Below are 72,089 nucleotides of genomic sequence, written 5' to 3'. Positions count from 1 at the left end.
TCCATCTAATAGGACATGTCTCTTACATACTACTACTAGTGTAGATGATACCTCTTAAATTTGGAGTTCCACAACCTTCTTGTGGTGGATTGTGATATTATTCTAATGATGTGGACCAACCACAACCTAACCACTTCCCTTAGCTACTAAAATTTGTGCTTTGTTTAGTTTCATTGTAACTCTTAGAATTGTGCATGCAAGGCTTCCATCTATGTCCAAGAACTCTATCTAATCCATTTGTACTTTAATGAGTACTGTAATAGTAAAGTAGTATAAGAAAAACTAATAGAGAGCATTGATATCACTCTCTATATTCTTTATTATGTTGATATATAATTCTAGAGTGGAATGTGTGATGAAACACTTTTTCATCTCTTCATCCATATTTTTCTTCTTTATCTGTACAACTATATTCTATCATATTGTATTATTTTACATCTATGTTTCTTATATAACACCATTAATCAATGTCTTGAGTTGCACTACAAGGGGTTGCGAGGAACCCCCTTGTAAATGAGGATATTTTCATTGGATGTGCTTAACCATATCTTCCAATTGTTTCGATCTATCTATGTGTTGTTTCAATATCTCCTACCATGATATTTGATACAATAAGTCTCCTAATTGAAACTTCTAATTTAGATAGATATTACTTAGGTCAACTTGGGACCAACCAACAAAATTTTGAGTAGATATGGAGATTTTGCTTACTGAATTTCCTTTTAAATGGATAGGAAATCCTTGATATACTACATAGGTGAGGTGGTGCAAGAAGAGGGCGTGTCAAAAGTGTGGAGGAGAGGGGACCCAATGATCCATAGGTTTAGAGTCAAACGAAGCGATATTTTCACATTTTGTTTCTTCCTCGCATAGTTCTTTGTAAGCCTTAGCAATACCTTCTATGATTTATAGTTTCACACGTTTGGTAATCGCTGACTTTTCAAGCATCAATTTATCCAACCTTTTCTTGGAGCCTAGATCCTTTGTTTGTATTTTTGTGAGATTTTCTCTCTAAGCGAGGTTAATAGAAGGAGCCACCTCTGTAATGGATGCTTCCTTCATATTTTTCTCTTCTTGTATGGCTTGTTCCCTTTTATGTTTCAGTGTGGCAACTATTTGGTCTGAGAGGTGATCCATCAAGTCTTCTAATGTGTTGTTAGAAGCCACTATGTACTTCATAGAATATTTTTTCTATAATTACCTTTGTACTGGTAGGTAAAATTAGAGCTTTACCACTTAAGATAATAAAATCTCTAATCTTACCTAAGGAACCAATACATTGAAAGAGGGGTGAATTGAATAGATCTAGCCACAATTCAATTAGGAAAAGGGTTGAAATTCTGATTAGATTCACTGGTTTTGTTTGTCGCCCTCTTTTAGTTGAAATTTGGATTGTAGGATTGTAGGATTTAGGATGAAGCAATGGATAATTGAGATGAAACAGTAGAAACAAACTACTACATATATTAGACAGAGCCATAGATAGGGATTTAAGCAAAAGAAGAGAATAAAAACCTAAACCTAAAAGTTCAGGCTGATTTTTTGGGACCGAGAAGGTGGGTTGCCCTAGTCTTTTAACTCTAATATAGACAATTAGGATCTATTCTAGATTAAGAACATGCATTTGATTCACTATTAGAAGCTCAGGCATAATTTTTGGGATAGTGTAGGTAGGTTGCCCTGGTCGTCCACTTTTTGCTTACTCAAAATTTGAATATGTTTGCCATTGTCAACTCTATCAAAATATTCAGTTACAACTCCTAATTTAATTCCCTGCACACAAAAAGAGAAGAAAAAGTTTGTGGATAGAGGTATTCTTTGGGTCAAATCTTGGTTTAGGTATTAACCTTGAAGTTGAAATGATAATTGTAATGGAAATTGGAACAAGATGCTTTCCTATTTAGGGAAAGGCTAAATCTAAAATTGAATGCTTGTAATTGAGATGTATACCTTGATGAAGCTTGCTTGAATCCGCATGCAAGGGTTTTAGGATGTCTTGTAGAATTTCTTCATATAAGGTTGATCATTAGATGTCTTAGGAGTTTGTTAGTTTTCAAATGAGTGGATTAGACCTCCTTTTATAGTCATCTGCCCAAAATCTTTGAATTTTCAGAGTAGACCAACACGAGATCTAATTTACTACTCACTTGATGTAACTATTGTAAGGACCAATTTGGGTCTTGCTTGAGAGGACCAGAGCACTATGGCACCATGGTCCTGAGCTAGGACTAGGGAACCCTAGTTCCCTAGTCTTGTGAATTAGGTTTGAGCCTTAGGGAAGAGACAAGAGAGAAGGTGAAAATATGGATTTGTGGGATGGTGTGAGCAAAATCAAAACAATCATTGAGAATCGATAGATGAAGCACCGAGGTCAGGTCTAGGTGAGGATGAAATTGTATGCGGATACAAATTACAACACTACATTTAGCGCCAAATTTAGTGGGAGTATGAGACTATACTCATACTCACGGTAAAGCACAAAGTTGCATTGAAAAACTTTCACCAAGATATTAAAGAGACAAGACACGCCAAGCCCCGAGGGACTTTAGGATATTACTACTCTAATATCAAGATAAAAGGGATAACACATGAAAAGAGAAAGAGAAAGAATGACTATATCGGCCTAGTAATATTTTCCTATTATGAGTCATGAAAAAGGAAAATAAAAAATTACGAAGCAAAAGACTTAGTTTGCCAAGTAACTTGAGTATCAAAAACATGTCATGGGTGTGTGCATAAAGTGTAACATTGAGTGGAGTGTATGCCCCCATGTTAAATCTATTATGTACACCCTATCAGGAACAACTGCTTTAAGGTAGCATGCATCCAAAAGACAAGCACCTTACCACAATGAGATGCCCCCAAGAAAGGAAAAATCAACGGGTAATGGTCACAAAACACATAGGAAAAATCACATAAGGGATCCACTAACTCTAGGGTTAGTAATGCACTTATGATAAATAATGTATATATAAAAAATAATTGCATTGCATTGACCTCATCCCCCAAAGGTAGTGGAACTATGAACACAATGGAAGAAGAGCACAAGAGATAACAAACAAATGTCTTTTTGAGTCAACATGGAAAGACCAAAAAATAAGTTCTCAACTCTTTGCATTGTCCCCAAGTAGACAATACAAGACACATTTACAAACAATAACACACGTACACATTTAAAAACAATAGCACATGTACAACATAACATAGATATGACATACAAAAGAATTGAGATACAAATAGAGGAGTATCACAATGAATTTGACCTTTTTATTACCTTGCACCAACGAAGTAACATTGGTCATCCAAAGAGAACCTAACATAACACAAAAACATATCAAGCAACACATTACGGGGGAAGCACACACAAAAGAGAATCTACGACATGAATAAAGTTAATCAAGAAAATCATCTGCCTCCCAATATTGCTTAACATCATCTAGCGATGGTGGACAAGATGCAAGAGGAGCCACATCAAGCATGGTAGATGGACCTACCACAAGTTCCAAACAAGGACCATGCTCTAATGATGAATCACTTTGTTTGTCACTAGGAGCTAAGGTTAATGCTTTTAAAAAATGTGAAGATAACTCATGATTAATCTCAACAAACTCATACATATCATCAGAATCATTAGAATCAACATTGTTAGCATGAACAACATTATCATCATCATCAACATCATCTAAATTAATAAAAATAGGATCCTTAACTCGAAAATAAATTGAGCCATCATTTTTATTAAGCATTTTTAATTTAGGTGATTTGAGTTGAACTTCCTCCCTAGGGTTAGCCAAAGGTTGGACAAATGGTACTAGGTCAACATTTGGTATCTTGGGGATTAAATGGTTTGGGAAGCAAGCTCATGAGTCTTAGTAAGACGTCTTCGTTGGTGTTCTCTAGCAAGACGATTCCTTTTAGTTTTATTCAAGGATTGCGAAGGTTGAGGATCAATTCACATAGGCTTCTTTTCTTCCCTTATAGGGGGAGGAATGGAAGAAACCCCAATAGGTTTAGAGATAGAAGATGCCAAGCGCTTTAATTTGTAGGAAATAGGGGGTAGGACTCAGGCATACATAGGAGGAATAGAAGGATCAGGAAGGATACTTGGTCCATAATAAGGAGGAGGAATATCCATGGGTGTATGGTCTGTAGGTTTACTCAAGGCCACTATCATCTCATTTTTCCATTTTTGATAAGATAATAAAATGATGTCATTGCGAGGTTTTAAGGGCTTAGGTTGCTTAGGCTAAAAGTAATCAAGAGTTAAATTTCCATGTTGTTGAGCTTTTTAATTACAATTGAGGTTGGAATACTAATTCACAACTTAGGGATTTTATCCACACTAAGCAACCCTTCATGAACTATAGGCTATATTATATTATCAACCCAGAGACATGAACTTGAAATGCGACAACACTGTATATGCACTATGGAATCCTTCTAAGTTATTATTTCAGTTGTGTATAGCAAAAAAACTCAGAATAATAAACTGAATTGAAAACATGACAATGTTGGAAATAAAACTAACTACATAGCAGTGGTTGCAGGAAGACTGGTTATTTGCAATAGCAGTGGTAGCAAGATGACTGGTTATTTGCAACAACAGTGATTGCAGGACGACTGGTTATTTGCAACAACAGTGGCTACAGGATGACTGGTTATTTACAACAATAGTGGTTGTAGGATGACTGTTCTAAAACTAGTGAAATCAAATATGCTGAAAACAAAACCTATCATAACCAACTCACTAATTAAAGTAAAGCATAATGAATAAAAATCTAAACTATGATGAAATCACAGTTCCTCAAGTGGCCCTTGCTTGAGTTGCTTCAATCTGTCATTAGCATTCCATCTTCAATAGACAAGCTTCAATGCTCAAATAATCTTCTTATTGCAAATCAAATATTACATGGACATATATCAAAAAAATTTATTGAGCTTGTACACCATTAACAAGAATCAATACTAACTCGATACTCTCTACACTATTCTTAACACTACTGTCAACAATACTTTCAACACTACTTACTTACAGCTCAACAAAATCTCATATTTATGCTTGAGGCTTGAGAGTTGAAGTAATTACAAGCTCAACAACTTATTACAAATGTCATTTATCTTGTGACAACAAGGAGAAGACATATTCTACTCATGAATAATAATAAAGATTAAACTAACAAGAGTTGAGAGAGTTCTAATCCTTTTCAAACTCTACAACCATTAAATGCACTCATGGCTGAACATGTGTACAAAAAATGTTATAATTATTTATGAATCATCAAATATTATTTCCACAATCTTCTCCAATATTTCTTCAATTTAATAACTCCAAATACATGAACTCATGAAGAGGTAAAATAGTCCAAGTTGAACTAGAACTCAATCCTTAATTGTTGCCTGAAAATCTGCTAGTTTGTCTCAATAAACGTCTAGTGAATGTTGCTCATTAACTATTGTGAATCAGATCAAAAGGTTTAAACCCATTTTAGATCTCCTTTTAATCTTTCCATATCATTTTTAAAGTCTTAATTTCGTCAAGCAATGAGTGAGATATGCTTGTTTTACTGAAATTGGTCTTTTGACTTTTTTTGCACTTTCAATCAACTATTACATCTATCAATTGACAACTTGTTTCTCCTTCCTTCTAGTTGTATGGTCGACTCAAAACACTCACCAAATTTTTTTTTAATCATTCCAAATTATTTTACATTAAACAATAACCATTTATTATAATATTTTACCATCATTTAGCATCAACTAGCTAGACACACATATGCATATCAAACACCATTAATCCTAGTTAATGCTTCACAAAAGCAAGGTAATGTTTGGAAATTACTTGGAAGGAAATTATAAACATGAGGTAAAACATTAAATAATATGGTCAAATTATAGGCTCATCATTCTCCCCAGCTGAAATCTTGTTTGTCCTCAAGCAAGGAGTAGACATTGGTTATGCATGAAATTATTTTACTGCCATATCCTTTGCTGTTTCCAAGATTGTAGTTGCATTTTCTTCTCTTTTTATTTGCTACTACTGAGGTCTGAAAAATATTATGTTTCCCCCTAGCTGAAAGATCATTTGTCCTCAAATGACAATTAATGGATGAGGGTGGCAAAATAAATCAGTTTTGAAGCATGTAACTAGAAAAATGATAATTGACAAACACATTGTAATGCATAGATAACCAATTAACTAAAAATGATAAATATTTTAAATAAATGGAAATCATAAATGTAAGTACCGTTGGTTCTTTGGAAAGCTACAAATGTTGAAAGTACAGATCCCTAAGTAGTCGAGTTCACAGGTCCCTTTAAGAATGTTGCAGATTTTACATTAAAAGTTGTTGTAGACTTCTTGGAAGATTGTGTAGGTTGACTATTTAGTCACACTACAACTGCTGCAAGTAACTTAAAAAGGCTGAAAACTTTTTGAACAATTAATTCACCTCCATCTAATGACGTTAATACAACTCTGAAAGAGTCATTTAAACAAGAAGAATTTGGGGAAACAACTTCACTAGACAATACCTAACTAACTAAGCATGAACAAATGAAGAAAAAGACATCTAAGACATTGTGCAAGAGAACTTATTGAATGAAAAACTTATCCTAACTTATCCTAACCTACACTAACTACCAAATAAGACTTACTCAAACAAAACCATTCACTGGTTCTGTGAAATATCTGCCCTTTCTCAGCAACTTACAATGCTTCACATGCTTATGTGCAACCAAAAAGAGTTGCAATATCAATAGAAGCTTAACAAATAGCCGCAATGACTTTTGAAATACATTAAGACACTCACTTACAACTTCATTGTGATAATATATATTGTTGTTTAGAAATGGATAAGAGAGCTGAAACCATTCTTCTTTAGCTGCAACTAAAAATTTAGTTTCATCTTCAAGTGCAACTTCATGCTTGGATGGAATAAGTTGTGGTTCTTTGCTTCTTAGCTAGATGTCTGATGGGATATCCTCGTGAAAGCACAAATTTAGAACCCTCCTTCATGCTCTTGTGTTGATGGGCTGCCTCTTTGTCCTCTTCTTGATTTGTAAACACCAATTTGTGTGACTTATTTGACTGAAACATAGAAATTTCTGCACTTTGCTCTTGCTGCTCATGATTTTGCTCTATAAAAGATACTTGTCTAGCATCCAAATTTAAGCAAAAATTCTCTAATTCATCCCAAAACATGTATTCATTAATATCTTCTTTACTTTTCAGCATTAGAGGACTGAATTTAGCTTTATGGCAACTCTCTTCTTGAAGTAAGAGTTCTGATTTGACATCGCGTTCAACAATCTTGTGTATGGTAACTTCTTCATTTTGCAAAACAAGGTTATCTTCCTTTACCTTCTCACAAACCGACACCTTATCATCAATACATGAACACAATTCCTCTATGATGTTAGAGAACATGTTCATTGATTTCCAAACTTGTTGCAAATGATATTAGCTCTTGGTTATTGTGCTTCATTGACTTCTAAAACAACTTAGTGACTCTCACATCTTGACTCATCCCCGACAACAATGCCAAAAATGTTGAGTTTTTTAATTACAATTGAAGTTGGAATACTAATTTACAACTTGGGGATTTTATCCACACTAAGCAACCCTTCATGAACTATAAGCTACATTTAATTATCAACCCAAGGACGTGAACTTGAAATGAGACAACACTGTACATGCACTATGGAAGCCTTCTAAGTTATTATTCAGTTGTGTATAGCAAAAAAAACTCAGAATAATAAACTGAATTGAAAACATGACAATGCTGAAAATAAAACTAACTACACAGTAGTGGTTGCAGGAAGACTGGTTATTTGCAACAGAAGTGGTTGCAGGATGACTGGTTATTTGCAACAACAGTGACTGCAGGATGACTAGTTATTTGCAATAGCAGTGGCTACAAGATGACTAGTTATTTGCAATAGCAATGGCTGTAGGATGACTGTTCTAAAACTAGTGAAATCAAATATGCTGAAACCAAAACCTATCATAACCAACTCACTAATTAAAGTAAAGCATAATGAATAAAAATCTAAACTATTGCAAATCTAAACTATGATGAAATCATAGTTCCTCAAGTGGCCCTTGCTTGAGTTGCTTCAATCTGTCATTAGCATTCCATCTTCAATAGACAAGTTTCAATGATCAAATAATCTTCTTATTGCAAATCAAATATTGCATGGACATATATCAAACTTTCTGATTGAACTTGGACACCATTAACAAGACTCAACACTAACTGGATACTCTCTACACTATTCTTAACACTACTATCAACAATATTTTCAACACTACTTACTTACAACTCAACAAAATCTCAGATTTATGCTTGAGGCTTGAGAGTTGAAGTAATTAATAACTCAACAACTTATTACAAATGTCATTTCTCTTGTGACAACAAGGATGTGACTTATTTTACTCATGACTGATAACAAAGATTAAACTAACAAGATTTGAGAGAGTTATAATCCTCTTCGAACTCTACAACCATTAAATGCACTCATGGTTGAACATGTGTACAAAAAATGTATAATTATTTATGAATCATCAAAAATTGTTTCCACAATATTCTCCAATATTTCTTCACTTTAATAACTTCAAATACACGAACTCATGAAGAGGTAGAAGATTCCAAGTTGAACTAGAACTCAATCCTTAACTGCTGCTTGAAAAATTTGCTAGTTTGTCTCAGTCAACTTATGATGAATGTTTCTCATTAACTATTGTTAGTCAGATCAAACGGTTTAAACCCATTTTAGATATCCTTTTAGTATTTCTAGATCATTTTTAAAATCTTAATTTCATTAAGAAATGAGTGAGATATGCACGTTTTACTAAAATTGGTATTTTGACTTTTTTCTGCACTTTCAATCAACTGTTAAACATCTATCAATTGCCAACTTGTTTCTTCTTCCTTCTAGCTATATGATCAACTCAAAACACTCACAAACAACATGTTAATTATTCCAAATTACTTTACATTAAACAATAACCATTTATTATAATATTTTATCATCATTTAGCATCAACTAGCTAGACACACATATGCATATCAAACACCATTAATCCTAGTTAATGCTTCACAAAACCAAGGTAATGTTTGGAAATTACTTGGAAGGACAACATGAGGTAAAATATTAAATAATATGGTCAATTTATAGGCTCATCACATGCTTCATTGTGGGTTGGTAAAGGCTATGTTTAATCATTATAATAGTGTCATTATGAGGGAATTTCAATCATTTATGAAGTGTAGAAGGGATAGCTTTCATGGAAGATAGTTAAGGATGTCCCAACTTCACACAAAATTGATCCAATGTAGGAATAATAGAAAAGGTGACATGTAAGCACTTGGTACCAACCTCAACAGGAAGAGTGATATAACTAATAGTAGGAAAAGAGAAACCATCATACACCTTAACCATAACATCATATTTATCGTATGTTATTTGATGCAATTGTTGAAAGGACAATCATTCCTTAGATTTTTTCACCCTTTATAACCCTAGCTCTTATACCATGTTGGAATTGATGATTGAACCCCACAAATCCCATAAATCACCTACAAGAAAAATACCTATCACATAGAGAAATCAAGCAAGATAGATTTGCTCAACAACCTAAGAATTTGATTGATGCAATAACTTGAATAAATGATTACAACTATTAAACACTAATTATGAAAAAGAGAAAGAAACCCTAGATTATAATCCTAATAGAGGATTAAATTAGACGGTGATAGCCATCCTCATCCTATGCAACAAGACAACAAAAAAAACATTCATAAGCTTAGTTTGAGTGAATAAAGTAAGAGGGGTCTAATAATTATGTAATTATTAGGTGAGTACCTTTGTATTGCAATGGAAATATATGCATGCATATATGTGATAAATAAGTTGATGTAACAAATGTGTAAGGGTGTATAAACATATGGATAGGGATGAGTAGTAATTATATAAGAATATATTTAATGGTTAGATATGTAGAATAGGACAACGAACCCAACTTTGTTCTAAATTATGTCATTTGTCAATGTGTCAAGTCACTATCAATATTTGCATGCAAAACTAAATGACAAATGACATGGGTATGCGAATTTCACATTGGTGTGTATCCAAATAATACACAACTAACCCACTACTCTCTACCTACATTAATCAAAGATGAGTATGGGTATAGAGATGAAATATATAGTGCTTAATTATTTCTCAAATGGTTAGATTTTAAGAACATCTTTCCTTAAAGTTTTGATGTTGCTTTAACATACATTTATACTTTGAAGGTGAGATCATCTAGCCTTGGCTTAGAGTTTGAAGGTCTCATTCACATAATCCAAATTTTGCTCACACTCACTCTACATATAGACTAGGAACACCATATTTATCATAATTATAGACTAGGAGCACCACATTTATCATAATATTTTGAAAAATGTAAAGATAATATAACCATTTTATTTTTATATTTTGTTTTTATACTCTCCCTCTTATGAAATTAGGAAGCAGTTGTTTTACCTCTTTTAAGTAGATCTTCATAACTTATAAGGATTGGAGATAATTGTTTTTCCCTTTAATTCTCCCTTCCATTCTTCAATATTTAATTAAAAAATATTCTTCCATAATATTATATTTAAGAAAATTATTTTCTCCCGTTCATATTACTTTAAATAAAAAAACAACCTTTTTATAATCTTTTAAATATAAGAAAATTTATAAAACATGCTATATTTATGTTCTCTTTGCTACTTTATTTGCATTGTCTTTAGTTTTACTTTGGTCAACTTTGAATTCTCCATTCCTTATTATTTTAATTGTTTCAAGACATTATTTTATCTCTATCATTAATAAAATGGGTCACCACATTTGTCTCTTACAAATGAATTACATTTTTTAGGTATTTATTCATAATGCTTTAAAGTATTATGTAATGTGAAATGTCTCAATGCTTTAATTAGACAACTAAAATTCCACATCACCTTCATGATATTTAGAGATGGTGCAAAAAGTTGAGACGGTGTTTTAATGGCTTTCATTAAATGTTAGCCAACCAATCTGTATTAAAATAATAATTAAATAAGTACATCCATTTTTAATATATTAGAAGTTATAATTATAATAATTTACTGATATTAATGTTGATTATTATATTTATTTTGTTGTAATATAAAATAATATTTTTATTAAAAAAATAATTTTATTTATTTAAATTAAATGTTAATATAAAAAAATGCAATATAAACATTAGATATAATATTTATAAAATAGAATTATTGAAAAATGTTGATTTAATATTAAATTTTTATATCAGTTTAGAAAAAAATTTAAAAAATATTTTAAGTCCCTTTTAATAATAATAAGAAAAGAAACTATTAATAGTTAGTATAATATTTAAAGAGATAATATTAATTAGTATAATATTTAAATAGTGATGTGACTCATGACATTGATAATAATTGGTAAAGATACTTAATGCTTATCATATTTGAATTGTATTATAAAAAAGTTATTTTTTAATATTTTATTGATCTATACATAGCTCTATCCAAAATAATTTTATTTATTTAAATTAAATGTTAATATAAAAAAATTGTAATATAAATGTTAGATAATAGTTATTAAAATAATATTTATATTTTAAAGTTATTGAAAAATGTTGATATAGTATGAATTTTTATATCAGTTTAGAAAAATATAAATATAAATATTTTAAGTACTTGTTAATCATAATAATAAGAGAAAGTATTAATAATTAGTATACCATTTTAAAAAGTAATAGTAATTAGTATAATATTTAAATAGTGATGTGGCTCACGATATTGATAATAATTGGCAAAGATACTTGTCATATTTTAAGAGTATTATAAAAAATGTCAATTTTAATGTTTTCTTGATATATACATAAATTATAGTATAAATTTAATTTTTAATCTCATAATATAAATAATATTTTTGTTATTCTTCTTTAGAAGATGTATATGTTTTATAGAGGGTTTGATGGTGTTGAACCCAAATTTTGGGGGTTTAACATGGCATTGTATGTGTCATGTTCACACTAAAAAGCTATGTTGCAACACAAATATGGATGTGGATAGTACAAATATTTTATTTTCATTATTATTTATTATTACGATGTCTTGAATTTATGGACAAAGTGGATTTATTCAAACAATTTTTTGGTGATCAAAAAAGACTTGACTAAAGGTGGTACACAACCCCATGTTCTTGAACAACATCAACCCATTTATGTTCATATTGACTTAATTTCATCATGGATACCTACACATTTTAATCAAACGTGGATACATTTAATTGGCACAACTCCAAACTCATCTCCCACACCATTATATTTACCAAGCACATCTTCATATTCATGCGTATCAAATAGAATGCATATATAAAACAATACCAACTTCAATAATGCAATACACTATTAAACAATTACTTTCTTAAATGATAGCACCATCAATGAAATAAAATCTTCTAGCTAAGAACATGACTAACTCTTGGATTTTTAATATTTTCTTTTCTAATTTGTTAATTTATTTGACTCTATGTATAATGATACATCTTCAAGAGAAAAAATCATATGAAAGGCTACTATCTATATCATTGTGTTTACACGATTGTATGTGCTCTTTTATACATTTTATTCATAACAAGATATTTATGTAAAATGTTTAGATTTGAAATATCCACAAAGTATTAAATATATTTAAACATAAAACAAGCCAGAACAAAGTATTTCCATAAAATATATTGTATCTTAAAATGTTTAGACACAAACTTGCTAAAGTATTTGTTTTTTATTAAAATAAGTAGGGGAAAGGCCCCCAAACCTTATAGAGAAAAGATACTAGCAAAGAAGTTTTGTCTTTAAAAATCTTTTTCGACTTGCATATGTATATCGTGCAAGAAACACTAATTATTTGGTGGTGTTTTATTATGGTCTCTGAATGGCTTACTTGGGTTGGTTACCTCATGACAAATTTTGAAGTGCCATGTTTGGACTATGTTAGTCCTTGGATATATTGTTGCTTGGTGTTCATTGGGTAATTTTTTAACACCATTTTTTATTATTGCATTTAATTTTTTGGGATGCATTATATTTCTATATAGCTAGATATGTAGGCTTCATCTTCAGAGGTTGATTCCTCTTATACATTGTAATCTTGAGCGAGGATGGGAGGTTTTCTTAACTGGTTCTTTCCTCCAGGAGTTCTTGAACCAGTTTACTATTATAATTAATATATTCGTGGTTTGTCCACTTTTGCCAAAAAAATTAAAAAAATAGACGAACTACAATAAAAATAACAGGAGAACAAAAATAACTACCAAAGATAACAATTGTGGAACCAACACATGAGAAGGAAACAAAAAAGCAAGAAAAAACAACAACCCAAACAAAACAAGATATTCTAATAAAGAGTATTGTAGCCCACTACTATCAAGTCCAGAGTGTCTTCCCATTCAGATTCAACAAGACCTTTCGTGTTGCCTTCTTCAAAACACTAGTTGAGCCCTCCCTCTTTCTCATTTTCTTCTCCTTCGTGTCCATCTTGGTCACGACTATCTCTACAACCACCACAATCTATCATGAGGTCATTAGTGACTTAAACCATTTTTCTCAAAGCATGTTCTAGGATGGCAATTTTCTCCTTGAATCTAGGGAAATCAATGCAGTCCTCTGAATTCACAAGACTTTCCACCCTAACCTGAAGATCTTCAATTTTAGCCATTAACGTCTACATATTTTCTTCTTTACTAGCAATGTCCTCATTCATATATTTTTCCTTTATGGCATCTCTATCATCCTCATAATTTTTTATATTATTAAACCTTCAAGGGTATCTCCATACTTTAGGGGCATAACATACTAAGGGGAGTAAGAAAGAGAGTCTTCAAGGATAAGGTCTATTGGCTCACCAAGAACCCCACATTATCACCCTTATTGGTTGAAGATCCACCTAAGTCCCTTCATACTAACATTTAGAGTGCAAGTTTTAAGAGCCAAAGATATTTTGCATCTGCAATGATTTTAGCAATTTTGGCTGGCCTTCACTCACCAAAAGAAGCAATAACCTCCTAATGCCCTGCAAAGTGGACAAGGTTAGTCTAAGAGAAACAACACAAAACACACAAGAAACCGTTAGTGTTATTCAATCAAAAACTAATCTAAATAGGCATATCAAGAGAGACACTAAAATCATGTTGATATATCTAACTAATGAAACAAAGATAATGAGGCATCTCCAAATGCCTCTTAGCATGTTCTTAGCTCCTTCTCCCTTGTTCCTCTCCTCTCCAAGTTCTAAAATAGTGTAGCTCTCAGCAACTTTTTGCACTATGGATGCTTATGGAGGATTGAGATTGAAATATTGCTCTAAATGTAAATAAAGAAGCTAATATTAAGCTATTGATGCTAAAATGATTGATTTTATCCAAAATGACAAGATATTAGTTAATTATGCTAAAATGCCTATAGCTTAAATGCATACAAGTTTTCAGGATCTGGATTATGAAGAAATGGGCTCTATTTATAGGGAAAATGGAGCAATGGATGGTTGAGATTGAGTAATCTCAACAAGGGTCAGGATTGAATGATTTCAAATCCATGTGAGGGCTTTCAACCCAATCCCAGGATGACAAGTGTCAATGTGAGATAGGTTGAGAGGGGAGGGAATAAGCATTAAATGCTTGACACAACTTTGGAAGTTAAAGTCAAGGTTAGTTGAATGAATAAACTCTTTATTCAAAGAAAAAAAGCTTTTATCCAATGGATAAATTCTTGTGCAAATGTGAAATGGATGAATATGGTCAAAACAATAAATGTTTGGGGAGACAAGTTTGAAATAACCATAAATGGTTATGTAAGAGCCATAAATGGTCATGTAAGAGCCATTAGTGGTTTTTGAAGACTTTGGGGGTTAATTTGTTGAACACACAAAGCATTAAATGTTTTTCAAAGACTTTGGAGTCTTTGAGAAGTGACTCCATTTTGCTTAGGAATGTGACAATAATTAGGAGATGGATTAGGCTAATTAGGAAGGGGTTAGAAGAATCTAGAAGGGGATTAGATTTTTGCAAGTGGATTTGGTGGGTGAGGGAAAATAGGATTTTATTAAAATAAAAATTCATTTATTTCAATAAATGTGTGCAAGTTGCATTTGTAGGAAAATGCAAGTGGGGGGGGGATAATGATTTTAAATAAATGTTTTTATTTAATTTATTCAAAAGAGGAAAAGGGGATTTTATTTATTTAATTGATTGTGAATTTGGTATAGTGAATTAATTAAAATAAATTGAATAATTTATTTAATTAATAGGAGAATGTTTGGAGATGAATTAATTAAATATTAATTTAATTAACTGATGGCTAGTGGATTTTTAATCAAATAAATAGCGAATATTTATTTAGTTAAGCTGGACAGATTTGTGTGACTACATTTGCCCCTCTTTGAGACAGTGTGGTTTATCGCGTCGTTTCAAAGAAAGAAAAACTGGTGTGAAGAAATGCCCCATAAAATGTAAATTTAATGGGTGGTATGCCCCCTCGAGAGATGGGCCGAATTTTTTTGAAAAAATCGGGCGATCTCTTGAAAAAGAATGAGAAGTGGAGGGGAGGTAGAATAGAAGAAATTAGCAACAACGGTGAAAGAATGGAAGAAAAATAGAGTGAATACGGAGAAACAACAAGTCAGCGAGTACCCTGAGTTCATGCAAGAGATACATAGCAGATGTAGTGTGGGGTTTGGATTGATGCTATACAATTGATCAAAATTGGTTGGACAATCTGGTGCAATCGGTTTAATTGCCCTGGTCAAGTCAAAGCATGATAGTTGATGTCAGTTGGTCGCTTGGACATGATAAAGTCTGAGTAAGTGAATCAAAGTGACCTGATGTGACTTAGACAATTGATGTAATTGCCCGATGAAGTCAAGGTATATGAAGCAAAATACTCGTTGAGACATAGACAATTGATGTAATTGTCCGTTGGATTGTGTTTGATTGGTTGATCAATTGATAGTGTGTGCATGTGATGGATGGTTGTGGGGAATCATGGCAACCCCGTTGAGACTAGGTCATTATGATAAATGCCTGATGTAGTCTAGGATTACCATGATCGATTACCTATTGAGACCCGAAGATACTTGATCAGAGTATCTGTTGATAGTCTAGGTGTGTGGGAGTCGATGTATCTGTGTAGACAGAGTAACTGGCTTAATTTTGTGGATGAGTGAGGATGGGAAGTGATGAAGGGATTAGGATGATGTTGATGATCAAGATAGGGAGGGTGAGGGGGGATTTGATGTTAGATAGAAGATATGGAGGACTAGGACCGAGTCCTATGGAAGAAGATGAGTAAAATAGAGTATGCATTATTATGACTATGTATGCATGATATGCAACTATTATGAATGTATGGATGGGTGGAATGCAATGAAATGCAATATATACATATGCAATGAGATGACGATCCATAGTGCTCTATTTTCATCATTGAGCTTTAAAATGTTGGAAGAGAATACAAGCATCTTGACATAATGATTCAAGATGACCTGAGTATTCCTTACATGGATTTTAATATAGCAAGTTAAGACAAGCAACTTGATATAATGGATCAAGTTGACCAGAGTATTGCTTGCGGAACAGACAAGGATTATCTCCTTTCATGCATGACTTGGATCGTCCTCCTTGATCTTAGACTGATCATATCCTGAGACAAGTGCATACCGTAATAAGAGATAAAACCTTTATCCAATTTGGATGAGGTAGGAGGAACCAAAGAAAGAGCATTGTACCTGCAAACAAACAGTATATACATAAAGAATAAAGAATGTGGATCCTTGGTAATGGTTCATGCTCATATGGTCGAGGTATACGCTGTAGTCAGCAAGCCGTAATGATCTATGACTGCATTTTGCATAAGATCACATAGCTTGGTGAAATTCCCATGTAGACACCATTAGTACATACCCCAGAACTTCATCGGAAATAATGCGCAAACGATACAAAAAAATGCTAAAAGATCCCGATACAGATAAACGAATGATTGTACTCACAAATCAACCAAGCATTTTGATAGCTTAACATAATTTTCTTGTCAAAGAAAACGTCACTTTTGTCTTTGTTTTGGTAAGGAAGGATGCATCCTTGTTGAAGACAATTTTGAGTGTTGATGTTGATTGTGTGGTTTGATTGGTAAATGGTCATCGTGTGAGTATTTTGTCAATGTTTGTTTTGGTATCTGCATGGATGAGTATGTACAAGGTGTTGCCATGTTTTTGTGTGATTTTCGATGTTTTCTGATGTTTTTGGATTTTGAATTGTTTTGAATGTTTTTGGATTTTGAATTGTTTTGAATGTTTTTGGATTTTGATGATGGTTTGGAATGAAGAACTTAATGAATCATAAGACAATGTAGAATCCACTTCCATTAATAGGTTAAGGGTATTGCCCCCAGTTGTAGACATGACTATGACAAAGCGGGATGCAAGACGCATGAAGTACTTTCTTTGATTACAGATCAAATAACAAGCCATGGTTTTGGACGGATGGATGTATGTATGAAGTAGATGTGATCGCAACAAGTCTGAAAGACAATGGAGCCATAGCCTTCATGAGTGGCGCCTGTTTGCCAGGTTTTCACCATCGTACTTACCCAAGGTGCCACCGGAGTGGTTGTTCACCATTTGGATGCATGATTTTTCTTTACTTTTTTGAATGTTTTTGTATTTTCTTCAGGACATTTTTCTGAATGTTTTTGGTATTTTCTTGTATGTAGGGGAGCCTGATGCTCTGTACACCTTAGGTATAAAACCGTTTTAGGTGCATGTTGTTGATTGGATCTGCAAGCGGTTCTCCTTCTGATGTAGCCAACTGATATGCCTCGGACCCGAACATAGCAGTGACAACATATGGGCCCAGCCAGTTTGATTCAAACTTGCCCTGATGTTCTCTGTTTGGTTGGTTGCGAGGATTCTCTCATAGAACAAGATCACCTACCTCAAATGTACGAGGTCTAACTCGATGATTGTAGCTTCTACTCATGCGCTGCTGATAGGCTTTGAGATGGTTGTACGTAGCTTATCACTTCTCATCAAGTAACTCTAAGTCCTGAAGACGGGATACTCTGTAGGCTTCGTCATCTATCAGATTATGCAAGGAAACCCGTAGTGATGGTATCTCGACCTCAATAGGTAGGATAGCTTTGACACCATAGACCAATGAGTAGGGAGTTGCGCTTGTAGGGGTTCGAATGCTAGTTCGATATGCCCATAGTGCTGGATTCAGTTGAACATGCCAATCACGACCGACATCATTGACTATCTTCTTGAGGATTCTTAATATGTTCTTATTTGATGCTTCGGCCTGACCATTGCCTTGTGGGTAATAGGGAGTGGAAAAGCGGTGTTGGATGTGAAATTTCTCACAGAGTTCATGAACATCCTGATTTTTGAAAGGAAGACCGTTATCTGTGATGATGGACATGGGTACACCATACCGGCAGATGATGTAGTTGAGGATGAATGAGGCGATCTGCTTGCCGGTGACTTGGGTAAGTGGAACAGCTTCGATCCACTTTGTGAAATATTTGGTGGGGTTAATAATGAATTTATGGCCATTAGATGAAGATGGATGGATTTTACCCACAAGGTCAAGACCCCATTGACAAAAAGGCCATGGTGTCGTGATTGGTTGTAGTTCCTGGGATGGTGCATGTATCAGGTCACCATGAACTTGACATTTCTTGCATTTTCTGACAAAGTAGTAGGAATCTTTTTCCATAGATGGCTAATAGTATCCATTGCGCAGGAGTTTCTTGGCTAGTGACAAACCACTTGAGTGAGTCTCGCAAATTCCTTCATGGACTTCTTCCAAAGCCTGGGTTATCTCACCTTGTTCCAGACATCAAAGGAGAGTACCATCAAGACCGCGTCGGTATAGGGTTTCAGCAATAATGGTATATCGAGCAGTTTGGCGAATGAAGGTTTTACGTTGGTTATTCGATTGGTTGGGAAGAAGGGTGTGATCGCGGAGATAGGTGTAGAATTCACCATACCATGGGGATTCAAAGCCGACAAGGTGACATATCATTTCAAATTCAGGGATATCATAAGCGGGAATCCAAAGCTGTTCGACCAAGAACTCGTAGCGTGTTGAATTCTGTGGAAGATCTAGTAGAGATGCGATGTTAGCCATGGCGTCAGCAGCTCGATTCTGATCTCTTGGTATCTGCTCAAAAGTGAGAGTAGTAAATGATGTCTTTAGAGTGTCCACCATTTGCTTATATGGCATGAGTTTATCATCTTTGGTCTGATATTCATCGGTTGCTTGTCGAATGACCAGTTGGGAGTCGCCATATACTTGTAGTTCTTGTAATTTCCATTGCACGGCTAACCTGAGTCCTGTGATCAAGGCCTCATACTCTGCGATGTTGTTGGTGCATGGAAATGTGAGCCTGTAAGACTTCGGGATGCTGTCACCTTGGAGTGTGATAAACAGAATGCCTGCCCCCGAGCCATGCCTAGTGTATGAACCATCAAAGTAAAATTTCCATGGTTGTGTTGTTGTGATCATGAATATCTCTTCATTTGGAAAATTGGAAATGAGAGGATGATCACCTATGAGAGGTGCATCAGCCAACTGATCTGCAATAACCTTCCCTTTGATAGCTTTACGGTCTACATACTCGATGTCAAATTCACTTAGAATCATCACCCATTTGGCCAAGCGGCCTGTCAATGCTGCTTTGCTGAGTAAATACTTGAGTGGATCAATCTTTGCAATGAGTTGTACTTTGTGGGTTAACAGATAGTGCCTGAGTTTAGTGGCTGCTAAGATTACTACTAGGCAAGCTCGCTCAATAGGGGTGTAACTAAGTTCATAGCCCACCAGTGTGCGAGAGATGTAGTAAACAACACACTCTTTTCCTTCTACATTATGTTGTGCCAGTAGTACACCCAATGATGTACTTGTTGCTGAGATATAGAGTAACAACGGTCTACTTGGATCTGGTGGCATCAGCAATGGTGGATTCATGAGATAGTCTTTAAGCATCTGAAATGCTTGTTGGCATCGGGCATCCCACTGAAAGCGGATGTTCTTGTGTAGCAGATGTGTAAATGGGTGACACTTATCAGCCAATTGTGCAATGAATCTTCAGATGGATTGAAGTCGCCCTTGTAATGTCCTTAGCTGACTGATATTCTTTGGTGGTGGCATGTCCATGATTGCCTTAACCTTTGCTGGATCGACCTCAATGCCTTTGCTTGAGACAATGTATCCTAGAAGCTTCCCGGAGGTTACTCCAAAGATGCATTTCTTGGGGTTGAGTCGAACATGGTATTGTTCTAGTCTATCAAAGATTTTATCTAAGATGTGGAGATGCCCTTCTCTAGTGAGTGATTTTTCTAGTAAGTCATCCACATAATCTTCCATCAAAGTATGCATCATGTCATGGAAGATGGTGGTCATTGCTCTTTGATAGGTTTCTCCTACATTCTTGAGACCAAAAGGCATTACATTCCAGCAATATGTGCCCCATGGATAGGTGAAGGTTGTCTTATGTTGATCTTCTGGTGCGATCTTTATCTGATTGTATCCTGAAAAGCCTTCCATAAGTGAAAGCATGGCATGTCCCGCTGTCAGATCCACTATGATGTCGATATTTGGAAGGGGGAAGTCATCCTTAAGACAAGCCTTATTCAGATCTCTGAAGTCAGTACAAATGTGGATGCCCCCTTTTGGTTTGCCGATAGGCATAATATTGGAGATCCATTCTGCATAATCAATTGGTCTAATGAAACCCACATCTAGGAGTTTCTTGAGTTATGTTTTGACTAGTACTGCAATCTGAGCATGCATCTTACGAAGTTTTTGCTTGACGGGTTTTGCTCCTTCTGCTATGGTAAGGTGATGCATGACTAAATCAGGATCAAGCCCAGGCATGTCTGCATATGACCATGCAAAGTTGATCTGACACTTCTGGAAGAACTCTATAAACTTAGGTTGTTCCTCTAGAGTGAGAAGAGATGCCAGATGTACGAGGTGAGGATTTTCAAGAGTCCCCACATTGTATTCTTTGGTTTCCTCGATGAGAATCGTTGATCGTTCCTGTTGTGCATTAGCAGGGAGAATGTCAAACCCTTCATCCTCAGTTGCCTCAGAGAGGTTTTCACCATTGGATACGCTTTTTCTTTTTACTTTTGTTGGATCAAACAGTGCCACAGTGTGGTTTTCATTGGAAGATCCATGTTTTATTGTTATGTTTTTGTAGCTGAAAGGTTTGGCATCCGCCCCAAAGTATGTTGCGCTATTAAGTTCAATGGCGAATCCAGCTTTGTGATCCCCGCTTGGTAGGTTATCCCTTAATTCCAAAAAGTCAATGATGGCCTCATCATTTTGGAAGAAGTCAAGACATGAGGGATTTGGTTGGTTCCATTCGATGAGTTCAGGGTGGATAATGGGCATTACTTCATCGATTAGGTTAAGTGTGTTAGATGTATCAGTGAGCATTAAGACGTTATGGTGAAGGTCATTGATGGTACTCTCCCTGTCAGAATCAAGCGTAGGATGAGACGTAGGGTCTATGGAAGATGTTTCCAGTTCAGGAACCCATGTGGTCTTTATCTGTGCTTCTCCATAAACAAGGATGTCTTTGCGTGGCGAAGGTAGTGATGTATCTTCCTCATCTGAAGTGTTAAGCTGTACAGAATCAAATTCCCACTCATGTGAGTCAGTCTTTGAGTCACTTTCCAGCATCCGATTACTATACCATACTGGGATGTCCTTTGAGTTAAATACTGCAGGTGTGATTGGTTGATGTACCTTTGTAGATGAAATGATCGGTGTTGCAGGAAGGTTGATGGGGATCAAGGAATCTGGTACAAGAAGTATCGGTAATATTGACTCAGTGGCTTCTGCTAGAACTACTAGTGTCATGGATGCTGCTGCGGGTTCTGATAGAGTTGCTGCTGCTAATGGTGTTGCTGATGGGATTACAGGTTTGATTGGTGGGATGAGTGGCATTGGTGATGGTTGTGTTGGGATTCTGAGCCTCGGTGGGGCAGTTGTGATGGTGCTCGATGTTGCTTTGATAATGAAAGGTGTCCTCTTTGCAATAGGCTAACATAATGGTTTGTTGGGTTTTGCTTTGAATTTTAATTTAGGAAAAATCTCTTTTTCAAAGCCTAGGCCTATATTACCTTTGGGCTTTAATTCCGGCAGCAGAGGTTCATGTCGTCCTTGTTTGCAATATCCTAAAGCACTCTGCCCATCATACCCCATTCTTTGCATAATGAGGAGGCCTTTGCCATACTGATCCATAGGAAGTCTAACTTGTGGTATATCAGTGGTGATGGGATCTTTATAGATCCAGTCCGCTAAGTCCTCCTCTTGGGTTTCTTCTTCTTGACTCTTTCCAAGGATGAAAGGTGTCAAAGCACATGCTGGCGTGACTAGTGGTTGCTGGAGTACCTGCTGTGGTTTACCATGTGTTATAGGAGAAGTGGGCATTTGTCCCACACAAAAGAGTTGACTCAAGTTGTATTCCCCAGGACCTTCCTCTGCTATTTTCATTTTAAGCTTTTCTTGCTTTGGTATAGTCGTGTTTGAACTGGCAAGAGAGGCGGGACTTATATATGATGTGGAAGAAATGGCTTCTCTATTATTAGGAACGGTAATCTCTTGTTGATGGCTGATATTATGGCAATATGCAAAGGGATTTGCATCGCCCAGGATTGTGATCTCTACACCGTTATGTGGGAACTTGATACATTGATGGTAGGTAGATGGAACGGCTTGCATGGCATGTATCCAGGGTCTCCCTAACAATAGATTATATGGTAGTTGAAGGTCCAGAACCTGACAGATGATGTGCTTTACCACAGGGCCCACTCGGATTGGTAGTACCACAGCTCCTTTGGATGACCGCTTTGCATCGTCATAGGCTTTGATTGTGATCTTCTTACGAGGATCCACTGATTCTACCCCATATCCCAATGCTGTGACCAACTGTAGTGTACAAATATTTAGGCCTGCTCCATTATCGATCAAGACTCGCTTGATCCTATGCTGGTTAATAAATCCTTCGATGTGGAGTGAGGCGTTATGAGGTTGCTGGAAGGAAGAGTTGTCACTTTCGGAAAAAGTGAGACAAGGTGATGACTTCCAACCATGGCTTGAAATTGGTCTGTATTCAGATTTGCAAGGACTGACGCCTCTTGGAGTGCTTGATCCAAGATAGTTTTATGAGAGGGCGATAGGCGCAATAGCTCTAAAATGGATATAAGTGCAGGCGTTTTATCTAATTATTCCACAAGACTGTACTGCTTTGGGATGGAGGTGGTGCCTTGTGGAGCTGCCTTTATGGTAACCTTACCGCGACGTGTAATAGCATTGCAATTTGAGTTGGGATTTTTGAAGGTTATGGTTGCAACTTGTTCATTGGCATCATACAGATGATTTACAGTGTAATTATACGTAGCCTGCATATAATCTGTGGTATCAGTGCCTCGCCTGGAAGTGGAAGGAGCCCTTTGATCTTGTGATGGAAGCGGATTTTTGAACATCAGATGATCATTATTGGTTGTTTTTGGGTCATGTCCTTCAATTTCAATTTCTCCTCGGTCAATAAGATCCTGAATAATATCTTTCAATCGGTGACAATTACTTGTCTTGTGTCCTCTTCCTTGGTGGAAATCACAGTGTTTAGTATCTCTCCACCATGTCGGTTTGACCTGAGGCTCATAGTTTGATAGTTTAGGTAGAGTGACCAAATTTTGAGAAATGAGTTGTCGCAATACTGTTTCAATGGGTTCCCCTAAGGGAGTGTATGTTCATTTCTGTTTTTGCTGACGAGGTCTAGGTTCATCATGAGATGTGATGCGACCTTGATTGGAAGGAACATTTGTGTTATTCTGAGGTGGAGGATTTTGTCCTGCAAACCGAACCACAGGTTGTGCATTTTGGATAGTCCGAGCATCCACAACCCCATCATTGACAATATTCTTGTTTTTATTCCAGAAGTTTGGTTTATCGCTATTGAAGCGTGGGCGAGGACCATCTTTTGGTTCATTAAAGATTTTGATGAGTCCTTTCTTGATAAGTGCCCTTTCACATTTCAAACCCTTGGTGATCATATCATTAAAAGAGTCTGTGTCTTTGACATCCAGGTGAAATTCCATTTCTTCGTTTAAGTTGGAAATGAATATTTCCACTAGTTCTTGTTCAGGTAACTGAAGAGAACGTCTGCTAGACATTTGACGCCATCGTTGCAGGAATACTGAGAATAGTTCACCTAGTTTTTGTTTGGTGTTGCACAGATCGGCCATGGTAATGTCACGTTCAATGTTATGAGAGTAATGAGCGAGGAATTTCTGGATAAGTTCCTCAAATGTTCTAATGCCACCTGGTAGTCGGGAAAACCATGATGTGGTTGTTCCTCCCAAGCTTTGGGGAAAAAGGCGCATTAGGTAGGTGTCTTCATATGCCACTTCGAGGCAAGCGGAATGAAATTCTCTGACATGATCACGGGTATCCCCCTTTCCTCTATATTTTTCAAATTTGGGTGTTTCGAATCCTCGTGGAAAGGGTGGCATATAAAGATTCCTATCAAAAGGATAGGGACAGATGTCATTGAGTGAGAATTGGTTAGTCTTGACACCGCTATGAAGTTGTTGGGCGAGATTCTCGACTTGTTGCCGCAACATCTCCATTTCATTTGGAGGAGGAGGTGGTGGGTTACCTCGAGGAATGTTATATCTGATGGGATCTCTACCTCTTTCCTCTTCATGGCGACTTTGTCTTTCTGATGCTTGTCTTAATTGGGCAAGATCAAAGTCAGAGGGGAGTTTTGCTCCTTCTTGAGCGAGTTTTAAGAAGTGAGCATCCGCATTGCTCCTGAGTATTTCGTCAAACAGTCTGTTAAAGAGAGGGTTATGCTAAGCCCTTTCTATTGTTACAGGAGTAGGAGTACTTGGGTTTTCGTCATTCGCATTTCCTCCAAGTGCTTCTTGAAATTCATTGAGATTTTCTTCTTCTTCTTCTTCCATTTCTATTTCTCGTTGCCTTGACTGTGATCGGGTTTGAGCCATTTTTGCTTACAAGCTTTTGTTGAAGTTGTGTGTGAAGATGATGATGAGTTTTTGATGAAATGAGAGATTGATGATTGGTGAATTGTGTTGCATGTGGATCTCTAGCCCTTTTAAGGTAGATGTAACCGAAATTCCTTTTTTTTTGAATTGCTTGCTTGTTTGATAAGTTTTTTGATGTGATAAGGTGTAGAGAAATCTGAGATGTGTTACAGATTGAACTACCTAGTAATGAGAGGATTCACTCATGAACTAGTTTTAACCTGCGTATATGTGCCTCTTAGGATGAGCTTATCCTAGATGTAGAAACAATCTAAAAAGTGATGTGAAGTGTTTGATTCAAGCAATATCTAAAAGAGAACTTTGGAACAAGAACCTCTTAATGTTTTGAGAGTTTGGAATGAATTGATGATGAAGTGATGATGTATGAATAAGATGATGGATGAAATGTTTTCAACTTCAATAAAAACTTTGTGTCATAAATGGAACAAATTCTACCTCTTCCCTTTCGGGCGTTGGTGGCACTTCTTGAGCTATGTTGTATGTGATACAGACGTTTGGGAAAAAGTTGGGATTAATCTTAACTCCTTGGTTTTTGTGATAACTCAGAACTCTATATTGCATAAAAGCTCTGCGATTCAATGATTCTGAATCAAATTTGTTTGTTTTGCCTTGAAGGTAGAGACGCATGTGACGCAGAAAAACTCTATGGGAGACAAAGATTTGTCTATTTATATAGAAGAATTTCCTCCTTTTGATCAAAGTCTTTGAGCTTAATGGTCTTCTTTTCAAGTTGATATTCTGATGACGCTTCTTCTTTCACAAGATGTGAAGAATGGTCATAAAATTTTGACTCTTTGTTGTTTGCACTTTATTTTTGATGTGTTTGGTTGTTTTGAGAAATGTTTGGTTGGATGAATACTTTGTTTTTGGGAGTGATTTTCTTTTGATGTTTCTTTGACAAGAAAACAAAGCAAGCACACAAACACAAGAATGTTGCCTCAAAGGCACAAATGAGTATGGGTCTAGATCAACCCAATCCTTGGACTTGTATATGACCCTTCCTTTAGATGTATTTTAAGGTGTATTTCCAAAGCCTGAAGTCGGCTCAATTTGCACTTGGTCTTTAAAACGAACACACTTCAAACACTTTTTATCCCTAAGGTCAAATGGCCAGTTGTGATAAATTTAGCCCACATCTTGATATTTCTTCGACTTTGGTACTACATACCTTATGAATCCCGCCGTGGCAAGTAAGGATGTGATATACTAAGTCTTGCACGAGCATAACAAATAGATGATCCCTATGATGGGGGAGTCACCACTTTTATCAAGCCACAAGTGACTTTTCAAAAAGCTATGTTTCTACTCAAGGAAATATGTATGGTGAGTATCTTGGGAGCAAAACCATCTATGCTCTTGCACTAAATTATATCGCAAATATCCTCAATCAATAGAATGGGTGGGCTACTACTAAAAGGTGTTTAGTTATGTTCGATGTTTTTGGACATAAGTTCATTCTGCAGTGACTCACTTAAGAGCCTTGTAACTGGTGGTGGGGCCCATTTGTCCTTTCGGCTAGTTACACTGTAGGAACAGCTATACCCAAGGCTACAGCTTTCGCTCTCACCTGATTTTTATAGCGCTAAAAGAAAAGATTTTTACACCAATACAAAAGTGCTAATTAATGAACAAAAGCGCTAAAATACTGGCAAAAGTGCCAATTCTTTGACAATAGCGCTATTGTAAGGTTAGTCTAAGAGAAACAACACAAAACACACAAGAAACCGTTAGTGTTATTCAATCAAAAACTAATCTAAACAGGCATATCAAGAGAGACACTAAAATCATGCTAATATATCTAACTAATGAAACAAAGATAATGAGGCATCTCCAAATGCCTCTTAGCATGTTCTTAGCTCCTTCTCCCTTGTTCCTCTCCTCTCCAAGTTCCAAAATAGTGTAGCTCTTAGCGGCTTTTTGCACTATGGATGCTTATGGAGGATTGAGATTGAAATATTGCTCTAAATGTAAATAAAGAAGCTAATATTAAGCTATTGATGCTAAAATGATTGATTTTATCCAAAATGACAAGATATTAGTTAATTATGCTAAAATGCCTATAGCTTAAATGCATACAAGTTTTCAGAATCTGGATTATGAAGAAATGGGCTCTATTTATAGGGAAAATGGAGCAATGGATGGTTGAGATTGAGTAATCTCAACAAGGGTCAGGATTGAATGATTTCAAATCCATGTGAGGGCTTTCAACCCAATCCCAGGATGACAAGTGTCAATGTGAGATAGGTTGAGAGGGGAGGGAATAAGCATTAAATGCTTGACATGACTTTGGAAGTTAAAGTCAAGGTTAGTTGAATGAATAAACTCTTTATTCAAAGAAAAAAAGCTTTTATCCAATGGATAAATTCTTGTGCAGATGTGAAATGGAGGAATATGGTCAAAACAATAAATGTTTGGGGAGACAAGTTTGAAATAACCATAAATGGTTATGTAAGAGCCATAAATGGTCATGTAAGAGCCATTAGTGGTTTTTGAAGACTTTGGGGGTTAATTTGTTGAACACACAAAGCATTAAATGCTTTTCAAAGACTTTGGAGTCTTTGAGAAGTGACTCCATTTTGCTTAGGAATGTGACAATAATTAGGAGATGGATTAGGCTAATTAGGAAGGGGTTAGAAGAATCTAGAAGGGGATTAGATTTTTGCAAGTGGATTTGGTGGGTGAGGGAAAATAAGATTTTATTAAAATAAAAATTCATTTATTTCAATAAATGTGTGCAAGTTGCATTTGTAGGAAAATGCAAGTGGGGGGGGATAATGATTTTAAATAAATGTTTTTATTTAATTTATTCAAAAGAGGAAAAGGGGATTTTATTTATTTAATTGATTGTGAATTTGGTATAGTGAATTAATTAAAATAAATTGAATAATTTATTTAATTAATAGGAGAATGTTTGGAGATGAATTAATTAAATATTAATTTAATTAACTGATGGCTAGTGGATTTTTAATCAAATAAATAGCGAATATTTATTTAGTTAAGCTGGACAGATTTGTGTGACTACACCTCCTATTTAGTATTCTCCCCATCTGAGATATCAATAGAAAGGCTAGAAGGATAAGTCACAATAGGAGTCTTACATTTCTTAATGCTAAAGTATTTGTTGTTACAATATAAAAATAATTATACCATATTTAAAAATATTAAAAATACCAAAAAATCTTGAATGTTGATATTCTCCAAAATTGAAGTGCATATGCAACCTTATTGTCAAGTCACCCTTAATAAATCAAGGGGATTTTGTCCTCAAATCTCAACAAAATAAATGAGATTATGTCCATTGATTTCCATGATTCAACCTCTTTTCATCCTTAGATCCAACAAATGAACACAATATCTTAAACCACTTGGTTGTGGTTAGTGATAAATTCACCAAGATATGTTAAATTGATGAAGCTACCCACCTTGTATAAAGGTTGAATGCCTAACATGGCTCCATATGCACTAACAGGTATTTTAAATTTTTCTTCCATTTTATCATATTCAAATTAAAGCCCCTTAATGACTTCTTTGGTTAGTTAAAGTGATAGGTGAAATACATATTATATTCTCTGGCATTGTTTTAAAGTTGAGGGTTTAGGGAATGGGATGCAAGGGGATGGAAAACTCCACAAAACCAAAAAGACAAGGTGACAAGATATTTGAGATTGAGCTTCAATAATACCTAATGTTGGACAGAGTGAGGATTAAGATTTGGTGATACCTAATGGTAGAGGAAGCAAGGGTTCATAATTGACAATAATTGGTAAAATAAGGAGTAAGGATAAAGTAATCATGATACCAATTACATAGGGAAGAAGTTTTTAGCAAGTCTATAAATGATAAGAGATTAGGAGGTTGAGGATCAAAGTTTTTGAATATTTGATATCAACAAAGATTTGGGATGTTGCATAACAAACACTAGAGTAAAGGGAGAAGAGTAAAACCAAAAGTTTGTAGAATGCAAAGGTTTAGGAAATTAGGGGTGCAAAGAATGGAGGGAAGGAATGATAGCATGAGAAATTTTAAAATACCACCCAAGAAAAAGTAAATAAGCCAAACACTCTCCAACATAAGCAAAATTGAAAATGGCACATTACAAGTCCACCCTTCTTAAAATTGGTTGTCCTCAAGTGATTAAAAATTCAAATGCCCCAAGATCCGCAATTCCTCCCTAACTATTTATTATTTATTTAATTATTTTATGGTAATGTCTTCTATTAATTAAATAGATATTTTTATTTAATTAATTAATTCACTAAGCCTTTTCTTTCCAATTTAAATAGATATTTATTATTTATTTAATCTCACCTTATTTTTTAATTTAATAAATATTTTTATTTATTTAGTTTATCTAGCCCTTTTTCTTTATTAATTAAATAAATACTTATTTATTTAATTAATTCACTTGCCTTTTTCCTCTATTAATAAAATAAATACTTTAATTCAATTAATTAATCCATTATCTTTCTCTAATCTCCACCCTCCAACTTGTTCACATGGACCATAATCTAAATTTGTAGGCATGTGACAAGTGTCAAATTACTCTTAAAAACCTTTTCTCTTTCCTAATCTCCAAATGACAATATGTCCCTCTAAATTCCCTACCACTTAATCTCATTCATCCATTTCAAATGAACCTCTTAATCTTATCCATGCTTATCTTTTACCATTCACCTTTTAATCTCCTACCTTCATCTTTACCTACCCTCAAATCCTATTGAGTTTCTTTCATCTATATGATCTTGGCCTTCATAATCCTACTTTATAACCTTCAATTCTTAGGATGATCTCTATAAAAAGAGGTTTCCTCCTCTCATTCCTAATCAGACATAGCTTGAGCATACCTATACTATGCCAAAATCAAGATAGAGCATACATCATCACAAGCATAGCCTTACCTCATCATAACCACATCCATTCTTCCTTGAGCTCTTGTGCAAGTGCAACACAAATATAAGAGCAACACCATCAAATACAAGATCATGGAGGATAGGAGAACAATGGAGTTAAAGTTATCATAAATGTAAAGGTATATTCTTGTTTGTTTTATGATTTATTTATATTGTATGATGGTTCTCTATTGAGGGTTTGTTGAATTAGTTTGTAGATATAGGTTAGTGGTTGGCTTAGATGGATTTGTTTCTAGTATTGTTAATCACAGTGACTTTGATGACATATAGTATACATATGAATAGAAATCACCTATTTGTGAACCCTAAATCAATGAAAGCTAGTGCATCATAAAGATATAATGCCATCAATGGGGACATACCAATGAGCATACGATGAGTAGAAATATAGTAGCGATCTCCAATGTAAAATCATTTGATCCATGCTACCTCAAGAAAACTTGTGAGGATGTTTGTGAATACACTTTCCCATTCTTGATCAACAAGAAGTAATGGTTGATTTGGATTTGTAGGAAAAATGACTATAAGGTTTGATGGGAGGTTGTGTATTCCATGATGTGATTGAAAATATCTTCCTTTAAATTTTTCCTCTATAATCTTTCTCGTACTTCCTTACAACTCTTCTAGGGTCCTAACTACTTCATCATCATTGCATCATTCTAATATTTAAAAACATCTTATTTCATGTTAAACTATAATGCTAAGATTATTCTATCCTTAAAACAAGTTGAGACCATTTTATATCATATAATTTTCCTTCTTCACATTCCTAGATAATATGTAGTAGATAGGGTATTTTTGGCATATTCTACCATGTTAAAAACTAGCCAATAGGGAAAAAATAGTATAAATGAAGTAGATAAAAGACATTCTAGAAGATCCTCAATAACTACTTAAAAATCACAATCTTGGAGCATACTCACCCATTCACATTACTTATCATATGAGTCATGTTGGCCAAGGAAGGACTTTGTGATTTGTCTTAACCACGTACATCTACCACAAACTAAATATTGTCTATATTTTTCAAAGCATTCATGATGGTAAGAATCGTGTTGTCATAAATAGAGAAACCCTTCTCTAAATATTTTAAATTTATGTTCTCCATTACTACGAAGTTGTTTTTTTGCATTATAACAACTTTAAATCCCTCTCTTAAAATATCATATTCCACTATATATGGTGAAAATGGAATATTAAACTATTGTAAAACCAACAAAGATCCAACCACATAAAACCCTAGTTCTACAATTAATAATCCACCATACACCAATGAAAAACCTAAAACATACAAATATAAAAAAAAACCATGAAAGATTATATACTATTCACATGCTTAGTAGGGTTTGATCTCCATTGATCTTGTTTGATATGGTTGCTCTCAAATTTTGTATTGTGCACAAGAGCTCAACAAAGAATGAATTGTGGTTGTGTAGATGCTTGATTGCTTGATTGTATGAAGGTTGATAGACCGCATATGAAGTCATTAGGGTTGATAAGGATGAAAGGACCCTCTTATATAATAAACACCTTAGAAAATGGAGGAATATCGGGTTAGCTAAGATTAAAGGGTAGGTAGAGGAAATAATAAAATATTAGAGAGGTGGTTAAAGGCAAATTAAGAGATAAATGACAAGTGTCATGGAGGGAAAAAACTAATGAATTAATTAAATAAAAAAAGATCTATTTAATTAATAAGAAGTGGGACTAATTAAATAAAAAAAAAAAATTCTTTAATTTAGGGAAAAACAATTTAAATAAATAAAAATATTTATTCAAATTGGGAAGGGCTGGAAAAGGATAAATGAAATAAATAAATAATTAAAAATCTATTTGATTAATAGAGAACTTAGGATAAAATAATTAGGCTAGGACAATTTTAGGTGTCTACATCCACAACAAAGAGTTGTGAGAAAGTTGGAATAACAAGTAAAGGGCATGATTAGGTCCATCTCAATAATCTTATCATCAATGTCTTGAGTTTTAATAATCCATGCAAAAAATCATCTCCCCGACATGTTGGTTAAGGTTTATAGCTATGGAAATCCCTTAAAAATGTCTCATGTAGTGGATGCATAGAACAAAGAGTTACCTCAACTATAGTGGTGTGCTAGGGGTGGCCAATTTAAAGGCATGGATCATTTGTTTATTTGCTTGATTTAATATAGATTTTGAAGCAATGCTAGGGGTTACCAATTTAAAGAGGTGTGGTTCATTTGTTCACTTGCTTGATTTAATATGGATTTTAAAGTCTCTAGTACATTATTTAAACTAAATGGTATGACCAAGAACTTGATGTGTCTCGAGTGACATCTACCTAGTATGTTGTTCACATGCTTACCTTGCATATGAGCCTAATGGTGAATTGATATGAAAATGATTTCTAAGCAAAAAAAAAAATCCCATGCAACTCAATAATGAGCTCAATGATCTAAAAAAATGAGCTTAGTTATCTTGGAATTGGGGTATATGTTTATCAATTTAAGCATTGCATTTGTAGTTAAATGTTCTCATGTTTCCATGTTCATCCTTCTCAAGGAACCCTAAAGAAAAAAATGAGGTACATATGATATGGTCCATTTTACTAACTCCTATATATCCTTCTTTATTTTCTCTTTATCGGTCATTAGGTGGTGCTAACTTATTATTGTAATCTACTTAGAGCCTAGTTCCAACTATGTGATGTTTTAAAATCTTATATTGATTTGTAATCTTTGATAAATACAATTAAACATTAGATTTTCACAGTATATATTGATTATTACATCATTTTTTGACTCGGTGCATAAATTTGTTTGCATCAATGTTTCATATCACACTCCATGATCCATCATCAAGATGTAAAAAACAAACTACAATTTGTTAGCATCAATGTTTTACATCACACTTTGTGAGGATGTATAAAGAAAGAGATGTAAGAAACAAAATTCGATCTGAAATATTGATGCAAACAAATTTATGCTGTTAAATGCAAAAATAATGTAATAAATAAATAATTGTTTTATTTTATTTTTCTAATATTTTTCCTATGAGAATAAAGTTTAAAAAATAATAACTAATTTTCCTCTATTTATATTTTATAAATCTTTATTTTTATTTTTTAACTTTTTTTTATAATCTAAATAATGCTTAGATATTATCAATTTTATTTTACTAATTATTTATATTTTATTATTATTTTTTTTCTTTTATCAATTATTTTGTTTAATTTATTAATTAATTATCATCAACATTATTTATTATCTGCAACCCTAAAATGTTCATAATGTTTGGAGGCAAACCACGCGATCTCTCGCAATGGTAACCTCCTTAAAAATGTGCATTGTTGGTTCTTTACTCCTTTCTGTAATCAGAGCCTATAATCTGTTCTTTAAATATATATTCTCTGCAATTCAAAACCAACTTATCGATGCAACCCAAAAATATTACTTTTTAACACTCTAGTTGCCAAATTAAATTCTCGATTTAATCATCTGCAACAAACCCGAAGGAAGAAGATAGACCAAAATAATTGTGGAAATTTTGTGGAAGCCATAGAACAATTAAAATCCAATGTACCATTCTTTTCACACTTGCTCTAATTCTTTGCAGCTCAGCAATCACAAACAAAATATTCTATTTTTTAGATATACTGCTTTAAAAAATTGACGTTTGCTGCAAATAAATGATAAACACAACTTTGACACAGTAGCAATAATAAACCTAAGTACATTCAGAAAATAAATTTACAACAATCTAGCATGAAACAATTTAAACATGCATTCATATAGCAGGAAGTTAATAATAGGAGCTCTATCTGAATACATAAAATGAATGCCCACATTGTGCACCAGTTCCTCTTAATCTCCCCGATTTCTTTGCTCTAACCTTTTTACACAGTGAAAAACTGAAATGTTCAACTTTTTGTCTTCCTCATTAACCCATCAAGTGAAATGATTTCTTTATTTTTTAGCTGAGGACTCTTAATATTCCAGGATAATTGAGTTCTTTGGCAAGCCAAATACTGAGATATCTATTCTGCCAAATTCATCTGCCATCTCTTATAATGTCAGGCCTTTATACAGTAAAAATTGGTCCATGGTGGGCTCATTGTGAACCAACAAGCAACCTTATCTATTCTGCCAAATTCATCTAAGACTTGAACCCAATCCCACCTCTTATAGTGTCAGGCCTTTACGCAGTAAAAATTGGTCCATGGTGGGCTCATTGTGAACCAACGAGCAACCTCACCAGTAAAACAATGAGCACTTGACAAGTGATTTTTTTTTTAAAATAAGCAAAAAAATTGTCATTGGTGACCATGTTTTTCAACAAAAGTAACTCAGATCATCCTCTTAAGATGGATATAATTTTAGTTGCAACCTTCTACCTATTTCAAAAACTTGAATTTTCACTATTGAAATGTATTTGCTTTACTTCAAACAGGCAAATACAAGCAAGCGAGTATTGAATAATATGGTCATATGGTTTTGATTACGGCAGTGTATGCAGGACCAAAAGACTAATAAATTGGTATTTACCAGGATATAGAAATTCTTTTTTTTCATCATATTGCACAATAAAAATCGCATTTGCCACTTTGAACCCCTACGAGATGCTTAATATATAAAAAATAAAAGTAAAATTATAAAAGAAATCCTGTTCTGTTCTGAAACTATGTTCCTTTAAACTAGAGCCCACTGAGAAGTTGAGTCGTCTATGGATTGCTTCAATCATAAAATGTATATTGGAAATAAACAATCAACAACTATCCTTGAACGGTCTAACTATCTCAACAAGATTGGACATAAAAAGCACTGTCCACCAATATATTTCTTAAGATTATTTCCTAAGTTTCTGTAGCTATTGCTAGATCTCAAAATTGATAAAAATACATAAGGATGGAAAATGAATAAATATTTGATTTTTATTAATCTAAAAAATGATCAAAACACATTAAAGAGTACAACATTGATATTTTCATATCTGTCGATCTGAAAAAGACCACCTGTTGACAAGTGATCTAGCAGTAACTTGGAGTGCTTACAGCAATGATGGCCCAATTTTAAAATCTGGCAGGTTGGTACTCCAACAAATTTTGCTCCAGTTTAGGTGTAATTTGTAAGCTCGAATTATGTACCCTCCTCAAGCAATACAATAAAAGGAGGGAGTTAATCAAATTAAAAAATGAATCATAGTGAAAATCAACAAATGCTGGAACAAAAAGTCAATAGTAGAGAACCCGACCATCACAAATAAAAAATACATAATAATACATTCATTAAATATGTCAGCCAAATTACAAAATTACAAATTAATTTTACCTGTAGAAACCAACTGAAAAGAACAAAGCAATAACAAACTTCATCGTTAGGCACTATTTGGATTCTACAATAAGCGTATCTTAATCACCAAACTAACCTAGATTATACAAGGAGTGTGTCTTAACCATTGGACTAGCCACCATAGTTAGGAAAAACATACATGAGCTCTTAAAGGAGTGCGTCTTAACAGCCAGCTAAGCCGCCGAAAGAGCTGAAAGCGCTTCTTCCTCCAGAACCAGATTGCAGCATTATATTGCTCATTACGTACCTTTTTTGTAGCTGCCCGCCAGTCATGCTTCTCAACCTCTGCTCTACCAGCCTTACCAACACTCAATTGAAGCTCAGGAGAGTTTAGTAGTGATTTAATTTTACACAAACAGTCATCAGTGTCTCCTGGAGTAAAAAGAAAGCCTGTTTTTCCCTCTTCCTCAGCAGATATAATGTCAGGAATTCCACCTGCACGTGCTGCTACAACAGGAACACCTGAAGACATGGCTTCAAGAACAACAAAACCTAAGGTTTCTGATTCTGAAGGAGTAACAAAGACATCTCCGCTAGCATATGCTTGGGAAAGTTCCTCCCCATGCAGCATACCAGTAAATACAACAGGCATCCCAGCAAACATTTCTTCAAGTTCCATTCTGTGAGAAAAGCCAATTATTTCAAACAAAGAGATATTAGTTTTCTTTAATTAGCATCTAACCATACCACTAATAAGGAAAGCATTCTGAATGTAAATTCAGAACCTTAGGCCTGAGCATGCATGATTTTACCTATAGGGTCCATCTCCGACAAATGCGAGTTGCACATCAGGTAGTCTATCCATAAGCCTACAGAACACAAAGGGTTGTTAAATAGACATGGCTTCTATCAAATAAGGAAATTTTAGTGGCCGTATTGGCCAATTGTTTATTTTATAATATTTTGCCAAACCCACTTGCCAATTGAAAATGAGAACATAAAAACCAATATATTTCTTTTTGAGAATTCATCTAACTCTGTATATCAATAAAATATTTAAGGAATTAAAAAATATATCTGGATTTATCATTTATGTCAAACAAACAAAAGTTGAGAGTTCAATATTGAAAATTAATCACCAAAATCTTCAAACTTCTAAACTTGAATATTCCTTCAAATTTTCCCTACAACATAAAGGACCTTGGTTTCAATTTCAACTAGTTTGGACCAAGAAGATTTTACATTTTGAAAAAACCCAAATTCTTTTCAACTCCAAGGCGTCCTACATGTATAATCAGTGGCTTGTGTGGTTCACCATTCCTGTCATAATTCAAGACAAGCACTTGTAAATCCTCACTTATTCTGTTATAAACTTATAACTTATTCATTATAAATTATAATGCATTGAAATTGTGTATGCTGAATATTCACTTCAATTAACAGGAATGAATGATTAGTGATAACATACGTGAGACGAACTCTCATTTCATGACTTCTATAACGTGGATGAAAACTCTCGGAATCAACACCCTTGTGCCAAAGACGGATCTTATATGCTGCAAATAAGTACAATTTATAAAAAAATTGATTAATGTCAAAAACTTGATAGACAACCTATCAATTGGAAATACCCAATTCATGCATATGGTTTAAGGAAATTCATCCTACTAATCATTAACATACAAAGTTACATAAAACCAACCTTAGAAATCATTTTATGTAGATAATTGTTTACTCACCTGCGGCTACTCTTGCAGCTTTGAGTTCCTTAGCAAGAACAGTTGATGTTACCAAAGTGAGGTCAGCAGCTCTGTGCAGAAATTCTACAAATGATCCGTTTCTACATATTATCAAGTCATATTTGAATTGCAAATTTCCAGTAACATCACAAAATGCAGGCACACTTACTGATTATCAACCACATAGGCTTGACAAGCCAACTGAATGTGTATTTGGGAATGTATCTGTAGCCAAAGAGAAAACAATAACTCAAAATGATCATAACCAGCAATTCTGGTTTTGTTTCACATTCTATTTTTCAAAGCAAATAAAGAAAATCTTAAGTCAAAAAATGAAGGTAGAAATAATTTATGTGAGTTGATGATTGCAGTATCATTTAAGCTGTTTTTCAAAGTTTACCGGACAACTACATTTCCCGACTTTGTGCAAACATATGGATTGTAACTTTGACATCCAAATATTCTAACTGGTATTATGTAACTGATTTTGTATATGAAACACACAAATGTAGCGCTCTCACTATGTATAGTTTTCATAGCATTACTTTCATTTTTGTAACCCCTGCAGAGGGAAGATAGGAGATTACAAGTACTGAGTCCTTCCTTAATATGAATCTACACAATTAACCTCAAGCTTATGCAAATCAGGATTGGTTTGAGAAGAAATGGAACAATTTCTTTCCTTTGTATTCTACTCTGCAAACTGTCTGCACTTATTTTTTGTCCAAAAATAGGTCCTACAGTAAATATACAATCATAGATAGATGGCAGACAGGTAAATCAGACTATTGATCTGAATACACATACACAGATGTACAGCTAATTTTGTGAGATCCCATAGCCTAAAGAACCATAGACCAAGGCTCAAAAGTTTGTGAGATCCCATAGCCTAAAGAACCACAGACCAAGGTTTATTGATTCAAAGAGGGAAAGACACAACTATGATTTTTTGAATAAGTAGTTGTGAAAGATGCAGACAATGTGGATAGAGCCAATGGATCAAGCTATTGCACAACAACAGGCAATTGAGATTTAGCTACTTTAGTATTAATGACATCAGATTTCCACAATCCATTATGTTCATAGTTAGCAATTTCTGGATTCGATTATGTGAGAATTTTTGCATCAATGTTTCGGATCACACTCCATGATCCATCATCAAGATGAGAGAGTGCAAAGGAGAAGAAATTTCTCCTCCTGATGCACTCTCTCATACTGTAGGATTATTTAACTGATGTTAATAATGTAGCTAAAACAATTGTGTCTGATAGTTCTACTATGAGCTAATCCACTCTGAGCACCAGCCGTCACATGGGAATTCAACAGAAACCAGAAAACCCGCAGCATGATTCACTGTCAATGCAGTCCCACACTACACCAGCAAATACATCACTAAGCTCTTTAATATTGAAACTAAAGTTGAGATCACTATGTATGAAGAAAAAGAGATGCCTACTAGTTCGATGGCTAGCTCTGCCACTTTGAAACAGATCCTGTTCCATATAAACCTATTGATATACATTTACTTTAGCAAGGAATAAGTCACCATAGTGACATCTTGTAAATAAAAATGGTGATAAAATTAATTGAAATAGACATTGCTTGAATAGTGAAATAAACTGACTCCAATAGTCCAGTCCACTTTTTCCCTAAGTTGCTGAATCGGTACGGGAATGGGAATGGGTACGTGGGTATGAAACACCAATACGGCAAAAATTGTTTTGGGGGTCGGCTACTGTTGTGACCTATTTCACACATCGCCCCATTGCAAATGAGTACCCCCAGTGGTTTGTTTTTTAGGGTTTTGTCTTAGCTCTGCAAGTTTTATAAGTCTCTATTTTTGAGAGTTTAGAGTTAGAATTTTTGAGAGTCACCCCAAGCCAAGTAGAGAATTCTTGCTCAGATCAATGTCTAGACATCACCAAAGCACTCAGAAGGAACGAAGGATGAAGATCACAATTGCTTTGAGTCAATTCTGACAACTTTCTATTTTTAGAAATTCTGCTTTTTTGCTTCTTTTTTTAATTTTTGGCACTTTGGGACCAATCTGAGAAGCAGCTTTTTTGGCTTGCTTTTTGCTTTTTTCTACTTTTTTGAAAGTAGAACTAGGGTTTGGTTCCCCAAGTCATGCCATCAATGCTCATGTCATCAAAATAAAAAAAAATGTCTCTTAAGGGTAAAAAGCAAAGAAAAAGCAAGGACCTAGGGTTTGTTCCAGATGATTAAAACATGAACATGGCAATAGGTGAAAGGTATGGCCAATCAGCCTCAAAGTCCGACCTGCCTAAGGATGAGCATGGCAATGGAAGAGGGGATGGCAGATCAGCTACTAAGTCCGCCCAAGGAAAAGGTTGAATGGCCAAACACTTAGCAACTCCACCCAAGGAAAACAAGGCAATGATCAGCATGAGATGAAGTCCGCCCAAGGGGGACATGGCACAAGGCTTGCCAAGTCCGCCCTATGACTGTCCAAACATCTACAAAGTCCACCCAGCCAATAGGAACAATGGCAAAGGAGGTATAAAGTCAACCTAGCCAAGGTTTGGACACATCCAAATAATGACAAAGTCCGCCATGTCTTGTCCACCTCTAAAGTCCGCCATGCCTAAGCAGGGGTGAAGTCCGCCTTGGCATATGAAAAGAGGTTCCAAAGCATAGGCAAAGTCCGCCTTGTGCCAAGGAGAGCTGAAGTCTGCCTTGTCTAAGACATGAGTAAGGTCCACCAAGTGCAAGAAGTAGACTGTCCAAGAGACATCAAAGTCTGCCCATGAAATTTTGGCATGGCACATGAAGCACGAAGTCCGCCTAGCAGCAGGAAAATAATGTCCACTCAACAGCAAAGTCCGACCTACACTAAGGAAGAATGTCCAATGGCAAGATGAAGTTCGCCCAGCTTGTGGAATGGCTGTCTAAGGCCAAAGTGTGCCTAGGTTAAGATGACCATGGCCAAACATCCTTCAAGTCCGCCTTGGCATAATCACCTTCAAAGTCCACAATGGCACAAAGTCTGCCCAGCCTAGAGGAAGGAAGGCTAAACATAAGATTAATTCCGGTAAGCACATGATGAAGACGTCCAAACCAATAGCAAAGTCCGCTCAGCCTATGGCTAGACATGTGCGAAGTCTGACTTAAGCCTAAGAAAGGGGGAAACATAAGGTCAAGTCCACTTTGGCCTAAGACTATCTAAAATCCACCTAAGAAAGAGGTCCAAAGGAGGGGTCAAGTCCGCCCTAGGCACTTGGAAGAATGTCTTGACACTTGCCAAGTCCACCCTAGCACATACGAATATGGCACAACATCATTGAAGTCCGCATAACCAAAGTAAAGACATGGCCAATAGAAGGGTAAAAGTCCGCCTTGGCATGTTGTCCAATGAAGAGCAAAGTCTGACTTGCCTATGAAAAAGATGTCCAAGCTTCCATGAAGTCCCCCCACTCTTGGCTAAACACACTTCAAGGTCCGTTCAAGAAGAAATTAAAAGATGGCTAGGCAAATTACACAAGCTTTGAAAGTTGGCAAGGCATTAGACCTTCAAGTTCGACCTAGGCATAAATGGAATATGTGAAGATGGCTAAGCAATATGAAAAGTGCGCCCATCACCTATGGGTTAGACATGAACATAACCAACTTGCCATGATGAAGAAAGAAGAATAGCTAGAGAAACAAACAAATTTGACAAAGAAACACATGAAATCAACCGTTGAAGGGTCAATCAATCGAAGGGGCTGGAAAATAAAATACATGGAAATATTTTTATATTTTTCCAACACTTCAAATTATTTTCAACACTTAAAATTATTTTCAAAGGGAGAATAAGGTCAACACTTAGAAAACTTTTGAATTCAAGAAAATTATCTATAAGATTCTATGCCAAATCGCCTTGGATGAAGAATAAAACTTTCCATTTTGAAAGAAATAAAACAAGGCCAAGTTTGATGAACCTAAGGAGAAAACCAAAAAAAAAAAAAAAAACATGGAGCTTCTAAAATTAAAATTCCTAACTCTATATCTATTCAACTAGTCACTTTCAAATTCATTATCAGGTTGGAGATTGGAGTTCGATTTTGGAAGAAGTTTTCTCTCTCTTGAAGTTTTGGAAGATTGAATTTTTAAGAAGAATTTTTGAAGGAGTAAAATTTTCTAAGTGTTGGAAAACAAGAACAAGGTGCTTTTTCTGAATTTATGACAAAATTTTCAGAATTTAAGACAAATTTTCATCGAAATTTGTCAAAGAAAATACCAGAGGTTCAAGAAATTCATATTTTTGACTGATTTCTTCTGTCTGAACCATTTATTTCATGAAATTTACCAAATACTTGGCCAAATTCTTCCACTTTGTCTGATTTTTCACAAAATTTAGCTTTTTTAACAGGCTGAAAGTGAAATTTTCAAGTAAAACGTCCAAAATCAGAATTGAAGTCTTCAATTTTCTTGAAAAATAATGTTAGATTTTCGTGTGTTTCACAGGTTGATGACGACCAAAGGAGCACCTTCGAGAAAAGCACAAATGAAGTTCGCCAGTAAGGGGTTACATCCAAAATCAAAGATCAACTCTAAGTGGAAGAATGTCACAGACACCAACCTCGGGCACGTAGATTTTAAAGAATTCAGAAAGAGAATGTAAGGACTGGATGGATTTTTGCCAACACCCATTGCTCGCCAGATGATGAGAAATGGCATCATCCAAGCAGCTGGATTTCCACCAGCCATGGAATGTGTAGAACTAATGGTCGAATGTGCCTTACACTATAATGCCCAAGAGAGAGAAATTGTTGCACTAGATGGAAGAGTCTTGGCTCGTCTCAGAGAATTGGCCATTCAAGAAGCCTTTGGGATTCCGAGCTATAATCAAACTTCATATAAAACTAAGGAGCAAACTAAAAAACTTTATGAAGATCAGCCTGAACTTTGTATGACAAACATTAATAATTCATGGCTGGAAAAACCAAGACCCAGTCTCAAGAAGGTGCCAAAGAAGCTATTCTGCACTGACTTCAAGGAAGACTATGGCAAACTCATCTTACTGCTGAACAGAGTAATGGGCAACCCTCAAGGTGCGTCATTCGAGACATGGATGAATTATTTCATTGATGAAATAACCTCCGGAGTAAAGATGTTTAATTGGTCCAGAATAATCAGTGATAACCTGGACGAACAGCTGAAGAATTTGTAAAGGACAAAGCCCTTTTACAAAAGCTCCAACATCGTCTACCTATTGGCAAGAGACTATAGGTATACAGGACTGATTTGTAGGGGCACTATAGGCAATGGCGAAAATGAGTTCAAGTCCTATGACTGCTATCCACAGCTACAGCTGAGTGAAAAGGCCCACTTCAGGTGGGTAAATGATGCATTTTTAATGTATATCACTAGAACATTACAAGGAGGAACCCATCAAAGGCTAACTCCGGAGGCCAAAAGTGTAATAAGCAAATATGTATCCTGGTTTATCCAGTTTCCTAGATTCACATACATAAGAATCCAAGGGTTCACTGGATGTCCTTATCGGCTTTCGATTTATCCCACCAACAAAATGGTCTTTCTTGAAGTCCTTAGGCAGCTAGAAACATATCAGAACTTTGAAAGATCCAAGCAGAAGGCGACTATTTCCTTTCCATTTTTCATAGGAAATATGCTTTAGTCTTGCCCCACAGCACAGGCAGTTGAAGGTGCTAGATTGGAAATGCAGTGGTACCTATTCACACTCTACCGATCCTGGCCTAGATTGGAAATGCAGTGGTACCCGTTCACACTCTAGCCAAAGAATGGATGGCAAGCAATAGGGAGGAGGCAGCCATGTTCGTAGGCAAATTAATGCTAACATATGGGCAGACTTCCTTCTTGCTTTCTAGAATTGCGAATATGGCAGAAGCATGGGTTGATCTCCAAGACATTCAAGACAGGATTATCCCGTGCCTTAGAGTGCTGAAAGGCATGCACAAGTAGGAATTGATTGATAAGGAGATAATTGCAGTAGGGGTTGCCTATGATTTTAATGCATGGCATTGGGCATTAGTTGCACGCAGCGAAGTCCTGGAAAAAGTAAAGGCTAAAAGTGTCAAGCCCGAGGAGCAGATTAAAGAGATAAAAAACAAAATTCTCCTTGTAACTGCTGATTTGCTTGAAAGTGATATGCAAGTGGAAAACCTCAAAGTCAGAACTCAAGAGATTTTCTTCACCGTCACAGGACTAGTCCTGAAGAAGAATCTAACCAAGGCATCAGAATTCTTATCCATTTGAGATGCCTTCCAAAAACAGGAGCTGGAGTGAGAAATTGCTTTTGCCACTTGTGCAGATGACTTGGACAGGTGGGAATACAAGATCAATATGTTGCCACTTGTCACCATGGAAGAGGTCGGCTCAACTATGTCCAAATTCATTGAACATAATGTTGCTCATGAGGATAAGAATGTGCCTTCCTAGGAGATGGCTAATCACGCCACTTGTCCAACATACATTTGTCTCTAGTTTTATTTTTGGAAACTCTTTCTAGGGTTGTGTTGTCTTAATCTTAGCTGTTGATCTTAGATTAATCTAGACCTTTCATTTGTTTTCACAAGCTCTATATAAACTCTCATTCTCTCATTTCATTGTTGTTATGGAGAGAATTATGAAATTGTTGCTTCGAGCTACTTGAATACTAAAAGTTCATTTGCAAGTGTTTACTTTGAAATCTTATTGTGATTAAGTGGTTGCAAGTTGCATATCTTTCTTCAACAATAGAATAGATTTGATTAAAATAGATTTGCTTTCAAAGTTGTTAGATGAACAAAAGATTTGATAGTTTGGATTGGTGAAATCTTGCTCATACTTTCTTTGGATGGATGATTTTCGTTCAATGTGTAAAGTTAGCTTGAGCTTATAATGTGGATGCTTAAATTTTGCTTTGAGTAAATATTGTTCGATTGATGGTATTATTCAAGTGTGAAAATCTTGAGCACACCCTTAGAAGATTGCACTTGCTTTGCGTAGTTGTCCTAGCGTGGCGAAACAAAGTACTGTTATTGGTTTCACCCAGTCTTTACCATCTCTTGCATTCATAGGAGTAGCTTGGAACTTCTAAACCCTCATCCTTCTTATCCTTTTTTTGAAGTTCAAATCTGAAAACACAAAAAAAAAGAGAGAAAGCATTCATTGTAATATTCATCTAAGCCCTAGCTTGTGAATGATATTTGTTCAAGAGTAAGTCCCCCTTGTATTTCAGCATACATTACCAAGGAAGCTATCCAACATAAAGTCACCCGTTCGCACATATAGACCTTGGAGTCGCCTTGTGGTCTTTCTCGCAATCTTGGCACAAGTAGTGATTTTGTTCAGGAGAGGATAGAGTATCCTTGGATATTTTATTCTAATGTTTGGTATATGATAAAACGTACACCAACAGGTACGTTTATTGCACATACACACACACACACACATATATGTAGCTAAAAAATAGAATTAAGTTTAGAATGTCATATACCAATACATATGCTAAACAAAACCATTACAAATTTCAAATTTTGAAACATAACATACTAATTTAAATTTAGTTTTCAATATCAAAAAGATCAAACTAGAATCTCATGATAGATAAGTTCTGAGTTCACTAATCAGCACTGTAGGTCTTAAGAATATCAAAGAGATCAAACTAGAATTACTAAACATTTCAGAAACAATTCAAAAACATTTTGGCATCTAAAAACGCAAACCCTAGATGTACCCACAAAAGATTCATTTCAGAATCCAATTCTGGTACCTTTCATACCCGAAATCACCCAAAAAACCCCACGATTCAACAACTTAGCTTTTTCCTAGTGGGAGATTTTGTTACCTTATTGCCTTGCAACATCAATCCCACCTTACATGGAAAATAGGCCTGCAGAAGGCCTACTGAATGGACCAAACTACTATTTGGATGGGCACAAATTCCCATCAACTTCTAAATCCAAAGCTTTGAATATATATAACTTTTCTAATAGTGGAGGAATATTTACAAGCCTTTTTCACCTGCAAGCTTGCCAGAATGGCATACTCTAAATTACATACCATATGGTTGTAAGAGCAGGCTTATCCAAAATGTATTTAAAAGTTAAAACAAATGTTAAATCCAGCAAATAAATACCTATAAAAAGTCACCCAAAAACTGTCTCCACTATTTTTATAACTAATTCAATAACCACAAACGGGAAGAAATATTAACAGACTCTAATTTTTCTTTGAATCGAAATTTCAGTCAATGTTAAGAATCAAATGCTCAAAGATTAACAAATTAGATTGAGAGATGCCCTCAAAAATGGCTCAACTCAACACTGTTGAAATGCATTTGCAAATCATGACAAATGAACCGTTGAGAGGAATGAATTCAGGCTTTCTACATTTGTCACTTTATCAATATGATAATTTATCACCATCAAGATACATATTTGTCAGAGAGGCATCATGCACCATAGTCACCATAACATCTACAGCTATGCAGAATTGGTTCAAGAATTAAATTTTTAAGTTTATAAATTGCAGAAATCTTTAAAGTCTGATTATATTATACATATTGCAAATCAAGTTCCAGTTTAGTTCTACTCATTTTTTTCCATTAAGAACAACTGAAAATATATAGCACAAGGAAAGTACCATCCAAAATTGGAAAGCTTGACTGCTAAAGTTCATCAAACTTGTTTCATTTTCTGAAAATTTTCCAAAAAAAAAAAGAAAACAATGCAAAAGCAAAAAAGTGATGAAAGAACTTACATTGGAACATGAGTATGATAAGACATAACGAGAGGAACACACAACAGCTTTGCAATTATAAGGGCACCAAACACCTGAAAACAACTAAAATGATCAGTTTTTGAATATGAATGTACCCAAAGACATTAAGTACCAAGTAGTTGATATCATATTACAGTAGATAATGCTCACCATAATTCCTGGAGATGTACAATGTATAATGTCAGGTTTAAATTTTGCAATTTCACAAATAATTCGGGGGCTCAATGCCAAGGATAGAGGAACTTTTGAATACCAAGGACAAGGAAAACTGCACACAAAAAATAGGTTTAAATATCATCAGAGTCAAATACAAACATAATGCAATTGGCATTGTAAGCAAGTTCGATGATCCCTAGAGATATATCAATAGCTCTCAATAAAATATCCTAAAAGTAAAAAGTAAAAAGAAAAGAAAGATTGATAACATGACATAGATAGTGGAACCTATGAAAGGGTAAAAGAATGGAGATGTATGTCAATTTGTTAAGTAAAGCACTACTGTAGAGCAGGTGAAAAAATCATGTATGTTTAGTTTAAGTTAGTACATCTCAAAGAAAACTTGTACAAGTTTGCCTTCTAAATTTTTTTATTGCAAATCTAGTAAAATGAGCAGCTTCTAGAGCTAACAAATCTAAAACAAAATCAAGAACCACATATATTTTTATATGCAACCATGAGCACTAAACACCCATTATAAATTTTGATACCCAAATCAAAACACAAAAAAAGCATGCTATTGCTTTACTCCAGAGTAAGTAAAGATAGCTCAGAAAACTACCTGAAAAAGGTTTGCGAGATTTTGATTAAGACTATGGTGATCTAATCCTATCCAACTAAGCAGGCTTTTGAATTTCAAAATTTGAATATTGACCTGCAACTGTGGCAGACATTGAGGAACAGCATCCTTCAACTGCAGGTATTCTCAAAGAATGCAGCCGCTAGTCTTCTAAACTAGGATAATATTACAATTTTTATGAAATGTATGAATTAACCAAGTAAACTGTAAATTACACGAGCCTTCAAATGCAGAGAAAATAACTATCAGAAAGTAGTATGATATCTGAGACTGGAAGTAGAGCTGAAATATTCCTATCTAGCTGAAATATTCCTAAGTACAATACAAAACTAATACAGGAAAGGAAAACAACAGAACTTTTATTTATTCTTTTAACAACTATCAGTCTGTACAAATGAATCATTCACATAAGTTACTGGACATCCCAGCATACAGATTGGTTCCTAGGATGAAGCTGGTGTTGGTTGAATCTTGGACGCCTAGATATATTTCGGCTGAAACCTGCCGATAATGGCTGCTGACGAAGATTCCCATTCTCCCAGCATACCGTTGGCAGCTCCACATCTTGCTTTTACTACTGCTACTGCTTTATGACTGTATGATGCTGGTTGCTAAAGGGTATCATCCCGCGAACCTACTGGTTGTGCCTGTGGGTTTCATTCCAGGTACTGAAGAATACTGCTGCTGCATGCTTCACAAGAATTTTTTATTTTTTTAATGATTTCAAAAAGATCCCTCTTCCGGCCAGATCCACAATCAAAGGAGTTAACGACTAAAATGAAGCAGCTAACTGACAACTAACTGCTCATCACTCCCTTCATTCTCTGATGTTAACTGAAACCACAAGTACAGTGACTTATTTAAGTAAACGCACAACCCATTGATTAATTCTGCTCCTAACTGAAGGCTGACCACCACTAACTGCCAACAACGAAAAAGTCAAATCCCACTCCCTGTTAACTTCCTAACAGCTTAGTGAGCAATCAAAAGGGGTACATTACAAGAATATTAGGTGGCAACTTGAGTAGAGACCTTTCCAAATCAAGATATGGTTTATAAGTGATATTCTGTAGCACTCACTAAAAATATTTGAATCGGCAATTAACAAATCTTGATGTCACTGTTTCATACTCTTGTTTAAGTTGCAGCCATATATGGAAAATTCTTTGTTTCCACGTTTCACTCTATTGCAGAAAGGCTCCAGATTACAGGAGACAGTGGCTTTACATGAATCTGTGGCCTTTGAAGCTCAACCAAAGAAAATTCATCCTGATATCCTAATATACATTAATTTACCTTCCCTCTCTCTGCAAAATGTGGATTGAAAAGACCCTAAGAAATAACGGATAGAAATAGAATCTATAAGTTGACTCTGAAGTTTGAACAATTAATCAAAGAGAGATTTGGCTGCATGGGCAGGAACTTACGTCAAGATAAGTATGGACAAAAGCCTCCCTATAGCAGACTTGATTTATGCATCATTTACTACAAATATGTTCATCTTTTCATGACTGTTAGAAGACAAATTGTTTCTTAATCAGAAAGGTTTCAAATGCTGCTCAAGCCACACACAAAAAAAACAGAAAACAAGGTTCCATCTAGGCTAGAAAATTGAAAGAGAGATCTGAAGATTTTATTGGAGAAAGAGCTTGCAATGGGTATTTGATTAGAAATAAAAAACAATGTCCACAAGATATTCCTAAAACTGATGACACCAAAATTCTTTGAATAGATCAAAGGAACTTAAAGAGCCTCCTAAAAATGTTAAAGAAAATGAAGATGCCAAACAAATTACCAAAATTCTGGAATGGTTCTTGGCACTTCTTGCTAGTATTGAAAGGGAAAGGGAGGATAAAGAAAACATAGAGACAACAGTTAGTACTCGAACAAACTTGAAGCGAACTTATGCAATAATGTGCAACCCAAACTTGTCAGTCAAACAAATTTTACACTTGGAATAGACAAAGTACATATTTTTACAGTCAGACTAGAACATTTAAACAGGAAATACTAATAGATATAGAAAATCCAATTTAGTTTGTATCCAGAGAAATAAATTAAGTTCCAGTTGCATTTGTAAGGTTTAAGAAGGTTACAGGAGTGCACAGATGCAAGTAGATGCAGGGTGTTAGTACACAATACCAAATGCAGACCCCCAAAACTTGGGTATGCAAGGCATAGAGATGTGCAAAGTGATAGCACGGATACATTGATAATTTGGGTAACCATTTCAACTAAAACACCAAACTTGAAACCTGAAATTTTAAACATGATATCATGATGCAAAACTGAAATCAAGTATCTCTCTTTTCACATTTATATTCCTACAATACGTTTTTTCTATATATTAATGCATTTTTTGAAGAGGATGAGTGTACAATTATAGGCGAATGCACCAGGGATTCTAGGGTGTGATAGAATCTATCTGATGTACCTTAAGTGCTCATCTGGATGCATTTTGCAAGCACACCCACATGCCAGGTGCACGTGCATATTAGGTATGCCCCAAATTTAGCCAGTTATGCACTCTGGCAGGTTCGAGTTTAAAGTAAACTTTTTCATTAGTCTTCTTGTGATGAAGTAAAGGTTTCGGCCAATCAAGTTGTGGAGCTATTCTTTGGGATTCTAATTCTCTTTATTGTGTAGCATAGATAAGGCGCAATTTTGTTAAACAATGACCTTTGCAGTCAGAGTTGTTGGTCCAACTTTTCACATCACAAAAGTTTGACCTAAATTTCTTTCTTAAATGATCTTGTTCTCAAATTCAATGGAACCTGATTCTAAGTAGCTATCTATGAACCTAATTACAGGCAATTTTAAACTGGCTTATTCAATGGTTATTAACTAAGTAACCAGATTCGGCCGAATTTCATCCTTGAAGTTTGAAATTCGCCGAACTTCAAAAAAAAAAAAAAAAATCATTGAAATTCGAATTTTTTTTTTTTTTTTAAATTTTTGGCCTTTTTCTTCTGTTAATATTTTTTAGACACATCTTCAGTCTGTCGTGGGTTGCGGCCTGCAGGAGAAGTAGTCGCAGACCCATGATAGTCGCAGCCTGCAGGAGAAGTTTGCCTGCCGTTTTTGCCGCCGTTCGTGCCCTAACATATGTTTCCTATGGTTTATATTTTATAAATATGTCATCTTTTTGTAACGATTTCAAATCTATTTATCAATGTTAAACTATTTAGGCATTTTTATAGATATATTACATATATTTATTAAAACAATTTAAAAATTACATATGGCGAATTTAATTTGAATTTTATACATTTCGAATTTTTCCCTCATCGAACTTCATTCGAATTTCAAAGTTGTCGAACTTCAAATTCGAACCTGGTGACTTAGGTTATTAATTTGGAAAATGGGCAGGAACTTGTAATAAAGACCCATACAGGGAGAACAAGGAGAATCTGTAAGTGAATAGTTTATTGGTTAGATTTAATTCCTTCTGTTTACTCACAAGGAGTTTAAAAATAAAAATAAAAAATTAGCAGCTTCATTGTCTTGATCCTTTCTAACTGGGGATTTGGTTTTTGATTAACAGGTCCCCTCTGTATCGAAGTCAAGACTCCTGGCCAATTATACATATTTTCCAGCAGGGATACTAAAATGAAATTTGTAACATGATCTAGTTGTTAAAGCAAGTTATTTCTGCCAAGCTGGTCATCAGAAATTCCCTCTTCCAACAATGCAATACAAGATCTTGAAGGAAAAATCATTAATGTGAAAGAGAAACTAAAAGTCTTGACTGAGAAAGGGGAAAGACATCTACAGAACTGCAGTTAGATGACCTCTAGGAAGAATTGTTACAAAGGGTAATGACAGATGATTCTTTTTCCATAGAATTTGCCTGCTAGAGAGTCTTTGAAAGATCTGTAGATGGAAAGAGATATTGGTGACTGAAATCCAGGCAACAAACTACAAATCCTTCCAAAACTAGACATCTTGTAGAAATTGAACAATAATTTCAGATTTGAATGTGTTGATCCTAATTGTAAATTTGACAACTATAATTCTTCTTCGTTTCCATGTAATAACGGGTCGTTTTAGTGTGAATGGTTCGTCATATATTTGGATGTATTCGTAAAAAAAAAGGGGACTATATGTGAATTCTCAAAGTTCGCCCAAGCTTTAAAAGTTATAATTGTACTTCACATCATGATGGTGAAGGGTTGCAAATCATGTTTTTGAGAAAATCGAGAAACTCTTTGTATTTGTATTTGTAATCCTATGAACGTTTTCAAAGTAAAGGATATGATTCAAAATAATATGTTGACTTCTAAACTCCAAGTTAAATGATCCCTCGAATCGCCAATAAATGAATGATAATATTGTATTGTCTAGGATTGTTATTGGCATTTTCAAAGAGTTTAAAGTAAACAATGATCATCAACGGTCTAAGCTGGCGGTTGACCAAGTGTTAGTGGCAACATGGTAAAATGGTTAAAGGGACCAATGAACAACAACTTCGAGTTGCGAATGAGAAATTATCATCAAGTTGGTAAAAATCATCAAGTTATCAATACGTTCTTACGCACAATATGAGAAAACTCAAAGTTATGCAACGGTTTCATGCTTCCGGTGAGTTAGCCAACATGAGCAAGATGTCGATACACTGCAACTTCTTAGTTTTCAGCGGCGATATGAAAGTGTTTTGAAAGATATCGCCGCCTCCTTGAACGTCCACCTGGCGGATTGAATACACCACGTAGCTTGTGAAGGATAGCAAAATCGGTTTTATAACAACCTTCACCGTTTGTTTTGCATGCCGATAAATATGCCTGCTATCGTGCTCTCTAGACTCCACTCACAAGTTGAAGACCACTCGCAGATGTTGAATAAGAAATGTTTAAATGCCTGATAGCCGGATGGCTCCTTTCACGCGGGTGTAGAGGTATTCATTTCCAAGTGAATGGAATTGCAAACATAGCGCCAGGCTCTGCAAACATGGAATAGGTTGTAAACATCCACCAAACCATCGATGGGAGGAAGATGTATATCAGATATCACAGTTACAAATGCTCTGGTCGACCTGCATGCTATCGTGCCCCTTAACGCTACTCACACTTGCAAATTTTAAAGATGAAATATTGCATTTCGAGGTGTTTTCTGCAGGTTATCGATGTTTTCTGCAGGTTATCGATGATATGCAAGAACTTCACAGCAAGGAATAGAGTCATCAGATGTTCCAAGGTTTCCCAGAAAGGATACTATCTCATGGATAGCTGAGAATAGCACTACGCCACCTTCCTTAGCATCCTCACTCCTGCATGAAGATATGAAAGCTTTATGACAGTGCGTTAAGAGGCTTAGACAGAAAAAAAACAAGACACAATGGTTTAGTCCAATACAATGAGAAACAAAGTAAATACAGTGCCAAAGATTTCAAATAGAAGCCAACCATAGACCTGTCAAAACAGTGAGTAGCATATCTACAGGAGATATCAGCCTTAGGTCAGTGAACAGAGGTATGAAGTTTTGAATGATGAATAAAGGTAAACCTTAGTCATAAAGAACGGTGCTAACAAATCTAAAGATCTGAGACAGTGCATACATTACATCTCAAGTAGTGCAGTCCAAGCTATTGGACAATTGATTCACAATACTGAAGACATTGACAACATGAATGGTTGATAGAAATCATCAATGAGCAGAGAATCTATCAGGCATGGTCACAGCTATCACAACAACCCCAATAGATCTAATGCACAGTTCAATAAACAGTGAGAAGATAATGGTCCGAGTCTTTGTCATAATCAGCCCCAAAACACCAAAGGAAAAGTCATTTTTCCATTCAAAGAAGTGACAGAGATCACAAACCTCAGTTTCAAGAAGGTAACATTGTGTCATTGATTGTCAAGATAATCATGAGCAGATTAATATCAGATGCCAGCTAAGAATCATTATGATGATCACTTAAAGGCCAATAAAGTAATATCAAATTCTATGAGCAGCCATTCAAGGAGGAACAAATGGATCATCCATGATAAAGACAGTGGGTAGATCTTACTTATGGGCGAGACATAGTCACTTAATCAAGTCAGTCGCAAATCTTCAAAGTCTCAAAGTTTCAGTAACATTGACATAGAGGACTTCAATAAAAAGGGTCTGCGAAAATACCATCATGAAGTACAAGGCTCAGGAGTACAAGTACGCTCCGATGATCACCACCATGATTCCAGAGGTTCATGATACCAAGATTGGGCACATAAATTTGCAGGAGATCAAAAGGTTCTTCATGGAAGGTGACAGATCAAAATTGTCTTGTAGAGTGGCGGGAAGTGGCTTGATTGAAGCAGCATGTTTTCCCATATCAATTCAATGTGCAGATTTGGTACTAGAATGCTCAAAAAGATATAATCCCGATGCAAGAGAGATAAGAGCTACAGACGGATCCTTAATGGCCAAACTAGACGGAATTTCAATAGCTATTATTCTTCGTTTGCCATATAAGGAAAAGTTCACTCACATCGATAAGCAAAAAGCTTATAAATACTTCAGCGACAATAGAAGCAAATGCCTCAACAATCTGGCTAAAGAATGGATGGTTGCGCCACGGGGAGGACAGTCTCAGCTTCCAAAAACACTCCATCGTTCTCTTTTCATCAAAGAGATTTGTTACTTGATTTTGTTACTCCATAGAGTGACAGGAAGTCCTGACTCCACTGAGTTTGAAATGTGGATGTATCTCTTCATAACAGTCATCTCTGCCGGTAAGCAATTCATTGACTGGGGTCATCTCATCAGCAACTGCATACATGACCAGTTAGTGCACTTCAAAACAAGTCAACGTTTCCATATGATCTCTTACTTGATATATGCTATTGCTAATTTGAGGTCATGGCCAGAGTTGAGTACTAATGGTGTCCTGAATCAAGAAACTCAAGTTTACCATTATTACAAGCAATTGCAACTTGAGTAAAGCTTTGTGTATATTTCAGGCGGGTGAATGATGCTTTCATAATGTGGGCAGTAAGGTTATTACAAGGAGACATTGCCACCAGAATATCAAAGGAAGCCGCTAAATTGATAAAGAAATATGGAAGTTTCTTCATCCAGTTTCCGAGATTTACCTATCTTCGAGTAGGAGGATTTGAAGGTTATCCACACAAGCTACCCAGATATGTTGATGATAAGCTCATTTTAGTTGAGCTTTGTCGGCAATTGGTTTCAGTTCAAAAGAAATGCAGAGATAGAAAGAATAGAGGGGTAGCCTTTCCCATTTGTCTCGAGCACTATAGATGTGAGTCAAGTTCAAGAGCAGATGAGACAGAAAAAGCTTTATCCAAGGTCAACTTGTATCCATATCAGATGAGGTTTCCTTTTGATAGTAAGGATTATGTCAAGAGCAGCTTAAAGTTAGGCCCTGGCTATTTTCATTTTCCTAATCTCGAAGACTTTTGGGAGGATTGCGAAGACGAGTTCGAGGTTAGAAAAAGAGATTGGACCAGGTTAACTTTGAAGCAAATGAAAGATTTCAAGATGGATTGGACCATAGAAGGCATTGAAGATGATGGATCTGATTTGATTGATCCTATCTATTTTGAGCAAGTCCAGTCCTAGCCACTTCCCAGTTTGAATTGGGCAGATCCGGAAATGAGAGATGTCAGAGAAAGAACAAGTTTTGTAATCAAGAATTCTGAAGCCTGGATTAAGAAGAAGATTACTCAAATGACTGCTACCAGACCAACAAAGGAAACTCCAAGAAAGAAAGGAAGTCAGCTTGAGAGCTCTACGTCGCTACATTCTTCCCATACTCCAGCTAGGGATACTCCTTCTTACCAGAATACTCAAGGAAGTGATGAAGATGAAGACCCTCCAAGGAGGAACAATCTTCAAAACACATGTGGTGATGAACCCCGACAAAAGAAGAAGAAATCCAGAGCAAAAGACATAGAAGAAAATTCTATTGCAAGTCAAGTAAAGGATCAAGTTCCAGTGGAAATTCTAGATGACACAAGATTTGATGATGGAATGCATTCCATATCTCCCTCAGTTCCTATTGAATCCCTACGACAAGAAGCACAACAAAATACTTTAGTCATGGATTCATCATTTCCAAGCAATCCAAGCGATCAATTTGAAGAAATCAGAGAGGTGACTACAACACTGGTAGCAAGACAGGAAAACATCCAAGAGTCCACAGAAAATTCTTCATTCCCATGGTTAGAACAAAGTCTATTGAAGAAGAGGAGGGTAGAAAAGCTAGTGGTACCTAAATTTAGTAGCATATTTGATCTTTTTGAAAGAGCTAAAAAACCGAAGAAACTCAAAGTATCCTCAAGAATAAAGACTGATCCAAATTCAAGGAATATGTGCTTAGAGATTGCTCAACCCATATCTGAGAAGGATACAAATGAGGCCACCTCTGCGGACTTTGTTATGACAAAGATTGATATGGGACCTTCTTCTCATGAGTCTGATATTCAGAACTTTAATGTGATGGCAGCCAGAATGGTGGAGAGAAGTGAAAAGGATAAGCAATCCAAGGATCAATTGAAACAACAAGTGCACACTTTGTCTTCTTACTTGAGATCCGTAGTTGATACCTCCACTATGCCACTAAGTGTAGATCGCCAGCCAATTATGTTTACACTAGAAGGAGTAATTGAAAAGAATGTTATGGATAATCTTCAAAAGTACCAAGCCTATGGAAAGGTAACTGAAGGATGGGTAGAAAAGGTCAAAACTCTCGCATGTGAATTCCTAGTCCAAGCAAAATCTATCCATGATGAGGCCTTAATAAAGAAAAATACTATTGAGAAAGACTTGAGGAATGTCAAGAAAGAGGAGGCAGCCTGGAAAGAAATTGTGAATGATTTTAAACAAATGATAGAAATTGGAATGGACACCCTTGCAACCGAGAAAATCTTGCCTAGTAATGAAAAAGATTATCCAGAGATATGGATAGAAAGCATTAACTAGAAACTAGTGATCATAGATCAAGTTTCATCAGAGTTAGAAAAGCTCATGCTTTCATGTGATCAAGTGTGTACCAAACTCCAAGGACAACTCACTACTCTTCTCCCAGATGTGACATTGATGGAAGATTTGCAGGTGTTACAGAATAGCTTCCAGAACATGGTAGATCAGCAGCTTTTTAACAAGACAAACTTCAGTGAAAATACCATCGAAAGGTTGATTGATATTTACTATTCCTTGAGAACTTCTATGCCTCAGACACTCAGCATGGTGACAGAACTAAGTGGCATTCATAGAAACTTGAAGACATGGAAAATGAGGATAGCTAACATCCTAATTCCCAAAGGAAAATCTGTCACTTCGGCCATTCGACTTTTCAGAATCTTCAGAGACAAAGGACCTGGACAACCTAAAGTGCCTACAGAAGCAACAGCCTCATCAGCAATGCAAGGAGTTAGCTTAGAATAAGTGCAGAGTTGCATTTTGTAGTCTTCATTTTTGTTGTGTTACTCGCATCATGTTTTTGTCTTTCTTTGTAAATAACTCTCATGATCGAGTTTCCTTTCTCTCATCTCTATTTCTATATTGTAATAAAGGATAATCTTGGCTCTTTTCATATGAGGTAGTTATCCTAAGTTCTCATTTTGGGTAGTTATTCTAAGTAGTTATTTCTCCCAAAGTTGAGGAAGTTATTTCAAGTAGTTGAGGAAGTTATAAAGTAGTTATAAAGGTGGTTAGGGTAGTTACCTCAGGTGGTTACCACTTCACCTATATATATCTCATTATTATTCAATGTAAAGGGGATTCCACTTTTTCACAAGCTTTGTATAAGAGACTTGGATAGTATTATTCAAGCAATTAAGCAATAGAGATCAATTTGGATGTGTGTTCAACTTATTCTCATGGGTTATTATCAATGTTCTTGTGTTTGATTGATGATTACCTAATGCTTTCCCTTTAACATTGAATGTGAAGAAGTTTATTTCAAGTTGTGGTATCTCAAACTTGATTATATGGGATTTATTTTAATCTAGATTCATACCTTATATGGCGTTCAATCTTTCTTTATTGTTCGTTCTTTAAATTTTCGAAAAATCCAAATACCCCCATTATACGAGGGAGCTGCCCCTCTCAAACGCAGAGAAGAATTACCATTCTTTTGTTTTTGTGATTCTTCAACTGTTGTGAACGCTTTGTTGCTAATTACAGGGCAAAACAAAGTTTTTCAAGAAAGTTTCTAAAAGCAACAAATCTGTTTACCAACAGAATGTCAAAGGTAGAAGTGGGATCTAGGTAGATGAATTCAAAAGCTACTCTGTATATTTCTTCAAAAATCTACTTGATAAGGAAAAATACACTCCTGAAGAAAAGCTCAAATCTTATATGCTTATGTCATTCCATCACTTGTTACAAAGATACAAATTGCTCCAATCCCCTCGAAAGAACTATCACAATGTATTGATCTCCCTCAAGAAAGGGAAGTCTCCAGACAAAAAGACTTCTAGATTAGCTTTTTAAAGGTCACTTGAAAATTTATAGAGTTAAGCCTCTCTAAAGCTGTGTACCAAAATTATAAAATAATTGACCGTTCAGTAAATTTTTAATTTGCGAGCTCTCAATCTTAATGAGAAAAATTCAGCCATTCTGGAAAGATTACACCAGTTTCTGTTCACAATATAAGATACAAGTTAGACCGAAACCCATCCTTTCTTAGTTGATCTCTGCAAAATAGGTGGTTTATTAAGATGGTTTGTTGATAATGTTTTCCTCTCAAGAACCATGGAGAAACAAAGAAGAAAAAGACCCATTTATCAAGCTTGATATAGCCAATGCATATGACAGAGAATCTGACTTCCCCTAGTAAGTTATATTTTGTGGAATTGCCAAATCTAAAATATTAGAAATATTCCACACTATGGCCTGCTTCTTCTTACCATGATTGTCATGGGCCATAAGATATCACTTCTGCAAAATGTTGTTATCCTCATGCATGCTCAACTAGTTAACAAATGAAAATAGGTTAAAGAACTATATATGTTCGGAATTTGGAAAATCTTTCTAGTGAGAAGAAATATGATTTGGCAAGCTCAAGAAAAATTGTAGAGAGCATCGAGTCAAAACTTAATTCCTTAAAATACTCCCACTTTTTCATGCTTATTATTTGACAAGAAATAATTAGTACACATATACATGTCCACAAATGGGTGGGGGGAAATGGGAAAGGAGAATTGAAAAAAAACCTCCATGATCCTATGACTTTTGCCCCGTAGAATTCCTGAGGTACTCCCTTATGAGTTGTCACAACAATAACCTGGCAGACATATTAAGTCAGACATTATTCCTCAGCTATAAAAGTACCTATGAATACATTATACAAATAATAAAACATATTGAAGATGACACTCCACTATATACGCATTTTTTAGATTAAATAAAATCAACTAGCTGAAAATTTTTCTTTGGAAAAAGACAACAATAAAAATTGAGTAATGTATTAATATTGAAATACCTCATCACCCATTTCTCGTAGATATTTGATAAAATTTTGAAAGCGATTTTTATAACCTGAAATGTATCTGCAACCCAATCCATTCATAATTATTACCAATGATCTTCATTTCACATAGAAGAAAAACAAAACACATTGGCAAAATTAGAGCTTGCGGATAAAAAATTACATGATTGAAATATATATCTTCAATATCTTTATTATCTTTTTGCACAATATTTTTGAAGGCTGCAAAGATTACATAGTGCATGGAATTTGGTATTTTATGTATATATAAGTTGCACCTTGTACAATATCTCTATGATCTTTTTGCACAATATATTCTCTCTTTTAATGCTCTTGTTTGGTTTTTCATTAATTTCATTTATCCCTTTTGAGGGAAATAAATATGCAATATTTCTGTCTGGAATTTCGAAATCTAATGAATTAAAGAGAAAGAATAATTGACATATTAAAATGAAAAAGTAATGACATGTCTAATCTTCTTGGAAAATAAAGTAGAAACTGCAAACTTGGGACCAATTTAATAAGAAAACCAACAAAATGATCACTTCTGAATTCCATCTTTCATCCTACGGTGATCATGAAGTATAGCTAATTCCTATAAAGCAATTGGCCATTAGTGTATAAATGATGGTTTTGGTCATAACTGTGTTTGTTTGCAAACTCGTATCCACAATTGCATGATTTGTGTAACACAGACTGCAAAGAAGTATCCCATTCATTTGAATTCCCCAAACTTCATTTATATTAGCAAATTGAACCGAATATGCATGCTAGACATTGGGTCTAATGTGTAAGCATAACAAATCCATGAAATCTATAGTTACAAAATTGTGTATTTATTGCAATAAATTGCAACATGGTTGTCTGACCAATTTTATATTTTAAAAAATCACATTTTTATTGATTTTTAATAAACCGGTAAAAAACAAAGCATTTATCAGTAAAATACAATTTATAAATTAACAATTTGCAATTTTTCAATTTTTTCCCCTACATATTACAATTTTTGGTCAAAAAAGAAGGTTTCTAGTTTTTTCTGATATATTTGGCAATTTAAATTTTTTTACCCCCACACTAACCCTAACCCATTTTTTAACCAAATAAATCCCCAATTAACTGAAAAATATTTATCTTTTGGTTTGCCAATTTATTCAAAGCGAAAGATTTTTGCTAATATGCCATGGACATTTAGAAGTAAAAGCCCAACTCAAAAAAGGCAACTAGAACTTTCATAATGTGATGCATGTGCCACACAAGAAGAACTTATGTGAGTAATTATGGTAAGAATCAACTTGTATTACAGTGAATAAGAAAACTCTCAATTACCAATGATATGCTGACTTAATCAGCATGCATGAATATTCCACCTCATACTTCTTGTGACGTTTTCACACATCGCCCCATTACAAATGGGGACCCCCACTTTTTGCTCGTTGGCATAGGTGTTTCGCTTAGGTTAGTTACTCTTCCATAGCTTGGTGGTAGTTTCATCTCCTAGCTCTTAGAAAGGTGATGTCTTGTCAGTTAGGAATGGGTAAATTAAGTCAGGAATTCCTAGGTTGAGATGTGGAATGAGGAAATTTTCAAAGGATTTAATCTTAAGGACAAAATCCATGTTTGAGGTGGAATTCCTTTAGGAAATCTGCCTCCACCTCTAAGTCAAGGTTTCCTTTAAATCCTTACATAAGTTGAATTCTCTTTCATGATCCGGAATTGCCATGATTATTATTTGGAAATCCATGTTTGGAGTATGGAAATCTGGAATTGGAATGTGGAAATCCTTGTCTATATTGCAAAATGTTGTCAAAATCGTCAAATACAAGAAATGTTGTCCATATTGTCAAGGGAGTTGTCAGGGAAGGTGAAGTTTGGAAAAATGTGAGGAAATCCACTTTTAGATCATGGAATGTAACTTAAATTCCTCTCCAAGATGAATTATCACTCAAAGATTTCCTCTATTTAGTGAATTTCCATTCACAATTCCATTTCAGGACGAAGATTTCCATTTCAATGCACTTAAATTTCCACTCCTAATAGAAGTTCATAATTAGGAAGTAATATAGTAAAATAGATTAGAGTAGGAGGAGAAGAAATTGTTGCCAAGACTATGTTGAAATCAAGACATAAGTTTCATTGAAGATATGGTGGATCTTTGTGTCTTGTTTTTACATTTTGCATGGTTTCTTTCTACTACTCAAATTTAATTGAAGTTCATTGGTTTTGATGGAGAAATGTGATGTAATGAATTCCTTGGTGTTTATACCATTTGCAATTACTAATTTGTTGATTGCAAATTCCAGTGCATGGCTAGCCCGAATCTCATTGTTTTGATTAAGGAACAAATAGGTTTTGAGGGGACCCGAAACCCCTTACAACAGGTTTTAAAGGGACTTGAAACCCTCAGATTTTACAAGGATCCGAAACCCACAGAAAAACGCTGCTAGAAGATAAAACATAGAAAATCAGCAGCCCAACCTCAGCCTAATCACCTAAGATACATCATTGAAGAACCAACTGAAAGGAAAAGTAGGCCAAAGCCATACTTAGACAAAACCAAAAGATGACTAATCAAGTAAGTCCAAGGGTTTTATCAAGGCTCCCTTAACCTTCAACAAATACCAAGGGTTTTTCCAGGCACCCATAACCTGAACATTAGCAAACAAAGATCCCAACTTCATAACATCCAAATCTAGGAATAGAAGCATTAAGGAGTAATCTGGAACCAGGGAGTTTTGAAAGGCTCCCCAAACCTTCAAGTTGGGTTTTGAAATGGCTCCTAAAAGTTAAAACCATCAAGTTAAAACCAGCCAAGACAATCTATCTCAAAATCAGCACCCTTCCAACACAGCTCCTCTCCACCTCAATAAGATGAGGGCCCACCTCAATAGGAGTTGAAAAGACACAAACCTCCATCTGAAAAAGCCAGGCTTCGTTCATCCACACCAAATCTAGTAGCAAAGGAGCAAGAACACACCAATTTGTTGGACTATTGGGTTTTAGAGAGGCTCCCAAAACCTTAAGCAGAAAAAGAGACAAAATTCAGTCAAACTCCAGGCAAACAAGCTCCACCAAAGTCTCCACCTCCATAGGAGAAAAGTGATAGAGACCCAATAGCCTGGAGATGAAAGCAACAGACAACCGGCCTCAAAAAGCAAAGTAACAAAGACCCCCAAAAGACTCTATCCAACTTCACCCAACCAACCACTCTTCCCCTCAATAGAAGAGCGATTCACCTCTACATAATATGCTGAGAGGAAAAGAAAGATGAAATCCATATCCCCCACAAAGATCCTCTTGAGAAAAATAGAGACAGTAAGGTACACAGTCCACACTCCTTTAGAAAGGAAGCAGGACTGACATCCCTCAAGAGGACCCCCCAAAAAATGAGAAAAGAGGGCCAGCACAAAAAATAGAGGTCATCGGAAGCAAAGATCATGGGAAAAAACCTCCTGCAACACCAAAGCCATATCCTTGAGCAAAGGATCACCAACCAATGAAATCCCAAGGGGAGAGAGAAGCCCACAAGTTCACAGGAAAGCCAGACATCAGAAACGCCAACTGGAGCTGCAAAGACATCGGCATCTCCACCCGAATCCCAAACTCTCCCATCACTCATGCCCATGATTAGAACAAAACCACAGTTGGGATGGAAACATTGGCCTAGAACCCTGCACCGGATCACACGGATCAGGACACGGAGAAAAGAAAAAACAAAAGAAACTCGCAACACCAACACGGCTCCATCTCAGCGCCCTCAAGAAGTCTCGAGCCAAAACAAAGGCACCCAAACAAAGCAAAAGGGCAAACGACCAAGAGAAGACACCCTCCTCGAACAAAGCCTACAATAGAACTGAGAGAGTCCAAGCCACACCCTCCTCAGTCCCCAAACCACAATCTTCCTCCTCGTCCGCCTCCTCTGCATCTTCAGCCTCGACAGAAACCCTAGCCCCTGGACCATGCCCACTCCCACTCTCGCTCCCACTCCTGCTCCCACTCCTGATCATTTCAAATCTCTAAATTAATAAATTGTATGGTTTGAACCAAGGATGTAGGCTCTATAGGAAAGAAGCCCCACCATTTCTCCAAGGTTCTCCCCAAGGACAAACATGATCCATTGTTAACACGGTAGAGATGAACCCGCGGGGTTTGAACCTAGGTTGTAAGCACTACAGGCAAGAAGCCCCACCATTTCACCAAAGGGTCATCCCCAATCGGAATCTCATTGTTGCAAAAGTTCAATTGTGGATGTTCATTTGGATTGCGCTACCATTGGGTATTCGAATGGATGTTTGCAATATGAAAATCATTTATTACCTTTGGAGATCGTATCAGTTTTGCGTGGTTGTTGTTATCATGGTGAAGCAAAGCTTGCTTTGAGGAGTTTGTCTATTTGAGCATCATTCATTATCATCATTGTTTGTAGCTCTAAATTAGATTAGATTCTCTATCCCTCTTCCTTTGATCTTTGTTTGGTAGAAGTAAAGTTAGTTTCCAAGTTCCAGCTGTTTTGCAAAAACGTAAGTCCCTTTGTGATTACCAGCATTATCACATCAAATCACTAGGTCTATCCACAATTTAAAGTCGATTGTTTACATTGTAAACCTTGGGGTCACCTTGTTTGATCACGAAGCTTAGCATTTGAGGTTTCCTTGTTCAAGAGAGGATAGAATACTTAGTATTTTATTTTGTGTTTGAGGTGTCATGAAAAACACATCAACAATACCTAACCTAAATAACACCATCCTATAAACCATGATTAACCTTGTCGTATTAATAGATGAGAATTAAAAAAATCATTCTTGTACTGGGTAAACATTGAATTTTTGCAGGAACTCAACTTCCTGCACTTAACTAGTGAAAAAAGGGCAATTTATGTTTCATGGGCCCAACTGAAACATAATTAAATAATTTGCTTTTTGTTTAAGGCATGAGTGCATAAGCATCAGAGCAGACGAGAGATCCCACATTTAGATTTTAATCTTCTACAACATGGTGAAAAAATACATATTATCAAGTGAGCTGCAACATGGAACAAAAGCAGCTCAACTTACTCAAATGAAACTATACTGGAGTTCCCTTCTAATTTTGCATGGCTCTTTATCTAGATTTATAGGCTCCGAGAATCATGATCATCACTAAAATCCCAGCAGCCGATCATCATTGTCTTGAAATTTCAGAATCAGTCTAAAAACAACAGGGCGTGGAGTTATTACACATCATATCCTATGATATCACAATGGAACAAAGACCTAATTTGTCATTCATTAGTGAACATATTGTGTTTCGGCAAAAAAAGGCCATTATGTAATGGAGAACAGCTCTCATGCGAACTAACACAATAACCGTTACATGAATAAATGCTATTCATCATCAATGCACCAAACGTGTTACAGCAGCAATAAAAGGGCTGATATACATCCAAAACAGAGGATTATTAATACTTTAGATAAGCTAACATAATTTCTAGCCACTTTCAATATTATAATGGTAAGAAAAAATTCCTTAGATAAGTTGTCACCCCAAGGAAGTATCCCTCCTAGTTTTAGCTTTTTTGATTCCAACCTGAATGATCATTGCACAAGATGAATGAAGTGCAATATATGACACGAGAATCAACATAGTTGCCATAAAGGATTTTTATCTCTGATAATGAGAATGGGAATCAGAAGTAGGGTAGAACTGATCTTAGTTGTCCCTCCTACTTAATTAGACCTATGAAGGAATTGGTTGCACTCTCTTATGAGTTTAATGGTCAATACAATGTTACAAATCCCCCTAAATTCCTTTTTTTTATGACATTTGCACAGTTTGATTGTGTTCAAAATTGTTGATGCTTGTATGATTGGACCAAAAAGAGCATTCTGTGGATCCTAAGGGTCAATGAAGCCTTGTCACGTGTCATATCATGGGGAAATTGCCATTACTCTATTTGTAAGCTATAAATAAGGATCTTGAGCTCTTTTGGAGGAGGTTTTTTTAGACTTCCTCTGCAAGAGTAAATTAAAGAGAAGTTAGAGAGTGATTGCAGATTGAAGGATATTTCAAGGAGAATACTAAGTAAACTACCTGAGTCAAGTCTCTATGATTGTAAGCTTATTGCCAGGACATGTAAAAAGCGATGCATGTTTGCTAAATTGCTATGTAATGAACATCTGATAGTCCTGCTGTAATACTGTAATGTTTTAGTTGCAAGTTAATAAAAGATTTTCCGAGTGTTGCTTGTAAATTTTATTTTGCTCCCTAATTCAGTGGCTCGAAAGAGCCCCTAGATCTTGACCTGCACCAAATGGCAAGCAAAAATGAAAGTTCAGCAAGGATGAAAGATATTTTTGTTTTGCATTCACAATAGAGGAAATCACTTTGTTTTTGCCTTTAAAATGTCTTGGAATCCATTTTTTAAGTTTAGGGAGGTATTTTCAATAATATAGTCAAAGTCAAATGTCAAATTAGAAAAACAAATAAAAAACTCAAAAAAGCAATGGGTTCATTGCAGTAGAACTAGCTAGTGTCAAAGTCAGCCAAGTTTCCCCGGGTTTGTCCTAGAAAAATCCACAAGGCAGTTGCAAAACCCTGGATGATTCCCCCTACACACCAAACCACACTTGTATCTAGACTAAATCAAACTTGAGCAAGCAGGTCTAGGGGGCCAAACCGGTAACATAGCTTAGAAGTTGTAAAATTATGAAAAATGAGTGTACCATAAAGGTCAATGCTCCTATTTCCCTAAAATCTTTTTGTTTTTTATTTTTTAGGGTTTTATAGCAACCCTCAGATCTTTCGACACCAATACTCCTAAATCCTTGAAATCTTTCAACCCCAATCCTCACATCTTTGCCATCACATCTCATTTCTTATTTCTTGTATCTACAAAGTTGTGTACTAAAAGTTAAAAAAAAAATCTTCTTTAGAGAAGGTGTCCTTAGGTTTCCATGCCATCGAGGGCCTTGGCCCCTGGATCTAGAGGGTTGCCAATTATTAAGACATCAAAACTTATGAACCCTATTTTTAATATCTCGTTGCTTTCCACTCCTCATTTCTGGTAACTTAATTATGTACTTTGCTAATTAGTGTTATCACTTACCATACATTCTGGGTTTGAATTTAAACATCAATAGTTATCAATTAGATCCAGACCTGCTCGCTGGATACTTATGAACAGCAAATTGATACAGACCAAGATAAGAATATGTTAAAACTCTCAAGGAAACCCTATATACCCAGATAAAGAACAAAAAGGCATAAGCACAAACCCCACATGATTGTTTCTGCATACTCAAATGCACTGAACTAGATAATAGACAACACGGCAAAAGGGAGAAACATATCCAGCCTGAGCAGAGGGCAGATTGAATAGTCATATAAAGTCTCAAAGAAGAAATGCTGGCCATCAGATATGCCCAATGATTTACCACCAACAGACTACAGTTTCTTCCTAGGCGAAACCAGTTACATTTACAAATTTTGCTACAACTTAGGGCTAAAAGCAGTTTTAATCCATTGTGTAAGAGAAAATGTTTCAGCCTTTAAAGAAAATAAATATACTATAAGACTGGCTCGCTCTTGCTCAATGATTTGAGAATGCACTCACAGAGGCAATCAAAGTCGGTGAAAGTTAAGAGCTCAGCATAAAAATATACAAGTAACTAAACTGTACCATATATACCATTTGTTCAGAGTGCTTTCTCTTAGATTCCCGCTAATTGGCTTTCCCGTTCTATGGAAATTACTTTCAAATCTGGAAGGTTTTCAAGCTTAATTTTGACGAGAGCCATATTTGAAGTACGAGATTATAAGTGCTACAACGAATACTGTTTTAAGTTTCCTTCAATACTGGATTTAAAGGTCTAATCAATATCCGTGAATTTAGATCTAATAGATATGTTACCGAACTTGTCCATATCCAATTCACCATGAGGTCAACAGATACTGTAATTGAAAAAACCAAAGAGAAATCGTGTTGCAGACATTTCATAATTCAAACTTTACAGGCAGAAAAAATTAATTTATAAAAAAAAATCTCTTACGCGAATGGAGATGGCTCTACAAACAGGGCTATCCTGCGTGGCTGGTGACTTTCTTTGACCATAAAATCATCCGGAGGACCTGGAGAAGACTTCAAAGTCATCGAAGAATTCAAACAAACATGTTTCAGAGCTACTCTCTGTTTTCCTGAAAACAAGCATTTCAGACCAGAGTACGGAGATATTCTTTGAATAGAAGATGTGGGTCCTTTGTGTATTGCATTACACTTAGGGCGTGCAATGGCAGAAGGATTATTGCTGTACAGCCGTTTGGCATCAAGAGAGTTATTAATATGGAAAAGGCCCAATGATCTTGTTATCGCTCCGGCTGAATAAAGAGTACCCATCATATACAATTCATATCACATCCCTTTTAACACCTCAAATCTCATTAAATTCACCGAATGTAGAGAAATTGACAATATATATTTGCGTATTCATTTTGAAATTTAAAGAACTGAGAAATGAGTGCTCCAGAAGCAAAGGGCGTTATCAATTTAAAATAAAACTGAAAGAGAGGATAAAGAATATGCTGAGACTCAACGTGGCAATTCTAAATCAAATGTCCGGTATCCCATGAGGAATATCTCTTTACTTCCCTATTGGTTTTATTGGTGAAAAAAGGGTGTTTTTTTTAATTGGAATGAAGTAAAAGAATTACAAACAGCACATTATAGTACCTGCATAGTCACAGAGAAAGTTATCAGACAAGCTGCTGAACAAAACAAAAGTGGATTTTTGTTTCATACACTCTCTTTACTCTTTCATTATATATAATTTGAAGGTACAACATCATAAAATATTTATGTATTTATATTTATTTGTATTTGTTTTTAAGAATATATAAGAGTAAAAGTATTTGCTTTGTATTGTCGTAAAACATTTATAGTTTAATATTATCAGATTTTCACAATTCATGTTTATATCTTAGTTGTTTCTGAATTTGATTGTGTGACTTTTTCATAATTATTATTGAGCAAGTAACTTTATAATAAACATTGTTTTAAATTGAATATTTGTTTTTGAAGATAAAAATTATAATAATGATTAAATTATTAGAGATGTTTACTTTTCATCTAACTTTATATTGAATTAGTTATCAATGATTAAGTGATTCCTCATTAGAGTGTCTTTGTAAATTGATTATTTGTTATTATAAATGAGCAAATCTTTGTCTTTTCTTGTTTTGGCATGCAAAAAATATTGTTATGATGTCTAATGGTAAAATATTTAAAAATTAAAAATAATAGTAAATGCCCAATAGTCATTTTTTATGATTACAATATATTTGAAATGTCCTTACAACTATTGCCTTTTTTTGGTATTGAATCAGTACAATAGTCATTGTACTATAATAAGTGAAACTTAGAAATATATACATTGTAGGTTAAAGTTATATGTAAATAGTAATTTGATTTTTTAATAGAGTAATAGATATAATAAGATAAATATATAAGATTTTAAAAATAAAAATAGTCATTAAATTATAAGTGAAACTTAGAAATATATGCATTGTAGGTTAAAGTTGTATGTAAATTGTAATTTGATTTTAATTTTGGTTTTGAGAAATGGGATTGTATTTGAAATAATAAAATATAGTATAATATTATCTAATTATATTCCACTTATATATAATATTAAATTATAATAAATAATATTTATTTTTTTTCGATAAAAGTGGCAAAGCCACGAAATTTATTAATTAAGAAAGAAGATTTACAGAGTCTAGTTCACACCCAAGAGTCACAAAAATCAAACAATATAGAAATGAATGTGATATGAAGCCTCAAAAAATAAAACATCCATAGCATCTGAATAAGAGGATTGGAGGAACCAAGAATGTCACCAAACACAAATTAAACAGGACGATATGTATTGTTGTAGTCCCAATGTCTAACGTGAACTTGACAAAGTTAAATGGCAATACTGAAGTCCATATCCCAGAAAAGGAGGGACCTCCACTGAAAACTTATGAGGGGAAAGAGTGAGAATAAAAGCCATACATATATAATTTGATAAATAAAATCATCCTTCCCCAACAAATCAAAATTAAATAAGATGTAAGAGATGACTCACATCTACTTCCTGCTGCAAAATAGGGTTATCAATAGCTTTGTTTGCCAAAAAATCTGCTAACATGTTTGCTTCTTGAAAACGGTGTTTGATTTCGAAGGATTGAAAAGATGTGAGCTTATCCAAAACCATATCTAATCTATACCTTAGCTTCCAAGATGAAGTTTGTCTTGAGGAGACAATGTTAAAAACCACCAATGAGTCCCCTTCAACAATAATGTTAGGAATATTCATGAAAGTGGCAAGGGTGAGACCATGAACGAGGGCTTCAATCTCCACGACATTATTGGAATCGGGTGGTAACTTCTTACAGGCTTCTCTAATTATATTGTCATCAGAATTCCTAATAACCACCCCAGCTCTAGAGATGCCCGGATTCCCCCTAGAGGCACCATCATAATTTAATTTTGCAAAACCAGGTGGAGGAGGTAACTAGGTGGCAGATAGTTGGGACGAGGAAGATGGGCTAGAAGATTGACAACCGCGAATTGGGAGAGACTGAAGAAGAGGCCAGTTATCATAAATAAAAAAGTCCCATTTGGTAAAATTCTTTTTGGTATGCGGTAATTTAAAATTATATGAGAGCATAACTTCAGATATTGATTTCTCTATTTTATCTATAACTTGTGCCCATGGAGTAGGTTTGTTCCTAAAAACTCTCTCATTTCTTTCAAGCCAAATATTCCAAATGATTAAAGAAGGACCGATTTCCCAAAGGGGTGCAAATGTGGAAAATTTGTGCAATAAAGGCCAAGCTTTGAAATGAACACAAAAATTGGGGCCAACAACTATTGACCAACCTAGTCTCTGAAGTAACCAATACCAACAATCCAAGGCAAAGGGACACTGCAGAAATAAATGATCAGAGGTTTCCATGAAGTAACCACATAAAGTACAAGGAAATACAACAGTGATCCCTAACCTATCTAATCTGGCACTTGTGAGGACCCTACCTTGGATAGCCAGCCAAGCGAAGGCACCTACCTTAGGAAGGCATGTAGATCCCCATAATAGTTTTGTAGGCCATGAGTCAAAATATAGATGAAGAAATTTTGATTCATAGCCAACCTTAATCATATATTGGCCAGAAGGAGAGCCTAGCCAAATGAGCTCATCTTCAAGAGGAGAGAATATGATAGTTCTGGAGGAAAGTTCTTTTTGTAATTCAGTTACCAAATCTGAGGTAACGCATATGCCAGAGAAATCCTTACATGTTGCAAGGTCATCCTGGATGTCTAAGTAATTGTAGACTCGATCACCCCAAGCTTGCTTAAGATAATTATCAAGGGGATGCCAATCCCGAATATGAGATAAAGGTGTATGCCCATTCCATGAATCCTCCCAAAATCGAGCTTTAGATCCATTGTGGATTAACCATGAGAGGGAGGGTAAAATGAGATCCCGACAAGAGACCATGAAATTCCACATGGCAGACCCTTTAGGAAAAACTAAGGTTGTGAAGATCCTCTCCCTGTCCTCAGAATCAAGATATTTCGACCTCAATAGTCTAGCCCATTTTGAATTCAGATTTTGGTATAACTTCCAAAGAATTTTCGTACCCACTGCTTTATTTTGTAAGGGTAGATCTCTAATTCCTGCACCCCTGATGGGTTTAGGAGTGCAAACCTTACTCCAAGCAAGAAGGGGCAATTTTTTTCTTTTCAGTGACATTATCTGCCCAGAGAAAATCACTCAAAATAGACTGAAGTTCCTGTATTGATCGCTTAGGCATACTAAGCACTGACATCAGGTAAATAGGGATGGCATTCAAGACTGATTTTATCACGAGTAGCTTTCCAAACAGGGATAACCATTTATGTTTCCATGATAGGATTCGTTGGGAGATTGCAAAAATAATCTTGTCCCAAAAATGGTGCTTTTCTGACCCTAAGAAGAAGGGACCTCCGAGATATCGACAAGGGAACTCCCCCACCGAAAAGCCCCCAAAACTAAGAAGATGATGTTGGACTAATGGAGAAACATTTAAAAAGAAGATTTTAGCTTTTGTTGGATTAATTAATTATCCAGAAGCCATGGAATAGTCATCAATGATTTGCTTAATAACCTGAGCTTTGATGATAGAGGCTTCCCCCAAAAGAAGAGTGTCATCTGCAAAAAGATTATGCGTGTAAGGATCATTTCCATCATTAAAGGAGATGCCTTTCCAAGTTCCCACCTGTCTAGCATGAATTATTGATCTACTAAGACCCTCTGCCATTAAGATAAATAGAAAGGGGGAGAGAGGATCCCCTTGTCTAATGCCTCTAGAGGATGAAAAGAAGCCTGTAGGAGATCCATTGATGATAATCGAAAACAAGGGAGAAGAAATGCAAGCCTGAATCCATTTTACCCAATTTTTATGAAAGCCAAATTTTATGAGGACCATGGAGAGAAAATCTCAGTCAACCCGGTCATACACTTTTATCATATCTAATTTGAGAACCATAGCATATTTGTTATGTAACCTGATAGAGTGCAAGATTTCATGGGCCAAAATGGCACCTTCCGGGGTTTCTCTACCAGGGACAAAGCCCCCTTGCTCTTCTGAAATAATTTTAGAGAGAATCTTAGCTAGTCGGATAGATATTGCTTTGGTAAAGATTTTGTAGAGAGAATTACAAAGCGAGATAGGGTGGAAACCTGCAAAAGTTTTAGGATTATCTTTCTTCGAGATAAGGACAATCCAGGTATGATTAAGCTCTTTTAGCATGGCTTTGTGTATTCTGGCTTCATCTAGAGCTAATAATATATCATTTCCCATGAAGTCCCAACATTTTTGAAAGAAGAGCATGGTGAACCTATCTGCCCCAGGGCTTTATCCAAGGCCATAGAAAAAATGACCTCCTTGAGCTCCTTCAGAGTGAAAGGAGCCATAAGCATATTATTATCTTTCTCAGATACACAATTAGGGATGGATTGCAGAAGTATATGAGAATATTGGACTTGTTGCTTAGTTAACAGATGTGAGAAGAAAGAGACACCTTCCGCGGCTATCTCACTCTCATCCTCAAGCCTTCCATTCACAGAGTCAATTTGAACTATTTTGTTCTTAAGGCGTCTAATTTTAGTGGAGGCATGAAAGAACTTGGTGTTTCGGTCCCCAGCTGAGTTATTCTAGATATTATGTTATTCTAGATATTATATTATTTAAAAATAATTTTATTTTATTACGAAATTTATCTTTTATAAATAAACATTAGGGTTTTTATATTATTGTATTTTAATTATTATATTATTAATATATGTTAATTATATACTAATAAATACATGATATATTAAATAAAATTCAAAAATTAAGTTTGGATTATGGTTAAATTAGAGCTATGTTTAAAGTTGGTACTAGGTTTGGCTTAGGTTAAATATGTTAAAGTTAATTTAGAGATATTCATATAGACAAACATTAGGATTCTTATAATATTGTATTTTAATTATTATATTATTGATATATTATAATATTGTTGTATAAATTTTTATATGTTTATTATTATGTTGTTGTTAGTTATTAATTTATTATTATATATATATATATATATTAATACTATATTGCATATGAGGATAACTAGAATTATATTATTAGTTTATGTTTATATATATATGTGTGTGTGTGTGTGTGTGTGTGTGTGTGTTTATTTATTTATATAAAGCTTTAAAAGATTTACATATAGACTCAAAATTAATTGTTAAATATTTGTTTAGCGGATGTCTAAAAAATTATGTTAAACATACTTAATATTATGTTAATGTACCTAAAAAAAATCATTCAAATAATGAATCCGTGAAATCTGGTGATAAGATGCAAAATTTTCAAGCCAATTAGATTGGAGAAAAATAATTTCTATCATTTACAAACTTAAAAATCATTCATCTTAACTTTACAAAAATTATAAAAAAGTTTCAAAACCAAAAATCTTAGGTCTAACTAGTGGAGAAAC

The 72,089-nt window shown here is 35.2% G+C and overlaps 1 protein-coding gene across 2 annotated transcripts; it reads right to left on the bottom strand.

Moving 5' to 3' along the window:
* Positions 1–35,314: 35,314 nt before the first annotated feature.
* Positions 35,315–66,854, bottom strand: LOC131067726 (sulfoquinovosyl transferase SQD2). 2 transcript variants are annotated; one of them, XM_058002846.2, is made up of 12 exons: positions 66,765–66,854; positions 66,088–66,166; positions 58,058–58,124; positions 57,789–57,859; positions 45,981–46,098; positions 45,810–45,883; positions 37,252–37,307; positions 37,083–37,166; positions 36,812–36,899; positions 36,586–36,663; positions 36,156–36,212; positions 35,315–36,023 (listed from the first exon to the last, which is right to left on the bottom strand). In XM_058002846.2, exons 1-12 carry the CDS (start codon positions 66,829–66,831, stop codon positions 35,528–35,530), a joined length of 1,335 nt encoding a protein of 444 aa, XP_057858829.2. In that variant the 5' UTR covers positions 66,832–66,854; the 3' UTR covers positions 35,315–35,527. The 2 variants fall into 2 exon arrangements, with proteins under 2 accessions (XP_057858829.2, XP_057858828.2); XM_058002845.2 differs by lacking the exon at positions 66,765–66,854 and having other exon boundaries at positions 66,088–66,656.
* Between the last annotated feature and the right edge of the window lie 5,235 nt (positions 66,855–72,089).

Source organism: Cryptomeria japonica, chromosome 8 (genome assembly GCF_030272615.1).
Source record: "Cryptomeria japonica chromosome 8, Sugi_1.0, whole genome shotgun sequence".
In the NCBI taxonomy this organism is placed as follows: Eukaryota; Viridiplantae; Streptophyta; class Pinopsida; order Cupressales; family Cupressaceae; genus Cryptomeria; species Cryptomeria japonica.
The sequence above is the reverse complement of the archived record's forward strand: the minus strand, read 5'-3'. Positions and strand labels throughout refer to the sequence as shown.

Coding starts and splice junctions, on each gene's coding strand:
- LOC131067726 (XM_058002845.2), bottom strand. CDS start 66,434: ATGATGGGTACTCTTTATTCAGCCGGAGCGATAACAAGATCATTGGGC. Junction 57,860..58,057: donor TACGAGAAATGGGTGATGAG/GTATTTCAATAT, acceptor TATGTCTGCCAG/GTTATTGTTGTGACAACTCA. Junction 36,900..37,082: donor AGCTGCAAGAGTAGCCGCAG/GTGAGTAAACAA, acceptor ACTTATTTGCAG/CATATAAGATCCGTCTTTGG.